General features: G+C 42.2%; 1 long non-coding RNA gene across 1 annotated transcript; it reads right to left on the bottom strand.

Annotated features, from left to right (window-relative positions):
- Positions 1 to 47,129: 47,129 nt before the first annotated feature.
- Positions 47,130 to 50,698, bottom strand: LOC308468254. The gene is made up of 2 exons (XR_013981538.1): positions 50,617 to 50,698; positions 47,130 to 48,760 (listed from the first exon to the last, which is right to left on the bottom strand). It is a non-coding gene; the product is annotated as an uncharacterized lncRNA (long non-coding RNA).
- Positions 50,699 to 72,089: the final 21,391 nt, after the last annotated feature.

The raw sequence follows: 72,089 nt of genomic DNA, 5'->3' as shown, positions 1-72,089 counted from the left end.
TAAATGCTCCACATGTTTCCTAAGAAATGCTCGGCTGCTGAAACATTGGAATAAAAGAATCGGTGACCTTTCCCTTCAAAATTATACGAAGGGCTTTGTATGCCAGTTTCACTGTTTCTTTCACCTGGTGGAGGTATTTTATTTTCAGGATAAACAGAACTCTCTTTTTGCACCTACACACACCACTTTTAATTGTTCTCCAAGACGTGGAGGAAAAAGGAAAATGGGACATTCTGGGATCAAATTAGAAACTGGGATGGCTTCTGTAACTCCAGGCATGTCCTTGGAAAATGGGGACACTTGGAGCATCTGTACTTTGATGAAGGCTTATATCTCCTGTAACTGGGACCCTAGCCCCTGAAGGCATCCATTTTGGGCATGTCAGTTTCTTACCTGCTCTCCACATCTAAAACACTTGTGCTTAGAAAAACAAATAAAACAATTACAAGCAAAACTGAACAGCATAGATTCAGCAACCACAACAACTTGAAGTCAGTTTGAGCTTTAGCATAAAAAAGAAAAGGATATTTACTCACCTGTAATGCAAATTTTCACTTATAATTAAAATGCAAAATATATTGCAAAGAGATGTTATCACTTCAACTACTAACATGAAGTAGGAACCCCATCAAAGGAAACAGGTATCCAGCCTCTGTGTGATCGTTGCTCCTATACTTTGACTTCCTCTGTGCTAATCTGACACAAACATAAAAGCCTTTTATCACATCAATCTCTTGCCAAAGCACTGGAGGTCTGTAAGTTATCTTGGGGCTCCAGCAGATGATGTAATTCTTCATGCTCTGAAAGAAGTCCCAGAGCTATGGTCTTTCTCTACAACAACTCTGTCTGTAAGGTAGGCCAGCCTTCTTATTTATGCTGTCATTTTCAAAAGGGGCCTGAGGCTGAGCTAACAGAATGTTGCTTGATTAAAGTTAACCTAATGAATCTGAACTGAGTTGATGAGGTGGGATTTGAGCTGGACAGAGTGATGGAGCTACGTGCTCCGGCACTGGGAGCGGCGCACATCCGGGGGTGTGGCGTATGTGTGTCCCAGGGGGCATGGCGCGCCACCTGCAGGGGACATGGCGCACATCTCAGGGCATGTGCAATGAGCGCTGAGTGTCCCGGGGGTGCGCAGAGCATCCTAGGGTGAGGGCAACCGCGATGGCACCCCCCTGGATGGTACCCAGTGCGGCCCACTCCTCTGCCCCCACATTCTTCCGCCAGTGGCTGGACACAAGCCTAACCTTCTTCATCTCTACTGCTGCCTCCATGGTTTCAAAAGGGTGTGTAGGAAGGTCCTTCCATTTCTTTTGCTAAAGCAGCAGTACCTACTGATTCTACTTAGTGAACTGCCTTGCAGGCCATTGGTGCCTATGGGAACAGGGAATGCTGGGGGAAGGGTCTGTACACAGAGCCACATTTTCATCAGGTTTGCGGGAAATGGCACAGAAGTGGACAGTGTTGGCACATCCAGCACCAGGATCACTACTACATACCAGAATGGGGCAGAGTAGCAGGGCTGGCCCACCCATGAGGCAAGGCGAGGGAATGCCTCAGGCGGCAGGATCTGCAGAGGCAGCAGATCCAGCTTCCAAAGAATGCATCAACCACTGCTGCTGCCAAGGTGGCAGTGACAGCTGTGGCACATTCCTGGGAAGCTTAGTCTACTGTATTCTTGGCAGCAGCACCCCCCCCCATGCTGCTTCTACAGCAACTTCTTGGAGAACAGGAGGCACTGCTGGTCTCCCTCCACCTTTGTTCTCAATGTAGATCTTTATCCCCACCCCTTGTTCCTGTGATCTTCACTCACACATGTTTCCTGGCTGGAAGGCTTTGTGGTTTTCTTCAAGTGCCAAAATGTCTTGGGGTGGCCCTACAGAGCAGTGGTGTTGCAAGGTGAACTCACTGCCACTGTGTCTGAGCCCCAACGCTGTCCTGGGGATCAGGAACATCAGCCTTCTTGTCAGAATAAAACAACAGCATCTAGGGACTATAAATGAGCCTTGGTGCTTCTACAAGCCTGCCACCCATCCTTGCCAGTGCCTTCCCTCTCCTCTCTCAGGATAAGATTTGGTTGGAAAAGAGGTGGGCAGGTATTGTGAAAGGTTGCTAGAAATGTGAGCTTCTAGCTGAGCCAAAAATCAGGCGAGGGAGGAGGGCTTCTTCACAATTGCTCATCAAAATGCTCATTAAAAGTGGGGCTGTTTGTTTCCAAACTCCCAAGTTCCAAAGTTCAGTACTGTCTCTAGTTTAGACACTGATGGTGTGCTAAAGATGAAGTATTGCCCACATCCGTTGCAATTGTTGCTCTTGTGCTTTAATGTATTTTCACCTTTAAACAAAATGGTTGTGATTAGCCAGTTGACGTCATTAACTATGTGCTACTTGACAAAGTGAGTGCAAGGGACAAGAAATAAAACTGTCAAAACATCATCCCACCGCCACCCCCACCCCGCCCTACTCTCAAAGCTATCATGAAATATCTTCATACTACAGAGGTTTGGCATCTCATCAGCAGGTGACACGCACCTGTGCAACGACCCAATGCTCAAGCAGCGTATGCTCTGAATTAAAATAATTTATCAAAGGAAGGTCTAGTCAAACAAACAGGACATGAAACAGAAATATTGCCTTTAGACAGCAGGAGTGTTGAGGCTTAACTTCTATTTTGGCTGCACACCTGTCAGGCTTTACTTTAGCACTTGCGATGAATTTGCAGAATTGTGCTATCCTTTATATAATACATTGCACCATGCTTTTATGGAACCCAGAAATCGGAATGGTGTGGAATATTTCCCATCCTTGTTCCATACTACTATATACTGTGGCCGCCTCTTGAGTCTTATTTTTGTGTATGTGTGTGTGTCATTGCACAGGGAGATAAGTGGCCACATTCCGAACATCCAATGAGATTTGACTACATGATTATGATGCCACTGAGAGCAAATGAGGGCAGTTGTTAGTCTTTCTAAAAGGACGACTTTATAGTGGGTGCCCTGGAAAACATTTTTTTAATACTAATAATAATAAGCATATTAAAGTTGTGCAAATCTATATTGTTAATTTATATCTGAGTTTTGCAGGTGGCATGCAGGTATTAAATACCAAGGGCTGATTAACATATGCAAGTCTCTCATTTTATTTCCCTACACTTCATTACCTATGTGTCATTTAAGATTAGCAGTGGAATGTGAGAACTAACCCCATTAAAGATACTAAATTCTTCTTTGTGGTGACAGAAACATAGACAGGGACTGTGATGACTTATTTACACATGATGCTCCTTCTGGTTTCTATTCACAGATGCAGTCATGTACATACAGCATACATGTGTGGGTGTATCATCCCATAGAAGGGACAGTCTTGTCATCAGCAAAGCACTGAGCTACAGAGTTTAGATACTGGAGGTACGAGATGATTCCTATACTCTATATTGTACTTGGGTCAGAATGCTGGGGATATCTCCTTCCAAAGCAACACAAGGAATCTCTTATGGTTCACATGATGTTATTATTCTAATTCTGCAGCCGACCAGAGGGGGACAAAGTGGGCAAAGGACTGGAAGTATGTATTAAAGGTAAAGGATCCCTGACGGTTAAGTCCAGTCGTGAACGACTCTCGGGTAGCGGCGCTCATCTCGCTTTCCTGGTCGAGGGAGCCGACGTTTGTCCACAGACAGTTTTTCCAGGTCATGTGGCCAGCATGACTAAGCCACTTCTGGTGAACCAGAGCAACGCACGGAAATGCCGTTTACATTCCTGCTGGAGCAGTACCTATTTATCTACTTGCACTTTGATGTGCTTTCGAACTGCTAAGTTGGCAGGAGCAGGGACTGAGCAACGGGAGCTCACCCCGTCACGGGGATTCGAACTGCCGACCTTCCAATCAGCAATCAGTGGTTTAGACCACAGTGCCACCTGTGTCCCCGGAAGTATGCATACTGGCCCCATACCCAACATCCTCATGCAAACTGAGTGTGCTAGCTCCATCCCTGACTTTCCTGTTTTGAACAGGAATGTCTGAAGGGGGCTTCTAGCCAGGAAGCAAGGCACCCTTCAGCACCCTCCACACTTTATGCCCTTGCATGTTCAGGCTAAACACTTGAAGGAAGGCTTTACCCATGGATCCCAGAGGCCTACACCCTTTCTCAGAAGCAAGAGCCTGAAGAGTGCAAACTGATGGAATGGGGACTATTGCTCAAAGGTAGGATACATGCTTTGCATGCAGAGTGACCAAGATGTGGGTTCAGGGGCTGCTGTTGCATTGGACCTACAACCAGCAAAGGTACTAGTCTCTGAACTTTCTTTCTTGTTTTTTTCTTTTTCTTTTTAAGTCTAGTCCATCTAGAAAGTTATGAAGCAAAATGTGCAGGTACTTAACCTTTTATTTTTGGTCCCTTCAGTCCAATCTGCGGAAGAGGATACAAATTTGAATGTGCCACAAAGCAAACATATCCTCTTTTTGTGAGTGGGTTGGAGGGCCCAATCTGCATATAGTGTATAAGGCTCATAGCATCCTGTTGACACCGCTGTTTTCATGCAGAAGGTCCCAGTCTTGATTCCTACCATCTCTACTCAGAAGGATGCAAGTGGGAGGGCTAGAAAAGATTCATGCCTGAATTGCTTGAAGCTGATACCAGTGGAAGTAGACAGCTGGACTGATGGGTTAGTGCTGTATAAATCATCATCATCATCATTATTATCATATATTTATTTATCCACACCTTTTTCCCTGAAGGGACCCAAGGTGGCTTACATTAAAAAATGAGAACTGCTAAGAAAATAGAAAAAAGAGCAATTTTTAAAAACAACAACAATTAAACATTGACAGAAGTAAAAGTGGACACTCGGGTTGCGAACATGATCCATGCGGGAAGCACGTTCGCAACCCACAGCGTTCGCAACCTGCAGCACCACATTTGCGCATGCACAGGTCGTGATTCAGTGCTTCTGCAAAGTGATTTGGCGCTTCTGCAAAGTGCGATTTAGTGCTTCTGCGCATGCGCAAGCGCCGAAGTAACTTGTTCCTGAAGTAACCTGTTCAGGTACTTTTGGGTTCGGTGTGGTGCACAACCTGAAGCATCTGTTACCCAAGGTATGATTGTACATATATAATGTTTATTAAAATATTACAAATAATTACAGTAAAAACAGCATGGCACCAGCCCCTTCATTAAAAGCACTCAGGTCTGATGAAAAGGGCGAGAGGAGAGCGTCCCAGCTGCACCACGGTTAAATTTTCCACAGTCGCGCCCTTTGCTGGCACTGATTGACCAATGGGGCCATGCTGGGCCAGTGGCTGGGCTCAGCATGAGGGGGCATCAACTCCCCTGCCCCCAAGCTGGATCACAGTGGGGGCCGGGATGCTTGGCCGCAACACTTCCCACTGAGAAAGGTGGGCAGATTTCACAAAAGCTTGTTGGAACAAAGAAGTCTTCACCTGCTGGCAGAAGGACAATGAAGAGAGAGCCAGTCCAGCTTCTCTAGGGAGGGAGTTCCAGAGTTTGGGAGCAGCCACTGAGAAGGCCCTCTCCCTTTACCCCACCAAGCATGGCTATGAGGGTGGCAGGACCAAGAGAAGGACCCCTCCCAAACATCCCAAAACAAAGGCAGGTCCATATGAGGGAATATGGGCTTTCAGATAGCTTGGACCTAAGTCATTTAGAGCTTCATAGCTCATAAGCAGCAGTTTGAATTGTGCCTGGAAACAGACTGGCAGCCAGTGAAGCAGTTGTAGCAAGGGGGTCGTCTGCTCCCTATAACCAGCCCCTGGCAAAAATCTGGCTGCAGCTCTTTGAGCCAGTTGGAGTTTCTAAACACCTTTCAAAGTAATCCAAACGGGATGCAACTAAGGCGTGTGCCACTGTGGCCAAATCAGACACCTCAAGGAACAGTCAGTGCACTAGTTTTAACTCTGAATTTCTGGAGTTTGAGAGAGAGAGAGAGAGAGAGAGAGAGAGAGAGAGAGAGAGAGAGAGAGAGAATTAAAGTGGATAGTAGTTTCCATGGAAAACTTCTGCAGCCTTGAAAGAACATGATCAGGAAAGACATTTCATGTAATGAATTATGTTATTAACAGGCAAGGTCAAATCCAAGGGGAAGCGGGACACTGCCCTACATTTGGCTGTGCATTTCTTGGTATTTCTATCATAAGTTAATTTATTAGCTGTTGTTTATGATGAAGGATTAGTCATGAGAGAGTGTTTAGCCTTCCCAGCGTTGATGGTTGGGTCAACAAGACTTGTTCCCTGTATGATTAAAGCAATGGCCTTTTATTCTCCTTTAGAGCGTATAAACTGAGTGGCAGTGAGGAAAGGGTAAGTGGCAGCTTGCCAATTATATAAGAAGGCTCTTTAGAAAAAGGCCAGCCCCAGGGCTAATAAGCACTTAATTATTTTAATCTCTTCAATGAAAATTAAAACAAAGAGGGGATTTAACCTCCTGCTTGGCTGCCAGGTAAAAGTACAGTAAACAACCCATGACAACCCCCCCCAAGTTAATTTAGAAGTTGTGTTTGAGTTGTGTTGATACAAACATAGTTTGTTGATACTTCTAAGCTCTGCTCAGGCTGGGCAATGGCAGTCATACCACACAAGAATGGGGCTTTTGCACTAAATTTAGGAGCATGTGAGGAGGTTTCTATTCGTATTGAGCCCAAATCCTCTTCCCCTTCCCTCCACATGTATAAGATTTTTTATCACCCTATATCCAAGCTGTGCATTTGGAAGGGGAAAGGAAGCTCTCCACACGTCTTGGTCATCTTGGTGATGGAACCACGCTGTCAGCTGTTTCTGAGTGACACCCGCTTTTTTTTACTGGGATTTTGCACTAGATCCAGGGGACCAAATAGGACCGATTTATGATGTCCTGAGATGGAGCTGGATTGACTTAAGGCAGCCCTGGATCATCTGGTTCAAATGATGTCCATCTGGACTGCTCCAGGAATAACAAAAGCAGGGTGGTCTGGTGGAGAGGAGAGTGGGAAGGAGGAGACTTGCAGGTAGCCTGTGTGTGCCTCCTTCTTCCCCCACTTCCCATCCATATGTTAATGGGGGGGGGGGAAAGGAAAAGCGCAGCTCCTTGTCACACCCTTCAACTGCATGACTGTGCAAGGCTCAGGGTCTGCCTCTGCATTGGGTAATGCCCATATCATCGCAGGTTAGATCAGGGCTGCTTCAAAACACTGGTTTGGCTCCAAAATTGAATTGTGGGGGCTATGTACAGCTCTAGCTTTTACTCACAGGCCACTAGAGTACACCAATGTCCTTCCTATGATTCCACTTCACATATCATCACATAACCAGATCTGATTGTTTATAAGAAATGAAGCAATAATCATCAAGATGTAGCTGCCTGTTTTGTACAGTGGTACCTTGGGTTAAGAACTTAATTCATTCTGGAGGTCCATTCTTAACCTGAAACTGTTCTTAACCTGAGGTACCACTTTAGCTAATGGGGCCTCCCGCTGCTGCTGTGCTGCCACTGCCGCGCGTTTTCTCTTCTCAGCCTGAAGCAAAGTTCTTAACCCAAGGTACTATTTCTGGGTTAGCAGAGTCTGTAACCTGAAGTGTCTGTAACCCAAGGTACCACTGTATATGAATCAGGATTGGAAGACAAGGCAACTCCTATTCCAGTGAAAATCCCTACACAAAATACTATATTATTTGCATTCTCCCATGTGCATTCACCCATTTGTTGATATTTTTATCACTGAGGGTTCATACAGAGAGTCAAACTGCCCTGATATCTCTTATATTGTGGAACCATGATCATTTGCATCACTATTACAACTAAAGAGCTCACTGAGTTTGGGTCTAGAAATGACCTTTGGGGTCACAATGCACACCCAAAACCGGTTTACATATGTAATCGATAAAAGTTGTGGCCTATTTCAACCCAACAGCAACGTCCTCTGTCTTATTTTTGGTTGGTTTCTCACCTGGCCATGCACCTGGAAATGCAAGCTTAGCTCTTCCATTATTGATCTCTGACTTACTGGATTCCCTGGAAAGTGGTGGTTGTGAAGAAATTTCAGGCTATCCTGTAGCTATGCACTCTGCTTCGAGCAAGTGGGTTAAATAGCCCTGGTCTTATAGGTCTTTATTGCATGGAGTTTCATAAGAAGCAAATGGTCCACCCAATGGAAAATGAAAACTTTCTAAGTAGCTCTGTGGCCCATTTGTGGTAACATTACAGTCGTAATGTAAATAAATGGGACTATGCAATATGCCAGCCATTAGGTTCTGAGTGGTAGTGTGACTGGGAAACCATGTGTGTCATGCTAGATAGATAGATAAATAATTAAATCTTGGGCAGGATTATAGGATAAGGAAGTAGCATTTAAGGACACGTAAGAAATGGAAAGGTCATAAAACTAATTGCATCATTGTAATCTCAAATCTCCTAGCCCAATTATGTCTGCCACATTAAAAATTATGACCATCAGCAGCTGAGAGTTGGAACATTCAAACAACATAGCCGGAGGTTTTGGATACGTTTCACTTGGTTATCCTTTGCCTTCTGAAGGTCTCTGCAACGTTACAAAGTTGACAGTAATCATAAATAAAATAAGACAGGAAAATGGTCCATAATGTAACTCTCCTTCAGCTTAATTCTTCTCATTAATCTACCTTATTGGTTGTGGCATGCACTTGTTTGAGTTGGTGAAGGTCTAATAGCCCTATTTCTCTTACCATCATCCATATGTAGAGCTGTCGATCAATGACAATTATTCCTTAATGAACATGTAATGATGGGCAAGCCTAGGGAGAAAGGAACAAATAAATTCCTCATTATAGTCTTGATTACAAGCTAGCTGAGTCTCTTGTCAGTGTGGCATGCTGTGCAGTTTTGTTTACTCAACATCTTCAGCTGTAATCAGTTGGATCAATGGCTGAGGAGAGCTGGAAATCTTCAATTGAGGAAGCAAGCCAAATCTATAGAAGAAGAAAGGGCCCAGGATTGCACCATCTCTTGAGCATTCTTCTGAAACCTTAGAAGTATTTGTTATATTCAGGCCCCACTGCACTAAACAGAATGCTTTAGCATGCAAGCAAACTCTCTTCCCAGGTAACTCTGTGGACTTCCCAGTAGCTCAGTGAGCGAAACATGAGTCTTGTAACAACTTAACTCTTAACAAACTACAGTTCCCATGATTCTGTGGGGGAAGCCATGACTATCTAAACTGATATGAATCTGCTGTAAATGTATAGTGCATAGGGGGATTCAGTCAACTTCAGTTTCTCTCCATTGCCTGCTTTTCCAGTCTTAAATTCAGTCTGCTCCATTTCTGAGCATGTTTGTGATTTAAAAAGCAACACATTAAAATCTAAATGCATTTTCTTGCACATTTCTTCCAACAAGCACATTTTTGTGTGTAGTTTTGCTCAAGCATTTCCCCACTATTGTTTTTCTTTTCTTTTGTGCTGGGTATGTTACTTTAACTAAGGTGTGTATGCTTTTGATTTAACTTAAGCATTTTTTATGCATGCCTATGCTGGAGAACTGTACCACAAAACTGAGAAGTACAAATCTTGAAGGAGAGCTGCAAATCTTAATGCTAACCTTCTTGGTGGCTACTCTCAGTCTTCGGACCTCTCTTCCTAGAAAAGCTAGATTGGCTCTCTCCTGGTTGCTTTTTATTCCTCTCATTTTTATTTATTACATTTATATTCTGCTTTTCCCTGGTGAAGCTCAAGGGGGCACACATGATTCTCCCTCTGAGCATATTAGCCTCACAACAGCCCTGTGAATAGGCTAAGTTGAAAGAGAGTGACTGGGCTCAGCGGCGTAGCGTGAGTTGTCAGCACCCAGGGCAAGGCAAGTAATTTGCGCCCCCTAACCCGGGGCAAGGCAAGTAATTTGCGCCCCCCCAACCCCTAACCTGCCGATCTGAGTCGAGTTGCTGCTGGCGCTGCCGCCCAAACCACGCCGCTTGCCCGGAGGAGGAGGGGGGCAGAGAGGCGAGGAAAATGCAACATGGCCCAGCAGCTGCAGCAGCAGCAGCGGAGGCAGGGCTGTGAGGAGGGGCTGCCTGGCACGTCCTCCGCGGCCCTGACGCGCGGGGCTGAGAGCCGCTGCCTGCCGGACGCCTTCAGCCCGGGCGCGCGCACAGCTCGTCGGTTCCACGAGACATGGGGCTCTGCTACAGCCTGCGCCCGAGGCTCTTCGGCGACTCCGGAGGCAGCGAGCGCGCCCCCCCCAGATGTTGCGCCCGGTGCGGCCGGCCCCCCTGGCACCCCCCACGCTACGCCACTGACTGGGCTAAGGTCACACAAGTGAGCCTTGTAGCTGAGTGGAATTTGAGCACTGGTCTCCCAGGTCCTAATCACCACTACACCACACTTCCTGTTTTTCCTCTTTCTTTTAAAAAAGCAAAGTCACAGGTTACATATTTAGACATGGAACTATCTAGGACAAAACTATCGTAAAAGATTATATAAATACTTAATTGTAACTTTAGTCAGCAAAAAAAAAACCAACCCAAAAACCCTCACAATCTTCCTTATCTCATGCAAGAGCCTGTCAGGGTTGGAAGATACTTGTTGCCTCAAATATAGTTTGTATCAGATCAAGCCTCATCAGCTGATATTCATTTTAATTACCTTGCTCAGTATCTGCATCTTCCTAATCTCTCTTTGCCACAGAATTAGCTTCTACTTATGTACAATTCATTCCATGTGCTTTCTAAATGGTTTCCCTAGATTTGTTATCTTGTAGAAATATTAAAGAGAGGTTCTGATAACAGGGGATTCACGAGCTAAGTTCTGTGAAACAATAGTTCCTTCCGGAAGATGGGAGGACCTTGTTAATTCTATTTTTGCACACTGTTCTAAAACTCACATACAACTGTGATTGTATGTATGATTGCCTTGCGATGATTCCCCTTTACAATTTGGAAGCGGCAACATGTAGCAGCTGGGTCTCAACACCAGTTAGCGGGAACTGGAGAAAAGGTCTTATTGCACTTTAAAGGCTAACACAGAAATCATAACCCAGCCAGGCATCAGCAGGGCTTGAGAAGAGTGGTGCAGCCACCACTCTGCAGACCTGCTGCTCACACTGGCTAGGACAGAAACCAAGGTACTGGCAAACCCATGCTCTGCACTACACCAGCCTGGAGGTGGCTTCGCAACTGGGCCCTAGGTTAACTGACAACCGTAGAGCCGGCTCAAGACTCAGTGGAACCCAGGCTGATTTGGTCATCTCCTTGTGCATTTCTTGGTATGTCCCAGTGGGCTACTTTCAAGTGGAAATTTCACTGGTAGGTAGAACAGAAAGCTTAACCTTAACCTTAATCTTATCAAACTTTTGTTGCTTCCTTAAAATTCTTTGGGTGATTCTCCTACCCAGGAACTTTAAAATCCATCTATTTGGACAAAAAAGAGAGTCATCTCTGCTATTAATTTGAGAAAAAATGGCCAGGTCAGTCATTAACTTTACCAGTCACAGAGTCAAAAGAGTGTGATACAAGTGCATTTTGATCAGGCCATGTACGATGAGTATCCAGAAATATCACCTTATTTTAGTTAAATACATATTTGGAGAACAGTAAACATGCTTGATGGTCATTATGGCCTATTATCCTATACTGCAATTTTTTCTTTTCAGAGTAATGGTGACAAACTCTACTCATTATATTTCTTCAAAACAACCTTATTATCTTGCCCCCTCATTTGTAATGAATACTTGACATTGATGATGCTTTTTGCTGCCCTTTTGGACAAACACATATTCTGGAAAACCGAAGACAGCACCAATTAAGGTTTGTTCAGAATCACAATTTTACCATTAAAGAAAATGTGGGCAAACTCACTCCATCTGTGTTCCCCTGCTGCCCTTAAGATATATTTAAAAACCTTTCCAGTCAAGCTATTGATTGCATATTTACAGCAGTATGTTTAACTGCTGCTGTCAAACTTTAATTGTAGTCCTGTAATTATAGAGGGTAGTATCCAACGTTTTCTGTCAGCTAATGCAAGGGCCCTAGCTGATGGCAAGGTTTAAAGTTCGTGCAACAAAGAACAGCTGCCGTAGCTGGTGCTTCTTGCACAACAGCGAGATGTTTCTTGTGCAATCTGATGCACAATCATCTTCAGTAATGTGTTTGTATTTTGCCTTGCACATTGATGTTTAATTTAGCTCTGCAATTGATAAAACACTTTGGTGTTTAAATGAGGGCAACGGTTTTGTTATTGTTTATTTTAAAATTTAAATCTCCATTCTAATGGATTTCAGGATGGTGTACAATAATAAAGAACATAGCAAATCATCATCCAGACAGCAATAAATTTTAGAAGCATCAAATGATTATGCTACGAAGAAGACAGGCATAAAGTCAGTTTAAAATGCCTGAGAAAATAAAAATGGCTTAACTTGGTACCAGACTGATTGCAGTGTTAGCACTAATCACACATCTTTGGAAGCTAGTCCAAAGTTAAGGTATTCCCACAGAAAAGTCCATCTGCTTTATACATGTGTAACACACTTCAGTGACTGATGGTACTCAGCTAAGGCTCTGATCTGAAGAGTTTAAATTATGGACAGGGTGGTGTGGAAGGATGCATTCTTTCAAAAAGATTTGGGATCTCAATCCACTTAGGGCCTTAAAGATTAGAACATGTGTCTTGACTTGGGCATGGAAGCAAATAGACCAGCCAATGAAGCTCCCAAGCTATGAATACACTATAAACAACCCTATCACATTGGAGGGTCACAAGGCCTGACTTACTCGTAATAATCTTAGTCCAATGCACAATGGTTTACTGGATTGAGAACAAGTATTGTGACCATATGCTTCTACCACTCTTTCCTGTGTCCCTTTTTGTATGTGCTATAACACAAAGCTTTGGGGGTTTGTTAAAACCACACTTTTCATGTTCCACCTGAATCAGGAAATTGTTTAATCTCATGACAGGATATCAACTAGACTACATTGTAGATTGAATCCTGGTTGGTAATTGGAACTAAAACCTTTGTTTTCTGGTTTTAATGTAAGGGAAGGTTCTGTTTTAACAAAGACTGGAAGTTTTGCATTATGGCATATGAAAGAAGGAAGTATGTGGACACAGTGCTCCAGTAAACCATGGTTTATTGGACAGTCACTGTGTTGTGTCATAACCACACTTATAGGTGTTCTGCTGTACCAGGAAGATTAGTATTATCTGAGAATCATCTTCATATTTTTGAGAATAGTATCTACAGAAAACTGTCAATTCCTTCAATGCCAAGAGCTGTGATATAAACACTTTTAACAGGTGAATGGAAGTGTGGATGAGACGGACCACTGTGTGTAGGGTGGAATCTTCCACTTACCAATGGGTAAGTAGAAGACTTGATTGTGTGCAGTGTAGTACATGGTGTTGCTCCTTCATGAGGCAGCAACATGAGTCCTCTTGCTCTTGGTAGGGGGAAAGAACACAGTGCCTCCCCTCCCCCCTCACCACCATAAGTTTAGCCCCACTTCCAAATTTCAGTGTGGCTGCCCCATTTTGTGGAGTAGCATTCCTGCTGAGATGCAACAGGTGCCCTTATTGGCACATTCCAGAAACTACTGAATACATTTTTGTTCCAGCACTTTCCCCCAGCTGGATAAATGAGTCTTTTCTATGGTGCAGTGTGTCAGAGCCAATCTGACACTCCCGCCACTACACACCGCACCATGCCAAGCTTCCCATGGTTTATCTGTACCTTTCTCCCTCTCAGTAGTCACCACCAACCTACTGTATTAGGAAGCTGGGAGAGCCAAGCCACTCTTGCCATCTCATTACTGGGTTTGGATGCAAGGCAGACAGAACTGTTTGGACACTTGCTTTTTTGTCTACTGGCTCAAAACAAAAATATTCCTGGGCAAGCCCTTCCTTTCCTTGTCAGTTGGCAATCTATTTCCAAGCCTCTCTGTTTACAAAGATTTGGCATGTTTCAACAAGATGTAAATATCGCTAGCTTCACTTGGCTTCAGAAACCCTCTTGAAATACTCAAGGACAAAGGAGATAATTGTGCACCACTGGAGCGGGTATCAACTCACAGGGCACTAAAAATACCAGCCAATTACATGTGCCACAAGGCACTCTTCAAAATAAATCCTCTTCCATTCTTGTGCTTCTTTTTCACTGAACGTTAACATATTGGCTGTGATTTGTCACCAGGGTATGTTCAAGCAAGGGAGCTTTGGTTTAAAAATGTTGCTTAGAGAGCAAAGAACAGAGCCTGCAAAGTTGTATTCATTTATCTTCCTTTCGTTAAGAGGGCAACACATTGGCAAAGCTGCCGTGAAATGGGAACTAAATTATTATGAAGCCCCAAAGATTTGTGCTATTAAGATGATCGTCATAATTTACACTCCGCATTGAAATGAAACAAAATGAGGCCCATGGAAATACAGATTTCTTTCTGAGAAAATTCATGTGCACTAAATTAGTGATGTGCCAAACATTCTCCTCTTTGGGTTTTGGGTCCAATAATATCTATTTGGGTTTCTGTGAAATATAAATGCTTTAATTATGAGAATATTCATCCCCCCTGCTTTTTTGGCCCTATATACTACTATCAGTTTCTCCACAGATGGTTTTAAAGGCCCATTTGGTTCCTCTGCAGATGGTTCTAAGGCCCCATCTGCACAATGAAGTTAAAGTAGTATCATACCACTGCAAATCATCAGGGCTTTCCCCCAAAGAATCCTGTAGTTTGTTAAGGGTGCTGAGTGTTCCCAGAGTTCCATGGGAAGAGGAACTGACTATTAAACCAATCAGGGACTTGTAGCTCTATGGTGATAAGAGGGGTCTCCTCACAATTCTCATCACCCTTAACAAACTACAATTTTCAGGATTGTGGGGGAGGTGGGAGAGCCATGACTGTTTAAAGTGGAATGATACTGCTTTAAACATATAGTGGAGATGGGACCTGAGTGACAGTAACATTTCCTTCTCCCAATTCCCATCTCCAAGCAATGAAGGGAAGTAGGGATATACCCACTGTTTTGGGCCAAGTAGTGCTGAACTACAGAAGAGAAATCCAATGAGAATTGCCTTCTTATGTCTTCTGGAGTGTAGCAACCAATGAGGAATGTTTCCCTGCCCCCACCACATCTCAAGAGGAGGTGCTGTGCTATATTTAGGAGGAATTGTTGGAATTATCCACCCTCCTAATGGCAACCTAAGGAGGAGTGTGGGGATTTCTTCATTTTGCTTATGCTCAGAGCGCCCCCAAACAACCTTCTGAGCAATGAACTTGAAGATGGTCATCACTGACCTCCTATGACATTTCAGAGAGAGATACAGTGGAACATGAATGAACCAAGCCTCTGAGAAAGGAAGGGACTCCTATGTTCACCAACAGGGGGTGGAGGTGGGGAGGTTGACTGCCATTGCAAATGCCTTTTCAAACTTTCAAAGAAGAGCCTTCTTTGAACTAGAAACAGATGATGAGATCTATATTTTTGCATTTCTTTACCTATATTTCCCTTGCAATCTGTTTCTGCAGAAGCAGGAAAAAGGGGGAGGGAGCTAGAGGATGGTAGCTGCACACTTACATGCAAATAAAATGTGCTTCAATTGGTCAAGAGGGCACACCACTCAACATCTCAACATTCCAAACTTGCCTCATCGTCTTAATAATCCACTGCAGCTTGAGAAATTAATGGCTGGGCAATATGAGAGAGAGAGAGAGAGAGAGAGAGAGAGAGAGAGAGAGAGAGGTGAGAATCCCCAAAGAGTTGAATGACCCTTTGGATTCCTGCCAGAACAGGCATCTTCAGAGTTCTCTGTGCCCTCCACAACACATTGTAAGTCAGTGCTTTTGTATTTTATGCTTCTCTCTAATGCACCTTCTTTCTCCCACCCCTCTCCCAAAGATTGGGCTGATCTATAATTTAAAACTTGGTGAATTATAGCTCCCGAAAACCTAGAGTACATTGAAATATTATTACTGTTGAGTAAGTGCAGCTGGATACAGTGCTATAGTTCAGAGCCAATTAGCATTTCTATCAGAATCCTTGCTTGACAGCATTTTCTAAGGGATACTAAACTTTAACTTAAACTTTGCACACCCATCCAGCCACAGGAGTGCCATAAAGCACCATTTATTTAAACAAAGAGAGAAAAGCAATTTGCCCAATACAAATTATACAAAAGCTCACAGTACTTCTGCTTTAAGCCATATTTTTAGTGTTTATGTAAAAAAGAAAGAAAGAAAGAACCCAACTTTGAGTTACTAATTACATTTTTTTAAAAAAAATGAACATTCTCAAATAAGGTGTATTACATTTCAGTATAATTGTAGTATTATAATTATTTAGGCCATGGCTATTCATTACACAGCCCATAGATTACAGAAAAATTGTCTGCCAGCTACAGAGTGAATGCCACTGATTTGCTCTAAATTATAGCTTGCAACTCCACTGCAGAACTCAGCACAGAACAGCAGGATTTGACCTTGTCCCAAAGACAGAAAACCCTAAAAAAACCCCTCTGACAATACAGTCCTTTCTCACAATCATTTCTGATGTGCCAAAATGACACCACAAGGTGATTGAAGCTACCTCATTTTCTTGTTACATTTGTTTTGATGGGTATTGGAATGTGGGAGGAGGAGGAATGAATGTGGGTGATCCTTGGTGGCAGAAGGGAGATCCAGAGAGGGGGTAGTTTTCCCCAGGTGTGTGTGAGAGAGCGAGAGCAAGAACTTAAGTTGGCAAGATAGGAACAAAATCCCCCTCGCCCCACTCTTTACCTGAAAATCTTCAAGTGGCTTCTCTAGGGTAGGTTGTAGTTGAGATTGGCATCTGCCCCAAAATCTGTCTTCTTATTTATTTAAACAATTTATATACCACTTAATTGTGGGAAATAATGCTTCCCCACTCCCCACATACTGAATACCTGTTAGGAAGAGATATGGAAAGCCACTGATATGTAAGAACGTAGAGCTGAAGATGGTCAAAATGTGTTTGATGATTGGAGAGCAGTTTTACACTTCCTTATTTGAACAATGCATCATTAAGTTATGGGATTTGTGATAATACCATTTTGTGGTGGGATGCATTTGCCCCCAACTTCTTCCTCAGAGAATTCTTATGAAATTGACTCTTGAAGGGAGGGGGAAGACCATGTAGTAGCCTGATTCCCAATGGAAAAGGGGATGGAGTGTGGCTCTACTGGTATAAGCTTGTTTCACCCCAAGCTCTTCCTCCTTGCATTCTTGCTGTGGCATCCTACCCTCTATACATGCAATGTGAACTTTTAATCATCACCTGCTGGAAGGGGCTGTGATGGATTTTTTTTGGGGGGGGGAGGGATTATGTGGATGGTCTTAGGACCTTCTTTACCTTCTTCATACTGTTGGGATGAATTAGATTGGCACTTGGGAGTAGTGTGGTTAACTGATCTTTGGGCATTGAGTCCAACAAGTGAGGAAGTTGCAGAGGCAAACATTAGGCATCCTGAGGCATTACTGCGTTCAAGGAAGAAGAGAAGAAGAGTTTGGATTTGATATCCCGCCTTTCACTGCCCTTCAGGAGTCTCAAAGCGGCTAACAATCTCCTTTCCCTTCCTCCCCCACAACAAACACTCTGTGAGGTGAGTGGAGCTGAGAGACTTCAGAGAAGTGTGACTGGCCCAAGGTCACCCAGCAGCTGCATGTGGAGGAGCGGAGACGTGAACCCGGTTCCCCAGATTATGAGACTACCGCTCTTAACCACTACACCACACTGGCTCTAAGGAACCCTCTAAGGATCTTCCAGTGCGTATGCCTGGTGGAATTTGAGGACTTTCCTTTAGGCCTGACCTGAAAATTTTGGGTTAACTCTGGATAGTGGGGTCTGGGTGCTAACGTTAGGTTTCTCTAGCAAGGAGGAAGTAACATCTTCCTCATCCTTTACTGGGGACCCACAATAATTCCTACCAGAATTAATTAAAATCCTCAGCTGCCCATACTTGCTGAATTCAGTTGAGTTGGCTAACTTGGTCTTCAAGTTCTTCCATTAATAAATACAACCAGGTCTGGCCCAAGACATATTGGCTTCTGAGGCAAACCACCAGCAAGGGTAGAAAGGGTAAGTGAAAATCTACATTGGGAAGAAGCATGGGAAGAGACCAGCTGGGGGTGGGGTGGGGAGTGTTGTCAAGGAGGCAGAATATCCAGCCTCCAAGGAGCATGCCATAGTCCATGCTCCCACTGTGGCAGTAGTGGCGGCAGATTTTGAGGCCAGATTTGCTGCTCTTGTGGGTCCTGCCTCCTGAGACGGTTGCCCCACCTTGCCTCATGGGTGGACCAGCCCTGAATACAACCATTATCACAATCTTTCATGAGTCTTCTTTGTTGCTGCAGGGGCAATATGCCTATAGACAGATATACTTTAGAATTCTTACTTATTATAAGAGACACTAGAACTCAGGATGACCCTCACCATGATCAACTTCCACCCAGAAACCTATGTCCCCTTTGTGGAAGGACGTGTGAATCCAGAGTTGGCCTCCACAGTCACTTATGGACTCACTTTTAAAACGGTAGAAGACAATCTTACTCGGCTATGAATGATCGCCAAAGAAGAAGAGAATTCTTACTTATTGTAATGTAAGCAGCTTGATTGATTTAGATTGGCTGGTTAATAGCTGGTCAGTTGCATGGGATTTAAATCCAATATTTTTTTCCAGTTGTATTGCTTAACCAAAGAAAAAGAAAATAACAAGTGTGCAAATAATGCAGAAAGCACAAACCATTACAAACTGGTAATGTGCACAAATAGTTCAATTAAAAAATAAATAAAGGAGCACTGCTTAAAAGCCAGTCACAGTTTGTTAGCACAATTTACAAGTATTGCCAGCAGTATGTAATAATAGCCATTACCTCAAATGGCTTTGAAACAGGATTAGACGAATTCATGGAGGAGAAATAAAGCCTGGAAGTAAGACTTGCTTCTCAGTAGACATGCATGGAATTGTACTGCAGGTGGACAGATCTGTGAATTCCAATTCCAATTTCTGTTTCTTTTTCTTTTTTCCAAGCTTAAATTCAGTTATCCATATTTGCACATCAGTTTGCATTGGAAAAAAAGTCTAATGAAAATGACTCAGCCCTTTAATGCTAATTACTCCTAATACACACATTTTTGCATGACACTTTCATATCATGTTATCCTTTTTCGAATGATATTTTCACTTACATATGCATTTTTAAAAATTGCACTAGTGTATGCATTTTTTGTAGGAACATAGGAAGCTGCCTTGCACTGCACCAATCAGTCAAGCTCAGTTTTGCCTAAACTGACTGACAGAAGCTCTCTAGAGTTTCAGACAGGGAATCATTCCTAGCTCTACTTGGAGATGCTGAGGTTTGAACTTGGAGCCTCCTGCTGCAAGGCAGAAGACCAGTCACTGAACTATAGACCCTTCCTCGTTGTGGACATTACTTGGGTGGACAATGGCATTGTAACATTTGGGGAAGTGCAAATTTTGAAGAAAGAATTTCACTTCACGTATTGGTTTGGAATAGGAGTATTTCACCAATAAATGTGAATTGACTTGAATCCCCACCCCCACCTCCTTCTATGTCTATTAAGAATTGCTAAACTACCATCCTCAATAGAAGTATGTTTCTAAAGTATAGATACTGGGTGATGGGGATAACCATCACTTTCATGCTATGCCTTGCTTATAAGCTCCCAGTGACATATTGCTGGCCACATTCAGAAACAGAACACTATGTTAGATGAACTTTTGCCCTAACACTGTGTGGCAAATCTTGTGCTCCAACATTTAGCAGTGGCAATTCAGCCCTAACCTTCCATGTGCCCTTTTTAATGCTATGGCTGCAATTTCTGTTCATGCTGCACTTACTTAGACAAAAATTAGTGCCATAATGCCCCAGTGTTTATCAATTTGTAGTGTTTTTCCACATTCTTGATCCAGCATTTATGAGCATGCATTCAGAGTGAAGTTTATTATTATCCATTTATAAGCAGCCAACAAAATAGTAAATTATGTATTTGAAAGCCCTGCTGGCTGACATTTTTAAAGTTCACTGGGCGCATATATATATATATATATATATATATATATATATATAAAATCATAGCAGAAATGTGCTTCTAGCACTCAAGGTCTGAAATCTGAATCCCATTTAGATGTCATTGAGAGGAAAGTGCAATGGGGAATTCATTAATATTTCATCGCCTCAGCGTTCCCTGCTTTGGCACAGCCATCTTGTAACCATTTGTCCTACATCGAAAAGAGCAGTGTGTAATTAGATAGGTGTATTAAACTGGGTTGTCTGTCATTGTCCACTCCAAACACACACAGCACTACTAAACTATGCTTTAATTAAATGTTTATGTTTTATCCCAACCTGTACTGCGTGCTTAAGCAACTCACCGAGGTCTGGTGCTAGACTTCATAATAGCAGCCCTCCTAAGGTTGCAAAAAGGCTGGTTACAATTGATTGCATCCCTTCCATGATCCACACATGTGATAAAGGGTTTCTTGGAGGGCTGATCTACACACATAGGAATATCCCTTGGTTTTCCTGTATTTGGTTGCTGTCCTGCCTTGATTGGTAGTAGACCACACATATAGCTTACCACTTAAGCTTACTTCAAGCATTACTCATGTGAAGGGGAATAAGCATATCAAAAAGGACTTCAGGGTTGAATATTTGGGTCCACCCTCAATCACTTCTTTTGCTGCAATCACCAGGTGACAAGTGCCTGTGCATGAACCTGCCCTCAAATAGTTGTAGGTGACAAACCACAACGTTTCTATTCTCTAAACTGAGATGTCTTCCTTGAGAAATTCATTTGTATCTATTTTGTACATCGTTTTTCCCAACACAGAAATCAATCACGGTACAAAAAGAAAGTACAGAGTTCATAATCTATGGATAATGAATAATAGCATAAATATGTTTTCCACCTTAGAACGAAAAAAAAGGGGATACCCAGAATTGTCAAGGTTTTCAGAGTGCTTGGGGTCCTCCTCTCTGGAACAAGAATTGTTATCTTCATTTTCTCACCAGAGATGATGAGAGTGCTGGTTCCAGTCCTATCGCTGCAGTTCCTACTTGCCTTCCCCTGACCCAGGGTAGATAACTGGGGCAGCAAAAGCAGTAGCAAAGGTAGCATTGAGTACTTGCAGGATTGAGGTTATTCTGTGCTCCTTGATCCTGTTAGAGAGCATTTGAGCAACATGTACCTTTTTGGAACATACCATAGGATCAGCTGAATGTAATCTTTCCAGCCTGTGTACCGTACACATTATACACATGTTGCAAACCTGGGATCTTTATTCCACCACTCCAGGATGCATTAATTCCATGTCAAAGAGGCTCAAATAGTGTGCATTCACCCAGAGGTGCAAGCTTTTTTCTCATGTGTACCCATGTAACAAAATGCAATACATGAAACAAGCATGAAAGACTTGAAGGCAAGTAAAGCTCACTTAAGAATTCAGCTGGCCACAGTGTAGGAACCTCCCAATGTCTGCATGGCCTAATAGATTTTCTGATGATGGTCAATTTTCTGCTTCATATAGAAATGACTAGCTATAGTTTCTGAAGAGTAGCCCAGTGCTTTGAAAGTCCCAAGCAGACTCTTAAGCTCCTTTTCTGGTTTAGGATACATTAATTTGCAAACACAGTTTGAAAAACGGAACAAGGTAGTCCTTGCAGCTTTCACAGATTCCAATGCCTGCCTTTGAAAGGTGAAACTGTGTTCATAGGTGGGTGGGGTTGTTTCAAAGGGGCCACAAGTTAACCAATCAGTGATCCAGTCTGAAGTAGGACACCCCTTGCAATTAGGAGACAAACTGTCTCCAAGGCGGTATGGCATTTCAGCATAATGAAATTCCATTTCCCCCCTCATTCTCATGTGTTAACCCACAAATTAAATATAATACTTATGGGGAGCAGTTCATTACATTTGTCCCACATAGATTCTGACCTTTTAGAAGCCATTAAAAACACCAGCATGCAAACGTAGCCAGCTACCACAAAGAGTGATTTATCTTGGACGTGGCCTCTTGATCTGACCTTACCAATAATGTTCTCGACACACACTGTAGTTGTTCTCAGGCTTCTCAGAATTGGTTTCAGTGAAGAAGCTCACAGCCTGAAACTGCAGCTGCTCTTCGAAATGCAGAGCACTGGAGCAGGGCTTTCTAATTTGTGATAATATGAAAAATAATGTCAATGTGGTCTTTCAAACATCAAGGAGCATTCAAATAGAGAGGCTAGGAGCACCACGTCTGCCCTGTAGTTTCCCACCCCATATGTACGTGTACAGTAATGTTTTCTCAGAAGGATACTAACCAGAGATTGCATTTACCATTGGAACATTTTCCCACCTTGCAACAACATTGTCTCAGAAATGACACTCATTTGTAAAATTCTACCTTCCGTTTTCTCCTCATTTGAAACAGTACATGATCAGTTGCTGAGTCGTAGGGTGAGCGCCTGGAAGCTCAAATCCTGTGTGTGGTGCAGCTGTTGCCTTGCTGTGGCAATTACATCATGTTGATCAATAGCTGTGCAACTGATGCTGCAATTTTCCACATAAATCATGGGCACGTAAGTGTAGCTCTGGCACTTATGCTACTAAGGCTAGTAATGGAACATGTGAAAAATGACCCTTTTACTATGGCTGGCGTTCTGGCAAGCAAGCACTGAGCCCTGGCAGGTCTGAGTTGTTGTTTTTCTCACGCTTTTTGAAAACACAGATGACAATAACCGAAAGTGGTGTTCCCAGTCACCTTCTTAATGGGATTGTATGAATTCAAAGATGCCTTATGCTGAGCCACAACCTCCACAATTCCATCTAGCTCTGTGGGGTTCTTGAGGGAAGAAGGGGCTTTTCAGAACAGGGTTCAGACAAAGGCTAGATCTTTACAGCTGGAGATTCCAGGGTCTGAAGCTGGGATCTTTTGCATGCAAAGCATACACTTGATCACTGAAGCATGATCTCCCACTCTCTGCAGTAGCTCTGAGTTCAGCAACTTAATATGCACAATCAACCACATCCTGTGACCCTAGGTCACAATCTGATTTAAATAGCTTGGTGTTATATTTACGCACAGCTAAAATAACACACAGTCTAGCTTGTGCTACTAAAGCTTCCATGGTATTCTGTGCTCAACAAGTTGGGCAGATCAGCATATTGTGTGGAGTGTTGGCTGATGCGCCACTGAAATATTACTTTACTACCATCTACAGGCATAAACTCTGCTTTGCTGAAATACATTTTTTCAGCTTTGGGTACTGAGATCAATGATGATGTCAGGGCAGGACTTCAGGGCAGACATCCAAGGTCTCCACGGGATCCCCCCACTTCAGAAGGGCTGACTTAGACTATTAAGTATTGCACATTGTCATATACTGAGAAGATTTACCAATAGACCATTTCATCCAGAGTCTAATATTACCTAAATGCCCCACTAGTGGAGATGCCCACCTTGGTTGAGTGACTGGGGATGTTTAAGTACAGTGGGGCTCAGGGCCGTCTTTAGCATATGCCGCCCTGGGGTGCCAGTATCCACCCAGCGCCCCCAAATTTAGTTTAGCCGCCCCAAAATTAACTTTAATTGAACATTTTTTGGGAAGGAGGAAACCAAAGTTATTGGTTTTTAGGAGGGGTGAGCTCAAAGTTGTTGAGCTTTTCTTGGGGTGGGGGGAAACAATGATGTGAGCAGCCGTGTGGGCAGGGACGCGAAGCGAGGGAGGGCGGAGGGGGGACTCTGCCCCTGCTCCGTGGCTGCAGCCTCTGGCTCCACTGCCACATCCTTTTTTGCCACGGGTACCTGCTGGGTGCTGAAGTCCCATCCCAAGTAGTTGGGCTCGGTAGGCACAGCCATGGCAACCAGAGACTGATGGGCCTCGCAGCCATCGTCCTTGCGCTGGGGGAACAGGGCAGGGAGGAGGCAGCCCCGGCACCCGCTTTTGCCTCACAGAAACGGCTCAGCTGGCCCCTCTCCTGTGCCCAAGTGCCACTGGGTCCTGGTACAGTGGTACCTCGCAAGACGAATGCCTCGCAAGACGAAAAACGTGCAAGACGAAAGAGTTTTTCGTTTTTTGAGTTGCTTCGCAAGATAAATTTCCCTATGGGCTTGCTTCGCAAGACGAAAAACGAAAACGTCTTGCAAGTTTGTTTCCTTTTTCTTAAAACCATTAATACCCTATGGGAAACCGTGCTTCGCAAGACAAAAAATCCGCAAGACGAAAAAACTCGCAGAACGAATTAATTTCGTCTTGCGAGGCACCACTGTAGTTATTAACCCACCCGCCCTGTGGCCCCTTTGGGGGCGGTGAAGGAGGGCCCGCCTCTCGCTCACCCAGGCCCAGGGATTGAAGTGGTGTTGGTGGCCTCGTTGCCCGGCGTGAGCGGTCCTCCTCTTTTCCTCGGCACTTCAATCCCCCCACTTTTTAACACAGTATACCAATCACACAACACAAGGCCGCCTGCAAATAAATGGTGTCGGTCACAACACTTCAGAGGAAATGAGATTAAACTATGGTCTCGTTCAGATTAGCAATGAGGAAAGGAAAAGGAAAAAACGCAAAAACCTGTAACAACGACGCAGCGGGGAAAACTGCTTTTGTTTCCTGACTTGTTGGGAATATTTGACGCTACAGAGTAACAGAGTGACGGAAGAGGGGGGTCCATTGCTTTTCACTGCCACCAATCGACACTGAATGGTATACAGTAGGTATACATTTGGCGACCCCCCCCCCCATAATTCAGTGTCCGGGTGCCCCACACCCCTTGCACCCCTGGGTAAAGACACTGGAACACATACAGAGCTTTGGAGAGGAGCCTCTGATCTCTATACAAAAAATTCTCAGTAGAAGCTTTCTAGTGTATTTACTAGGGTTGTGTTCCCACACACACTCACACACAGGATCTGACACTTCGAATCAACAGACCCAACCCTGGACAATCTGCAGATGACCCCAACCGAATCTGTGTTTTGAAGCAATTTGGGAGACAGTTAATTGGAGGTTTAAACAATAATTAAGCTTGCAGCCAAGGGGGAGAGGGAGGAGACATTGTGCTCAGTCTTGTTGGGTGCTGCTTCATCAAGAACATTCCCTGTGGGGAATGTGTGGGTGAAGCAGATCCCTACACTCACCAGCTGTTGAGCAGAGATTTCAAGGAAGCTTTCAATGTTTCAGGAAACTTTTAATGTTTGATGTCTTGTTTTGTTCCTTTCTGTTTTGGTGGAAGCTGCCCAGAGTGGCTGGTGTAACCCAATCTGATGGACGTGGTATAAAAAATGTTGGTTTTGTTATTTCCTTCAGGGAACACCCTGGCAAAGTAAATCTTCCAAAGTTTCCCTGCCATGCCTCATCCCCCTCCCCCTGTCTCCAGACAATCCCACTTTTGGGCAGCCCTGAATGAACCAATCCAACCTAGAATGCTCCAGGGCTGTCTCAACCTGATCCAGTCAAATCCCAGGTCAACCTGAACCAGCCCATTTCTATTCATTATCTGGGATTCAGCTGGATCTGGTGTACCACCCAAATATTTACATATATGCAGAATGGGATGGCAGTAGTTTTTACTCCATAAAACAAATGGGGAGATACCATAGACCTCTATTAGCATGTGAAGAAAATATCTCAGGGCTCTCTCCCCCCCCCCCCCCGGCCATGTGTGGATGACAGATCTCAAGAGCTGAGTAATTCATACTTACTAAATAATTGATTCAATTAATTTCCTCACTCTTTGACGGATCCAAGAATAAATAGATTGCAATTTTCTTTAATCTATTCTCTATGCAAAGTTATTTAACAACTCCTCTGCCTTCATAAATTGAATTCCTGGAGCTGAAACAAATGGGACATCCCTGAATTCATGTACTGAAACGTGGCTTTCCACATGCTTCAGTGAATATTGTTTGTTTACATTCCACCTTTAGTGTGAATAAAATGCTCTATGGTTTTTAGGCTTAACACACTGGAAAGTACATGTCACTGGGGTTGCAGCTCAGCAGTACAGCATTTGCCTTGCACACAAAAAAACATCCTTAGTTCAATCCCCAGTTTCTCCAGGTCAGGCTAGGAGAGACCCCTTTCTGAAACCATGGGGAGTTGCTCCTGGTCAGTGTAGATAATACTGAGCTGGGTGGACCACAGCCCTCATTCAGTATAAGGCAGCTTCCAATACTCCTATCTGAGGCACTGACTATTATTTTGAGGAAGGGCTGCAGCTCACTGGTAGAATCTATGCTTTGCATGCAGAATGTCTCCGCTTCAATCCTTGCCATCTCCAGGTAGGACTGGGAAAGGCTGAAACCCTAGGGAGCTGCATGATTGATCACAAGTCATGGCACACACACACCCTCAATCTGAATGGCAATGCCCATCAACGTTTTTGGGGGGCAGCCCCCTCAAATGTTTTATTGGGGGGACTGGGGGGACTTCGGCCCCTAGGAGTTGGCTTCTATGCCCATAGGCATCTCATTGGCTACTGGCCTGATGCAGGAAGGGTTGTCATATTTTGAAGAGCAAAATAAAAAGAGGACACATTTGCCAACTTATACTTTTAACTATGGATCTCTATGACGACTCTCATCATGAAAAAGAGGGTGTGTCCTGGAAAAAGAGGACATATGGCAAGTAAATGGAAAGCAATAGGATGAGGAGCAGCATCATATTCACAAGATTGGTGGTAGTCTAGTGGTACATAGACTTTGGCAGGTGATCAGTGATGATAGTCCGTAATGCTCATACTGATGACCAAAATAACACAGGACAAATGAAAAGAAATGGAAGAAAATGGGTATAAACAATTTTAAAAGCACCCAACTATTATGGGTATGACTAATAAACAATCTGACATTGACTGAAATATACTGGTGCTCTCTGGAAAGCTGCTATTTATGCCCCCCTCACCAAGATAGCAAGTCTGAAAATTATGAAGAGTTGAGGAAAAGGATTAATGTAAGCCCTAAGCCTGTGCTGGAGGCAGCAATCTCTGCTTAAGGCAACTCAGTGTTAATGCGTTCGGAGCATATTGTTTCCTAATCTACTTGGGATAAATGTTTAGGGATTTTATTAACATAAAACAAGATAGCGTGAGCAAATTTGATATCAATTAACATACTAATTAAATGTCACTTAGTAGCTTTAGCAATTACTTGATATTTAATTAACCAATTGAATACCTTGGGATGTTCGGCTTATCGTACATGTAACGAAAGGGCAATAGTGATGGACCTTTAGGCATTGACAGGAGGTTAAAGCAGCCTGCTGACAACAACAGGACAACTCATGTTTGGTGCCACACTGGGTCTGTTGAACAACCACCTACTCAAGGGATTAATTTGCTAATATAACTGTACTGAGCACCACTTTAGAAGCTTAAACATACCTCAAGTGCTTAGAGACCCAAATCCTTGAACGGGCGCATATATATATATATATATATATATATTCATTTAAGTGACATTGAAAATTCATGCCCTTGCTTAATATTTGTGAACTGCACTTTCCCTGCCAGCTGCTCTTACACGGGCACATCCAGATGGCTCATCTTGCTCGTTCTGCAAAGGGAGTCAATCCATTAAATATTTGGGTCGATGCTAGTTCGTCAGGGACTGACAATCTGGTTGAAGGTAATAGAGGTTTGGGTAACCGGTTCACCACACCTCTGGAACCAGTCCAGTTCCAGCTCTCATAGGAAACATTAAATTGCATTAATAGGAACTTCGGCTATAAACCATTACTAAGGAGCACACATGAGGAAACAGGGGGAGCCCTACCGTTAGACAGAGTGAGACAACTGCCTCAGGCAGTAGATGCTGGGGGACAGGGAGGTTACCTGCTTGCTGTGCTTTTTTTAGTCTCCTAACTATGCTTCTGATGGAGGGCAGGGCTGTGTGTACCACATGCCGTGTCCAGCAGCCCCATAAGTAGTGTGTTGCCCCAGGTGTGGGGGGAGGACAATATCTCACAATTCAGTTGCCAATCCTGACTTCTGCAAAATGGGCAGGGGTACTATTTTGTCCCTTGCAACCCTGGACTGAATCTTCCTAAATACAAAAAAAAAGACAGAAAAATGCTCAGTATTAAATTTGCAACATGCTTGTTTGTTTGTTCAATTTCTATGCTGCTTTTCACTCATGTGAGTCACTAAGCGGCTTGCATTCCATAAATAATAACATAGTAGAACAACACAACCACAACATAAATCATATTAAATAATCAACAAATCACCAGTAAATCAGCCACCTTCTATAAAATGCTATTAACAAAACAAGTTTAAAAATAGGCTAAAGAGCACAACCACAAAAAGTTATATTATAAAATTCACAAAGCGTACAGCACTCACAATGCTTTAATTTATTCTAAACATTTATTATCACTGTTGTCATCAATACAATCTTAAAACTATGAAATGCCTTTTTAGTTCAAAAAGTGTTCAAAGTGGCGTACAAGATTATGTCAAAGACACAATATTTAAAGTACAACAATAAATAAACATGAAACAGCTTCAGCCAGCTTTTTTTAAAAGCAAACAAAACAAAAACAGCTTAAAACAATAAAACAGTCATTTAAATAGCAGATAAAATAACCAATAACACAGTATATAACTGCAGATGGGACAGCCTATCTTACGATTCAGCTGTTCATTAAAAAACTTAGGCACCTGATGGGAGACCTCTAATCAGTTTTAGCACCTGGCAGTTATTAGTATAGGAGCAGGCAGTCCTTCTGTAATTCAGTTGCACTGTTACCCCGTTACAGCAGCAGGCCTCTGCTCTGACTTGTCCATCCCAATGTTTCAAACAAACAGAAAACAGAAATCAAACCACTCAGTGTGTGTAAAAATTGCCCTAACTCATAAATTATTGAAATGACAATTTTCAAGACAATATCAGTTTTCATTTTCTGTACAGAAATGCAAAGAAAGCTACTCATTAGATTGGAAAGAGAGACTCCTTAAGGATCTCAAAGCGGCATACAATCTCCTTCCCCTTCCTCCCCCACAACAAACACTCTGTGAGGTGAGTGAGGCTGAGAGACTTCAGAGAAGTGTGACTGGCCCAAGGTCACCCAGCAGCTGCATGTGGAGGAGCGGGGAAGCGAACCCAGTTCACCAGATTACGAGTCCACTGCTCTTAACCACTACACCATGCTGGTAGAAGGAATTTTGCCTCCCATAACTTGCTAGTGATGATGAAGTTCACCTGGGGTGGTTTTGCCCAGGGTGAAATAAATGAAGCTCTTCTTCTTGACTGACATTAGTCTACTCACCTGCACTTTGTATATAGAATGATCGGCTGCACATCTTAATGTTTTATTAATAAATAAAGCTTCAGCTCCAAGCTTTCTGTCTCTCGAGGCTTTTTCTGGGTATGCGAGCAAAACCTTTTTTTATAAAAAAAATACATTGGATTCTGCCGGAGTTAATTGCATTTATGTTCCACTGAAATAAATTCAATGGAACATAATTCACATTGATTTCAGTGGGACATAAGTGCAGCTAACTTAGTTTGAATCCAACCCTTGCTTACTTCAAGGAATGACATTAAAAAATAAAACTCATTCCCCATAACCTTACCCAATAATACAAAGCAAAATCGCTCACAGCACAATCCTATACATGCCGCCTCAGAAGTAAGTCCTGTTGAGTTCAGTAGGGCATATGCCAAGAGGAAGTGTGCATAGGGTTGTAGACTTCAAATAATTTAGGCTATTATTTTAATAGCCTTCCCTGAGGCTTTAACTAACAATGACTTTTATCAAAACACAGATTACTGCTGTTCTACAGGACTGTAGAACAAAGATGAAATAATCATCATACACACACAAAAATCCAAGTGGAGGACAACTACGGCCTCAGAACATTTTGCCGAGTGAAAAAAGAACAAAAGGGAAATTGCAATGCTTTCATCAAAATAAGCAACATTTGTGAAAGGATTAAATTTTGGATCAGAACACACTGCCAATTAGATGGCTTTTTGTCCCAGCTGAGAGGAGTAATTGGAAAATCATGATTTACACAAAAAATCATTATCTTCTTGTGATCTGCCTTTCTTTTGAAAATCCTTACATCTTCGTCACTCAATTACAATCTGAGAGATTAGGCAGCTCAATATAGTCTGGATTAAAGGTCATCCATTATTACAGGAAGGACTTAAATTGTTAGATCTACATAAATACTAGTCAGCATCAGCTTCTTGTTGCAACTGTGCATTCCAGAGTGTTGTTGTTTTTAAAAAGACCTCCTAGGAGACTTGCTGAGTTTTTGTTTTGGGGTTTATTTTATTTCTTAAATTTATATACTGCCCTTCATCTGAAGATCACAGGGTGGTTACTTGATTGACATAACTAGGGATGAGTGGCTCTTTCCTGTTCCATCCATTTATTGTTCTATGGATTAAGAGCCAGCTCCAGGTTTACTTTGGGACCGTAGACACAGCCCTGTCAAAGGATCACTCATTTCTTAGCAATTTACCCCCCCCCCCACTGCTATTGTTTTCTGTTCTGCTTCATGAGTGCTTCATCCTGTTTGCTTGCTTGGGAGACAGAGGCAATGACCAAGCATGCAATGGCTGCCCATTCTTCTAACTACTGCTGATTTCTATTTTATTTTTTGCAAGAGTGAGAGGAAGGTGAACCAGCAGTTTGCAAGGGAAAATGGGAGATTTAAGTGCAATGGGGTCTTGTCAGTGGGTCTCCTGGCATGGGCCCTTGGAAGATGTGGATTAGGCTGAAGGTCCATTCAGTCTAACATCTTGTTCACATGCTGGCCTATCAAATGCCTTTGGGAAGCCTCAAAAGGGATGAGAGTTGTGGGGGTGGGCAGGGGAGAGGGTTCAGAAAAGGGCAACCAAAGTGATTGCAGCATTGGGGACTTTTTAGTTTAGAGAAAAGGCCAGAGGTAATATGATAGAAGTTTACAAAATTATGCATGGCATGGAGAGACTGGGCAGAGAAAAGCTTTTTTCGTCTTCTCACACACACAGTGCTAGAACTTGTGGACATCCAAAAGAAGCTGAATGTTGGAAGATTCAGGACAGAATAAAAGGCCTATACAGTGGTACCTCGGGTTACATACGCTTCAGGTTACATACGCTTCAGGTTACATATGCTTCAGGTTACAGACTCTGCTAACTCAGAAATAGTACCTTGGGTTAAGAACTTTGCTTCAGGATGAGAACAGAAATCGTGTGGCGGCAGCGGGAGGCCCCATTAACTAAAGTGGTACCTCAGGTTAAGAACACTTTCAGGTTAAGAATGGACCTCCGGAACGAATTAAGTACTTGACCCGAGGTACCACTGTAATTAAACAGTGGAATTCGCTCCCAGAGGAGACAGTGAAGGACACCAGCCTAGATGGCTTTAAAAGTGGATTAGGTAAGATCATGGAGAAGAGGGCTATGCTCTGCCTCCACAATTGGATGCTGTAATGCTTCTGAACACCAGTTGCTATAAACCACAGGAGGGGAGAGTGCTCTTGTGCTCAAATACAGTTTGCGGATTTCACAGAGGCATCTGGCTGAGCACTGTGAGAAGAGAATGCTGGAGTAGGTGGCCTACCAGCCTGATCCGGCAAATTCTTCTTATGTCCTTATGTTTTTCATGTGCTTAAGCCTGCATATCAAAACCTGAGTGCAACATCACTGCCTCAATTTGCAATTACCAGCAACTAGTATTCAGAGGCAAATGGCCACTGACGACAAGTCGTTTCTAACCATAAAATCAATTCATAAATAAAATACGCAATAACATTATAGAATAAAATTAAGAAGCATGAGAATTAAAGCTTTTTTTAAAGTTAAAGCAATAAAACCACAAGTTCAATTCAGGGAAATGTTTGCGTGGACAGGAGGAGACCCCCTGACCCCGGGTGACACCTGCGTGGAATAATGACTCAAGACAACATGTTATGGGATTAAAATTTGGCCACAACTTTATTAAAGCTTCAGATGTAGGGAGACCTTGGCTTAGGCATTGGGTGTTTATCCCTCCCAGTCCCCGGCCAGGGATCTGGGGAACATCAGGGTTATCCAGAATGTGTGGGGATTGGGCTGGCTCTGGAGAATGTCTGTTCAAGCACAGAGCCCACCCCCCATTTCGCTGCCGTCCCAGGGGAGAGCAATGACAACCTAACGGCATATGGCCAATGCCTCCCCTCAAGACAACCCCTTTAACGGGGAACCCTGGGATTGCCGCCGCAGGGGTGGGCATGGGTCACCACTTCATGCCCCCCCCCCATTTAGGGAAGATAGACTAAAGGATTCTGCCCAAGGCGTGTAACCGCCAAAGTTGTGACGTTTTGCTACGGGGAAGGCAAAACCTGCCAATGCAGGAAAATTCCTTTCCAGCCCTTCAACAGCGACCATAACATAGCAGCACCCGTGTACCTGTGAAGAAGAGGTTAACCTGCAAAAGAAGGCTTAACTGAGGGAGGGCAGGGTGGGAGAAGCTCTGAAACTGACTGAGAACTCCCAGGTAAGTTCCACCCATTATTGTGTGGGCAGGGCGATCCCTCCCCTTACCTGGCCAACTCTCTCCTGGCAATGCCTCCCCAGCTGGGATTGGGTAACTAGCAGAGGTAGGCGGTTACCTCCAGGTGTCCAGTCTGGGGGGCGGGGCGAATCCAGGCTGTATTGCTGGGAACCGCATGGAATCGGGGAGGGTGGGGCTGTGCATGACCGCGCAAAAAGCGCCCCCATTTGATGTGGGGAGCGGTCATTGTCTGACAGGTATGCTTTCAGGATGCAGCGGAATGCCAACACTGAGTGTAGTTTTTCACTACAAGTGAAAAAATACATATTTGTGTTACCACAAGGTCATGGGCATGGGCAAACAAACAGGAGCCTCCTGACTAGGGTTGTCTCATGACCAGAACACTCCTGTGTTAATCCACTTGGTCCCTCACTTGGAACCAGCTCTTCACTGTCTAAACTACTGACCTACTCTATGGACTCAGACACTTCTTGGGGTTCTGATCTTACCTCCGCCATCCCTGAGGGCTCTCCTCATGGTCATCTAGTTCTAAGTCTCTGAGTTCCTCCCACTCCTCTTCAGGATCCAACCACCCACTCCATGACACCTCCATGGAACTCACAACAAGGCTGCATTAGCCTGCTCTGTCTTCTTTCTTGTCTCCACTGGATGTATGGCAAGGGTGGGCCAAATTATTTCAGTATAGAGGACCACATTTCCACATGCGTATTTTGCGCTCACTTAACAGTGATGTGTAGAGCCAGAGTCAACAATGGGTGAATCCACCCTTTCTCCCTCTTTCAGTCATCTCCTTTCTGCCACCTTATTTTCTCTCATTCTCCACTCCCCCTTCTTCCCTGCCACCTGCATGAAATTGGACTTAGAGATGCACCCAACCCTAAAAGTCACCGTTTGGCCAGTGTTTTCTTATGGTGCTCTGGATTTTGTGTGTGTGGGGGGGGATATTAAATGTTGCTATCTGAATCTGATCTGAAGCTCAGGAAATGACAGGTTAAATATCCAGATAATATAAATGCATCTTTCACTGTGGAGAGGAAAGATGTGTAGACAAATCTAAACTGTGTGGTAGGAATTGATGGAGAGCTATGAAATTGCAGATTAAATCTTAGTGCATCAAAAAAAAATTATGTTTGCCTGGATAGCTGTAAACCTTCCTCAGGGAAATTAAAGTTGATCATCTCAAGGTGTTTCCCACAAGGCACCGCTTATTTGGTAGTGTTCATTACAGTTTGCGAAACATGCACCACTGCTCAACTGTACAAGGTTTAGGTTTAATCAATATCAGTAATTTTAAATAGTTCAAATTGTGTGGCCGTGGATATTAGACAGAAACAATGTTTTGAAGGGAGAACTCCACTTTAGGTAGAGGATTATTTTCCATGCAATATCAAGGCTGTAATAACCATGATAAATTTGACTGCTGACATTCCAAGAAGGGTGGCACTTTACAATAATCTCACAAATTTGCTGGTGTCTAGCTAAATAGTTTTATGGCACAAAAATTCATGGGAGTCTGCCAAAGACTCATGTCAGGACCCGTACACTGCTTAATCATAATGCCGAGGTGGTGAAACCTTTACAGCCTAAGGTCCATGTTCCCATCTGAGCAACATTCTGGGGGCCACATGCAAGTGCTGAGCCAGACCAGAGGCAAAAGTGGGCAGAACAATGTATGTAAATTTTATCTTTGTACAGTATGCTCTTTTCCATACCTACTCCATCTTATCCTATACCCAGGCAAGCAAAAGGCATTGCCAGAGTTCAATGACACGGTTTGTGTAGAAACTAGCCTACAGTACAATGCTAACATTTGCATTTGTTCCTTTTCTCACTTTTGCCTCTAGCCCTGTCTTCTACTTTCACATGGCCTCCGGAACATTGCCCAAAAGGTAATGTGGCCCTTGGGCTGAGGAATAAAAGCTTCCCCATGCCAGGCATATGCTAGATCCTATGAAACTCTAGAGTCCAAACTAGCTTGTTAGTCTAAACAGTTTGCTGCTAATGTCATACCCTGCAATATTTCTCAAATGAGAATAGGGACATCCTAGTTAATACTAAAAATAATACTAATAATAACAATAATAATGCCTTCAGATGTCTTCTAAAGGTTGTATAGTTACTTATCTCTTTGGCTCAGGGGTTGCATAACCCCATACCCTCCAACATTTCCCCAATGAAAATAGGGACAGCCTACCATACCCATGAACATTTCTCCAATGAAAATAGCGGCATCCTAAGGAAAATTGGGACATTCTGAGATCAAATCAGTAACTGGAATGGCTTCTGTAAATCTGGGGCTGTCTCTGGAAAATAGAGACACTTGGAGGGTCTGTAACGCTGTCCAGCCTATCCTAACTTTGGCTCTTCTGAATTCCTCTTCAGTTTCTCTGAATCTTGGCCCTCAGTCTGACCCTCTCATCCTCAGTTCTTACGACAGAACAAACATTTTCTTCAACTGAAGCCTGTCGCTGTGTGGAGCCAGGCCAGGCAGTTTGTCAGATTGATACTCAGATATGAGATTTCATGGATAAAATTCATATTTCTGGTAGTAAAAAAAACCACACAGCAAGAAAATTGCTATATTAAACATGCCTACTGAGATTAACAAACTTGTGAAGGGATGTAAAACAAATGTCTGCAGTAAAACTCAAACATGGCACCTATCCAGATTTGTCATTTGCTCTGGAGAGAAGAAAAGGAGGAGGATTCTGATGGACGCTTCTATTCTTTCAAAACACCATAATTCAGCAGCAACATTTCAAACTGGCAAACGTTAGCTGAAACTTCAGCAAAGTTGTTGTTGTGTGTGGAGTTTTTTGTTTGTTTGTTTTGTTTTTAGCCATAGGAAGTATCTGGAAGCTAACACAGCATCTAAAATCGATGCTAGCTCTCCATCTGGCACAGAGGGAGATGACATCCATTGAGCACACAAAAAAAATTATGACAATCTCGTGAGTACATATGTCTTCCTATTTCCTTGATTTACAGTATCTGTGGTCAAGCTGCTGAATCAATTAACATTGCTGGCAGAGTTGCACTCATGATGCACATGCTAATGAATGAGGAAACCTGGAATGTAGTTTTAGAAGAAATAATTTCTTACTGCTCTTTGGAGTTCTGTGACCTCACAAGTAGCTTTGTTAACAATCTGTTGGAGCCCTCAAACAGCATGGCAGTTAAGGACGGCTTTATTATTTTGGCTTTCTGTTTACCACACTGGGTTGTTTTTTGTGTTTTTTTTTGTATAGCGCTGAATTGGTCCCATAGCATATGTTCTTGTAATGTTTCCTTTTTTAAAAAAAATAATTAATTAATTAATTTTCCAAACTATTAAAATCAAACCAAATTAATTTAATTTCATACAATTTATTAAAATCAGGCTTCCCACTCCTGTTCCAAACACACGATGATCATCATTTCCTCGCATAGCCGTATCATTTCTTATTTAGAGTCCAGTTGACATCATTCACTTGCCATTAAACCATTCTTCCAGCTAGCCACTTTTTTCAGCTTACAAACAGCACCTGTTACATCTTATAAATAAACAATCCTTTTCACATGTGTAGTCCTTCATATGCGTTGTTGTTCCAAACCTGGTGTGCTGGGAGAATTAATTACTATCTTCCATTTTTTCAGTTCTTTAAGGTGTTTATCTGGATGGTACCAGGTCACATCCCATTACTTCCTCTGTTTACAGATTAGCGTACGAGCTGCAGCCTTAAATAACTCACAGTGCATATCCAAACTCCACCATTAAAATTCCACTCTGGAGTTCTTACTCAGCACACAGTTAAAAGCAGCCTCTTTACCACATCCGTTTGGCAGAAGTTCATTCTTTTTTCTCCCACTGCATTCCTCCAACAGCAGTCCAGGGATAATTTTAAATAAAGTCCATTCAGCCTTGATCAAGTGGGGAGGCATAGTAAAACCTTGTTAAATTCATTGTTTAGCATAAATCAAAAACCTTCCCCTTCTTTTCCGAAGTAACAAACAGAATAACACAGCAGTGGATACGCACGTCTTTTTCATTATTCATGGGAGGACAGGAAAAGAAGGAGATCATTTGAAAAGCATAAGAATGCACAAAGCACCTTGTCCTCCCTCCCGCTTCCTTTCCTGGCTGTTGTAAGGATTCTCAAGCTTCAAAGAAAACATTCAAATACTTTCAAAGAGCCGAGCCCGTCTTTTCGGCAGCTGACTGACTGCAGTCCATTAACACATGTTGGTTCAGGAGCGCCTCTTGATTATGCCAATTGTCTGAATTATGGAGGAACCAACCACAAATCATGCCAGAGATGGAGGCTCATCCATGGCAGGGACACACTTCCAGGTCACAGCCACTCTGCCTTTCAAGTTGGCAGACACAGGTTTGAGGGGCATAGCGGGATGCAGGAAGCTCCCCAGACCCTACTGGGGAACATTGCCAGGATTTTTGCCTCATAAATCCTGGCTTTCCCCTGCCTGAACCTCCCCTGCACCATTGACTTGTGATGTATCCGGAAACCTGTTCTTGTAATGTTTCATACCCAGTAGCAATTAGGCCTTATGCCTTACACATGTTACTATCTTCCTGTCTTAAAGAATACTGGGTTTTTTTATTTTAAATTTACCTTCAGGTAACACAATCAACAGTCTTACCTGCTGAGGAACCCCTAACCTTCTATCACGAACTCCCTGAACATAGGACAAAAATTATTGAGAATATTCCACAGCATTGCAGACTCAGTTCAGACAGGATGCTAACAATGCATTGATTCTCACTACCAAGCTCTAAAAAAATCCAAATTATTGCAATGTGTTGTATGCTACCCTTAAGCCTGGTCCAGGCTCCATCTGGGGTAGCTGGGGCTAGACTGTTGATAGAGACAGACCCTTGCCACCACATAGCTTGTGTGCTCAAAAGCTTGCACTGAGTATCCATACACCACCAGGCAAGGTTCAGGGTTCTTGTATTGATTTAAAGGTAAAGGGACCCCTGACCCTTAGGTCCAGTCGCAGACGACTCTGGGGTTGCGCACTCATCTCGCTCTAAAGGCTGAGGGAGCCAGCGTACAGCTTCCAGGTCATGTGGCCAGCATGACAAAGCCTCTTCTGGCGAACCGGTATTTATCTACTTGCACTTTGACATGCTTTCAAACTGCTAGGTTGGCAGAAGCAGGGACCGAGCATCGGGAGCTCACCCCGTCGCGGGAATTCGAACCGCCAACCTTCTGATCAGCAAGCCCTAGGCTCTGTGGTTTAGACCACAGCACCACCCGCATCCCTATTGCATTAATTTACAAGGCCCTTAACAACTTGGGTCCAGGTTACCTCAAGGACCACTAAACTTTTATATCCCCACCTAATCACCATGATCCTCATGATAGCCACTGTTGGTGGTCATCCAGTTCTGCCAAGGGCAACAGTTCTTTGTGGATTCAGAGACAATATGCACACCAATGGGTGAAGACTACCAGCTTTATTAGTTGCACAGCAAGTATTGGTTGTAATAATGCACCATAAACTTACACAGAACCTCATTGTACTAAGCAAGGCACACAACTGAGCATTTAAGTAGAATAGAACCCTTTCCAGACTGATTTGTCTTATGTTACTACTGCTTTCAGTGAACCCTTACAAATGATAGCAGAAGTATGCCTCCATAGCTGGTCTCACTGATGCACAGCACCACCCCAGAAACTTCTGCTCTATGTTGGGTTCTCTCTGACAGTGTTCCCAGCTCTCATATTTACAGGCTGTATCTTGCTGAATAAACTACATGGTGTATAACTCATGCCCATGTGGGTCCCAAGTCATAGGGAGTACTCCTTGATAAAAGGAAGGATCAAAGAGACAATCTCTCAGAGATAATCAATTGTCAATCACAGGTGCTGAATGTTCACTACAATAGTGCTGACTAGACGGGAAAAGGTTTTAACTCCTTCAGAACCTAAACTACAAAACTACAGAACTACAATATTATAACTGTAATGCAAATACTAAATCCAGGCCTGTGCCTAGGTACCTTATTATTTATTTATTAATAGCTGAAGTGTCACAAGATGACACTATGCTCTCTCACAACTCTGCATCTCTTTAGAATGGAGGTGCGAGAAAGAAATGTATCTGTATATATGTGTGTGTGTGTGTGTGTGTGTGTGTGTGTGTGTATTTGCTATCATGTACTTCTCCACTATCCCCAGAGCATCTGTCAACAGTGTGGCTTTCTAGACAATGAACTGAACTGGAACTACACAAACCTCATGTTCCCAGTCATGTTTGTAGTGCCACAAAAGAATGTGGCATTTAGGCTCCATCTGTACCTGTAATGTAAGCAGCTAGCACTGAGTAAGAAGCATGTTGGAACCTGCAATCAGCACTTTCTTAGAGCCCCCAAATTCTTCTTCTTCTGCCATTTTGTAAGGAGGTGATTAATGTATTGTTGGCAGTTATAAAGAAGCAAACATCTTGGAGATGTTAATATGCATCGCCTCACTTGGAACGGCAACTCACTAAACCTTTTTATTTGTGATATTGTGCAAATCGATTGCAATTTGCCACGGGCGTTTTTCAAGCACATTTTTTTCCAGTGTCACAATGGTAAATAATAAATCACACCAACTATGATTTCAGACTTGAACGTCTCGATTTAGATATGATTGAAAGAATAGACAGAGAGGCTCCAGGGAAGAAAAGTTCCAAGCTGACTTTTTGCTGTGAACACCACAGAGCCTTGCAACATGGCAGTGCCCTAATTAGTAACAGCTGACTATGGCAGGCATAGTGAAAAAGCTTGTTAAAGGCATTTCAGCTACCAAAGCTGAGAGTTTAATAGGTACTTTCTGGTCCACTGACACTGTAGATCAGGGCTGGGGAACCTCAGGACTAGGGACCAAATATAGCTCACTGATGTCTCTCTCCAACTCTCTCTAGACCTTCATGGGTTGATCTGTAGTTTTCTTGAGTGCTTTTACCTTGCTGGGATGTATCCTTGAATTGTGACAATGAATCTTGCTTGCCTGGATGGAAAGATTGTGTGTGTGTGTGTGTGTCCTATAGTATCTGGCTTGTGTGGCTGGAATGTAGCCTACTTTACAGAGGTAAGAGTCACAACCATTGTTCTGCCCATTTATTCCCTCTGGCTCTGACCACATTTTTCCTCTGCAGCCTCCTTCTGCTTTTGCCTCTGGTCTCCCCATTTACTGTGCTGTGGATTTCCAGATGTTATCTATGCTCCCTTTGGATTAAGAAAGTTTTCCACTAAAGGGTAGAGTGCTGTATCTGCATGCAGAAGGTCCCAAAGTCACAGAGCATGTTACTGTTCACACTGACTTTGTTGCCCTTAATTGCTATATACACTTATGTATGCACATGGGCTAAGAGCCTGAACATTGACCCTGCTTGTTGACTTCCCATAGGCATCTGGTGGCGATGGTGAAGACCGAATTCTGGACTAGATGGGGCTTTGGGTCTGATCTAGCACGTCTCTTTCAAAGTTCTTCAATCCAAAGTAATTCTTGTTGAGGTTTTAGGGAGTGGTGAGCAAGCCTAGCTATGCTTCTGAGCTTCATGAACAGTGAAACGAAGCTCTGAGGTGCTTCCCCTATTGGTGCACCATGTGGCAGTAAATTATGTGAATGAATTGTGTGCTGTTGAATGAAACAAGGAATCTCTTTTATGAGTCCTGAATCTACTGCTAATCAGTTTCATTGGTTGATCCCCAAGTACTAGTATCGACTCTAGCAGAGACTAGGGTTGCTTGAGGATTTTGTTCAGTCTACCTTTTCAGGCAAACTGACTTGATTCACAGTTCACATTTGCATAACAACAAAAGAAGAGCCTGCTGGATCTAGCCAAAGACCAATCCTATTCTCTCAGGTGTCACCAGATTCCTGTGGGAAGCAGGACATGAGCACTATAGCACTCTGCCCACATTTGTTTCCCAGTAACTGGTATTCAGAGGAATGCTGTGGAGGTAGAACATAGTAATCATGCCTAGTAGCTGCTGATAGCCCCTTCTTCTGTGTATTTGTCTAATCCTCTTTTAAAGCCATCAAAGTTAGTGACCATCACCGATTCCTGTGGGAGTTCATTTTGGCCTTTGCAGAAATATTACTCAATGTGCTCTTTAAAAAAAGAAAAAAAGTGTGTGTCCATGCATGTGTGTGTATGCATGAGTGAATCATAGATCAATTTTACAGTCTTAGATATGCTCCTTACATAGAGTGGGTTGTACCTTTAACAGGTCCCTTGTGAGTCCTGTCTCTTTTTGTAATACCCACAAGGAGAGTCAGCTGGTGATATCATTGGCCTAATGTCTCAGTCAAGTGGCTTACACCCTGCTGGTTCAAGGGGTTTGATATAATGAGTTATAGCCAAAGGATGCTATTATGTCAGCAGATCAGAGTTTTTTAGACAGTGCTCTTTGTAGACAAAGCATTGGACGGCTTTCTCCTTTAATCCCACAGAACTTGCTTTCTGGGCCAAAGTACAATGACTTTATTTAAACAAACAAGCAAAAACCCATCCATATTTCCCAATACAACCTATGCACCATTTGCCAGGGGTTATAGGACTTGAATCAGAAACTGCTGAACAAAAAAGTGGGACCCATAGTTTAATAACGGTTCGCATGGTTTGCACATGTGTCAGCTCCCCTGTTGGTTTACTTATTTATCTCAATATTTTTACCCCCAACCTTTGACTCAAATGGGCCCCAGAGGATAACTTGTGCAAACATTAAAAACTAGCAGTGAAATGGAAAACTAAAATTAAGGCCACCAACTCAGCTTTAAAGGCAGAGAAAAATAAGTGTGTGTTTGTATGTGTTTACAATCCCACTTTTTTATGTTGATGGTCTATAGACCAATTGTATAAAGTTTTCACAGTTAGCCAAACTAATGTGCATACTTGAGATAATTTGTTGTTGACTTGGAGTGACAATACATATTCTGTTATCAGATCTCTACACATTTGTCATGAATACTTTAGTTGTAATTCCTGCATTGCAGGGGGTTGGATTAGATGGCCCCTGGTTGCCTGGTCCTACTCTACAATTCTACGATTCTATGTTTATAGTAGTAACCCCATATCTAGGTGTTTCCCCTCTAATATAAGACCCTTTAGCATAGAAAATTAACACAATAATAATAGTAAATTATCCTAGGTAAAGTTGTTTGGTCAAAGACAGTTAAGGAAGGGGTCAATCTCACTCACTCCTTACAGGAGCTTTTCAATCTGTGAGGGAAAGCCAATTTCAATTTCAGTCTTGAGTTAAAATATATCAGCTAGCTAAGCTAGCTAAGCTAGACAGAACTTCTGCCAGAGGCTGGTTAGAACAGCTGATTATCTGAAACTATAGTGTATAGCTTATTTAACTTATATGCAGAATTCATCATGCGAAAGGCTGGGCTGGATGAATCCCAAGCCAGAATTAAGATTGCCAGAAGAAATATCAACAACCTCAGATATGCAGATGATACAACCTTGATGGCAGAAAGTGAGGAGGAATTAAAGGAATTTAATGAGGGTGAAAGAGGAGAGCACAAAATATTGGTCTGAAGCTCAACATCAAAAAACCGAAGATCATGGCCACTGGGCCCATCACCTCCTGGCAAATAGAAGGGGAAGAAATGGAGGCAGTGAGAGATTTTACTTTCTTGGGCTCCCTGATCACTGCAGATGGTGACAACAGTCACGAAATTAAAAGACGCCTGCTTCTTGGGAGAAAAGCAATGACAAACCTAGACAACATCTTAAAAAGCAGAGACATCACCTTGCCAACAAAGGTCCGTATAGTAAAAGCTATGGTTTTCCCAGTAGTGATGTATGGAAGTGAGAGTTGGACCATAAAGAAGGCTGATCGGCAAAGAATTGATGCTTTTGAATTATGGTGCTGGAGGAGACTCTTGAGAGTCCCATGGACTGCAAGAAGATCAAACCTTTCCATTCTGACAGAAATCAGCCCTGAGTGCTCACTGGAAGGACAGATCCTGAAGCTGAGGCTCCAGTACTTTGGCCACCTCGTGAGAAGAGAAGACTCCCTGGAAAAGACCCTGATGTTGAGAAAGATGGAGGGCACAAGGAGAAGGGGGCGACAGAGGACAAGATGGTTGGATAGTGTTCTCGAAGCTACCAGCATGAGTTTGACCAAACTGCGGGAGGCAGTGGAAGACAGAAGTGCCTGGCGTGCTCTGGTCCACGGGGTCACGAAGAGTCGGACACGACTAAACAACTAAACAACAACAACATAGTGTAAGGGAGTTCCTTCGTTCACATCCACACCATACATTTAAAAGCACTCTCATACCACTGTACACAGTCATAAGAACATAAGAAGATCCTGGATCAGGCCAATAGCCCACCCAGTCAAGCATCCTGTTCTCACAGTGGCCAATCAGATGCCTGTGAGTAACCCATACAACAGCACTCATCCCTCTGCAGTTTCCAGCAACTAATATTAAGAAGCACTGCTACCTCCAACATTGGAAGAAGAGAAGAGGTATTGTGGCTAGTAGCAACTGACACAGTGGCCTCCCCTATCAAAGAATCCTGGGAACTTTAGTTTGCTAAGGGTGTTTAGGAAACCCACTCAGAGGGGGTGTGAAGTGGGAAACTTTGGAAGCAACTTAGAAGGATATACAGTGGTACCTCGGGTTAAGAACTTAATTTGTTCCGGAGGTCCGTTCTTAACCTGAAACTGTTCTTAACCTGAGGTACCACTTTAGTTAATGGGGCCTCCCGCTGCCACTGTGCCACCGCCACACAATTTCTGTTCTCATACTGAAGCAAAGTTCTTAACCCGAGGTACTATTTCTGGGTTAGCGGAGTCTGTAACCTGAAGCATCTGTAACCTGAAGAGTCTGTAACCCGAGGTATCACTGTATTTTAAAGGTCTAACAGCCTATATTCCCATGCTTTACTTTGCTTCATGCTTTGCAATTTTACATCTCTGCTGGGGCTCACTCACCAAAGAATAGTTGCCTGAAACCTGATTCTAGGCATCCAGGGAATTCTCCTTTTTATTTTGTCATATGTATTTTTCCTTTTAACCAAATACAAATTAAACCAAAACTAGTTGCTGCCACCCCACCCCACTTTTAGCCACCTAGAAACAAGGGGGAGGGAAACTGGGGATATCCAAATAATTTTTTTAATCCTGGGATCGTGGACCAGAGTGCTTCAGGTCTCCAGCTAATCCCTTGCCGTTTACACAGAGCATCAGCCAACTCTCCAGTCCCTTGTTTCTCCCCAAGAATAGGGCAAATTTCTGGCTAAGGTCTTAGATTTCCAATAGCATGGATCCCAATGTAATCTGGGCATATGAGGATTCCTGAATTCTGAGGGTGGCAATCACACATTGACTCGACTAGTTGTGAAACTTTTATTACAAATAAAATATCAGGGGAAAGAAGGCAATGGGTCTAACAGAATGCATAATAGGCCACAGTGTTCTGGATCAGTTTACACATAGGCTGAGTAGGCAAGTAGGCCATGAGGAGAATCAGAGTCTTGGTGGTTTGGAAGACTATGCCTGGATCCCTAGTGCTGACGCATGAAACAAAGCTGCGAGGACAGCTCAGCCTTTTTTGCCTCCTGTTGCTGGATGGCAAGTCTTCTGCCTCTATGTCACCAATGAGTCAGTTGGTCCTTCTGGCTTAGAAAAATGATGGGACTAGGATACCATGGTCCTGGGTCACAATTGCTAGCTAAAAGAGCTGATGTAAGGTTTACAGGCTTATGAGGGTGCTTTTGGTAAGATTTCTTACCTGTCAATCAGTCTTTACTACCTGTTTCCAACTGAGGACATGGACAAATAGCAAAGATTGGCCACCAGCCTTGACCTTCAGGACAAAATTGTATCAATGCCAGTTAAGTTACTCCACTGAATCTTGTGCAAAGCCAACAGGCTCACTGAAAATCCAGTTCTGTCATATCTAACATTAGTTCACATTTGATTGATTGATAGTAGAGATTATCTATATGGATTTACGATTGTCAGTGCTGGCTGAAAGGGCTGATGCAGACTTTACAGGCTTATTGGGTAGATTTCTTGTTAACTGAGGATAAATCTGAATCTATTTCCTCTTGAAAGCAAAGGCTGAATTTTGAAGTTAAGTCATCACCTCCACATGCAGGACGGTGCTGGGATCAATGCCACAGCAGTAATCCAGATGGCATGCTCATAGCTGACAGATTTGTGGCAAGTTTGCCTTTGTTCAGTTTGATAAACTAAATTTCACATTTAATGTGTTTTGTGTGGGGATGAATGGATTTTCTCCTTGCTATTCCTCTTTGTTCCCTGGGTTCCCTGTGCCTTGTATTCACTCCTCTTGAATTCTCGTTTAATAAGGAAGATTTCTAAAATTCATTCTTGAATTGGAACATGCGCATTTTGCTGTGATCTTCAATTTATTTGGGTTCATTTGAGCATTCTGGTCAAAAGACTGCTACAATCTATCCTGCCCATGGCAGGATAGAGCAAGGCAGAAAAGATCCAAGTAAGGAACTTCCTCAGAAAAAAATCTGAGAAGTAGCTGAAGGCTTTTGTGCTTTTAGGGCCAGATCACATGCAAAGGTTCCTCCTCTTTATTGAAAAATGGAAGCCTTCAAGGGGGAAAGCCATTGCCTTGGAAACTAGCATCCCTGACAAAGTTCTTCCAGGTATGATGCTGCAGGTGTTGGGCAGAAGCCATACTTCATTGGAGGAACCCCACTGGGGGCTCTTGGGAGTGCCACAGTATGTCCTCAGCCCCAGTGTGAAAGGCTGGTATCAGCCACCACACACCCAGGTTGCTTGCAAGGCCCACAGGAGTAGCCATTCCATACCCTCAGAAAATTCTCTAGTGAAAATAGGGACATCCCAAGGAAAAGTGGGGCATTCTGGGATCAAATCAGAAACTGAGATGACTTCTCTAAATCAGAGATGTCCATGGAAAATAGGGACACTTGGAGGGTCTGCCATTCCATGGTGGGCCTAAGAATCGGACAACTCCCTAAAGGTTGCACAGCATAAGGGCTGGGGGCAGTATTGGCCAGCAGACAGTCTAATGATTGGATTTCTGTCCCATGGTCCCCCAAACTCTGGTAAGCTAAAATTAATAAGGGTTGTGGTCAATTATAGCTCATATTAGTCTCTGTATCTTTGCTCCTTTTGAAAAACAGCTGCAGCAAAGTTGCTTTCTTTGCAGTGCTTTATCAGTGCCCTTGGAACATCAGAAGGTCAGTTTGTGGTGTTGGTGGTGAAAAGACAACAATAAACTAAAATAACTGATGTAGTTGCAAACTACTCTAGCACAGAGCTCTGGACAAAATTTGGAAGATAATATGGAACGATAGACCATATCCACTATACTGGTTGCAGTGCAGCATGAAGGTCAACAAATGATTAATGCCAAACTTTGGGAACCAATATGAATGAGAATTTTGGAAGAATCTTGAGTTTTCTCATGGTGAATTTATCGTATCATTTTGTCATGGAATATTTATACAACTTAGATGATAGTTGGGGACAACTGAAGTAGTGAGAGTTGTAATTTCTTGGTTATGTTCAAATTCTTTCAATAATGCAGACTAGCGGGAAATGAGAATAAAAGCTCAAGTGGAGAATGTAGCCAAGTGATTAGTTGGGGCCACTTGAGGACATCGTTTCAAATATTGAACTTCATGGAATATAGAGGGGAAGGTTATCATCATGCTTTCTGAGGGTCGTTCATTGCTAAAACAAAAATAAAATAAAACATCACGGGGACATTATATTTAGTAAAGCTGTAACAAGTCAGAAACTCATTGCCTCTTATTTAATTAAATATGAACTCCAAAGAATAATGTTTCTCTATCTGTATATTTATAGATAGATACAGATATAGATATAGATATAGATATAGATATAGATATAGATATAGATATAGATATAGATATAGATATAGATATAAGGTAAGGATGCAGAGGAGTGGTGAGAGGCACCAGCTGGGGAATCCCCAGGCGAAGAAGGTTCAGAGCCATGAGATTGGCGGTGGGACAACAATGGGGAGGGGTGTCAGATGGAGAAGATGCAGAAGACTGGCAGGTGTCAGAAACTGAAGCAGTAACAGGGTTTAGTGAGCAGGAAGAGGCTGTGGCAGAGAGCAGTCCAGATTTAGAGGCAGAAGCAGAGAGGGACGAAAAGGCAGAGTAGAGGCTGAAGAATCCAGGGAGTCTCCTCCTCCAGCTGTGGCCAGCTCCCTCCCCCCAGTCTTCCAGAACATGCAAAGAAATGAAGGTGGCAGGGCAACAAGGAGGAGCTTTAGGCTGCTGGGGAAGGAACCTGGGGGGGGGGGGGAGCCTTAGAGAGTGGTGGGAAGGCAGGGAACTTCAGTCCTCGCAACTGCTTCATTGGGCCAAAACCTACTGAGAAAGGTTGCTGTGACCACTAGGACTGAGCTGTTTTGTTTCTTTGAATAAAGCATTAACTTCACTGGTTTCGGGTGTTTTATTGCTGACCTACACCTGACTCCAGCTCCTGACACTGTAGCAGAAAAAGTACCTGAACTGAATATGATGCTTGATTATAAAAGTGTGTGGGAATAGGTTCCTCCCATTATGATATATTGTTAATGCTCTGTTGAAAAAAGAAGCAATTTTTGATCACTAGTTTTGATATTTATATTCTGACAGGTGCTGTGTCAGAAACCCTGAGATATTCTAAAGGCTTAGAAGATGAATGTCAGACTGTTTTAATATATGTCTATATCTCTTTTGCTAGGAGCAATATATATTTTCTTTATAAAATACATACACAAAGACTTGAAATTAGGGGTGCACCCACACACATATAAATGACCTAGTTCAGAGATGCCACAGGTGTTTTTCTCATCCATGCAGTAGAAGTATACTATGTGTGGGCTGCTCCATATATTTCCATAGGGTAAGCATATCTGTTTATCATTCATGTGTGTTTACAGTTCTATTCAAAATAAAGTAATTGGAATTTGTGCCAATGAGCCCTAAAGACTTAGCAGATTGGGGGGGGGGGGGAGTTGGTCTCTGAGGACTGTCACATTCTGCCCAGTTTGAGGTGTGTCTGTGTGCTACAGTTTTGTTACACTTTTTCAGAGTGAAACCAATTGGTTTCCCCCTCTATACTAGATAAAAATAGTAAGGGTATTCATTAGATTCAGATAATTTAAGTTTGAAACTCAAGTCTCCCTCTAAAGGTAAATGCAAGGATTGTGGGGTGAGGGGAGAGACTCCTTTGTGACTAACAGGTCTAGCTTGTAATCAGAGGGAAATAATTTACCAGTATTTTCCAATCCCAGCGCTTGGGGGCGGGGGGAGGAGAATAAAAGATTTGCAAGAGTGAAATTTATGTCTCTGTGCTTTGGGAAGATACTAGAATGGGGAAGCATTTCACAAGTTACAGGTCTAGCTTGTAATCAGAGGAAATTATTTAACCCATGAAGTTCATCCCTTTGTAGCTATTCCCACCCAAAAACATATTTAAATGTGACTAGGATATATGGCCCTGGTCCTATTTGTCTGCAGTTTGAAAGTTGTTCTTGTTTTACTTAAAGGCACTTCTCTTATGTTTACAATTTGCAGGTCAAATATCCACAAAACTCTAGGCTAGCCATTTAGCAGGTTTTATCCACTGTGGAGAGGCCTGCAAATTTCACCCACTTTGCCACTTTTCAATAGTGAATGGAGTAGGTGGGAGAAATGGGTGCACCCTGTCCGTGTGGCAAATCTACTGCAGCCGTCCTTCTAAAAATGTGCCCGGTTCATGTTATGAAAAGCAGGCAGCCAGTCAGCCTCCAGCTTCTTCAGAGAAAGTTGGTCATTTGGAATACTCCAAGGTGATACAAATCTGGCCCGCATATCTTGGTGCCGCATATCTAGGTGCCCCACTGTGCCCAGTAGAATTTTGCTTGATGTTAGGACACAACAGCCAGTATCAATGATATAGTGCTTGATTTTTCATGTTCTGTTGTCTGCATAGCTCCATCCCCAGCTCCATTTCTTGGTCATATGTGAGTATGATGTAATCTTGGGAAAGTTTCACAGAAAGTTGGAAATGGGGAAATGTCACTGTGCAGGTGCCATGTGTGGTGAGTCATTGCTGGTAATGGGTTGCTGCATCACGGAATGACTTCCTCCACCCAGACCATTGGCTATCCTCAGCTAGAAGGGTTTCGATGTATCCTATTCAGGTTGCAACTTGCCCCAGAAATACTAATCTTCATTGGCAGTGACTTCTAGCTCCATGTTCACAGCTCCTGGCTACCTATTTCTCAGCTCTGAAAAGAACTGTGTGTGTGTTTCCTGTAAGAGAACCAGGAGTTTCCTAAAAAAAGAAAAAAGAAAATAATAATTAACAATCCAAAGATAGCCCTTTCTCATGAACATAAGGGAGCAAATGAGTAGAATGGATGAGCTCAGGGGACTGATTATTACCTATGGTACATGATGTTACTCAGCATAAGGCTAATTCACCAGTATAATTATAATACATCTGGGCGAGAATGATTTAGTACAGCATCCCAACATGCAAGCCTCGTAATTAAGAGAGAATGGGATTTGGCTACTTTTAGAGTACACCTTTCCAAATTTTTGTTTGATCCAGTTGGCACCAGTAGCAGCAAATTTAATATGAGAGGAAGGCTTACAGGGCCGTTGTATTGTATTTTCTTGGACATATTCAGAATGTAGTGATTTAATTTCAAGTGGGCCAATTTCTCCTTTCCTTAAAAAAAAATTAAAAAAAAATAGTGCACCATCCAGCTGCCTTCAGAGGGATTTCCTGGATATAATTACAAACTCATTGTGGCTGCATGCCTGAATGTGTATGACAGTCTCTTTACTTTTAATATATACATTATCAACCTGAAGCTTTTTGAGCCAGACAGCAGCCAGACCAGCAGGAGAAAAAATGTGTTCAGATTAATTCTTGTGCCAACAGTTGGGTATGGGCACCTAAATCTCGTTGACTGCTGTGGAATGTCAGGATTATAGACTAACAGTCTGTTCCTAATCATGTTTACTTGGAAGTAAGGCCCATTGATTTCAGTAGGATATATTTCACAGTATTTGGTGGGGGGGGATTGTAAGCTTGTGAAGAATGCATACATTGGCAGAATGTTACACATCCCTCTTTCCTGTGGTTTTCCACCCTCTCAAATCTAGATTTTTGATGCTGGTTTGGGTAGCACCCAGGGGATCATATTGACCTACCTCCATCTTAGCTCAGATGATTAGAGCATGGTGCTGATAATGCTGAAGTCACGGGTTCAGTCCTACCTGCATATTCCTGCATTTCAGGGGGTTGAACCAGATGATACTTGGGGTCCTTTCCAACTATAGAATTCTGATTCTATTGTTCTATGCATGCAGCTCATTCATCATACATGCCTACCCCATATACAGTTGTTTGACTGCTTTGATCTGTGGAACTGATACTTATAAGTGGCACCATCAAGGAATCAGTCCTTCAGTGTGGCAGCATGTATGCTCTGGAACTTGCTGCCCATTGATATTAGGAAGGGGCTTTTGCAATATCAGCGATGCAGGTGGCGCTGTGGTCTAAACCACTGAGCCTAGGGCTTGCCAATCAGAAGGTCGGCGGCTCGAATCCCTGGGACGGAGTGAGCTCCCGTTGCTCGGTCCCAGCTCCTGCCAACCTAGCAGTTCGAAAGCACGTTAAAGTGCAAGTAGATAAATAGGTACCACTCTGGTGGGAAGGTAAACGGCGTTTCCATGTGCTGCTCTGGTTTTGCCAGAAGTGGCTTAGTCATGCTGGCCACATGACCCAGAAAAACTGTCTGCGGACAAACGTCGGCTCCCTCGGCCAGTAAAGCAAGATGAACACCACAACCCCAGAATCCTTCGCGACTGGACTTAACTGTCAGGGGTCCTTTACCTTTAACTTTGCAATATCATTTTTTGGTGCTTGCTACGAATGTTTAGGCAACCCTACCACCCAGATATTGACATGTATTGCTAACATGTAATTTTATTTTTAACATTGAATTCTATTTTATAATGCCTATTAAAAAAAAACCCTGCTGATTTTACTTATATTTTGAAGAAAATTAGTTCAGCTTACTTTTAAAATCTGATTCTGTTATCGGAAGTTATGATGATTAAGTGGCTCACATAATAATAATACTGTAACAAAGCAACATAATGAGAAAAACTAAATACAACAACATGAGACAAGTCTGAGGCAGGAAACAATACGAGGCAGTTGGTCCCTCATAACTGGCAATCTTAACTGAACATAAAGGAAAACACACTTGAGGGAGGGGCTGATTCCAGAGGAAAACACACAACCCCGCCCACCAGATACCAAACATTCTACTGATCAAATTAGGCCCCACTGTTTTTCATACAGTGACAATACCCAGATTATGTATGTGTGTATATTTAAAAAAAATGTAGGATATTCCCCACAATGTATAAGAATTTACTGATAATCTTAATATCTGAAGGGTAAGTGTGTGAAAGTGTGTGTGAAAGCCTTGAGAAAGTGTGTGAGAGCTCATACATTTCATAATTGCCGATTCAAAACCTAAAATAAACTCAGAAGAACACATTGTTTATTCTATAGTGTGTTCTTGTAGGTCTCTGATTCAGTCTCTAGCATATCCAGGTAGGCTGGGAAAGGCTCTTTGGCTGAAACCCTGGATAGCTGCTGCAAGTCAGTGTAGGAATTCCCCACACTGTTGCCGTTGTCTGCAGCTGTTGTTCAACTACGACTCCCATCATCTTTAGCTACCAGGACCAGTGGTCAGGGATGATGGGATTTTTAGTGCAAAAACACTTGAAGGCCCTGCTGAGTGTGGATCTACCCTTCTTTTGCATGCATGAAACTAATCAACTACACTACGCCTTGTCAGTTAAATGCAGCTTACTCCTTCATATTTTAAAAAGTGACAGTTCAGGTCACCTCTGTCTTTCAGAAAACTAGAGGGAAATCTAAAATGTAAGGACAGAAAAGAATGAGAGTTCACTTATGAACAAACATGAAAAGGAAACTTAGAAGGCTACATTGCAATTGTGCAGAGGTTGTGTATAACTGAATAGGCCATGTGAATTACCATATGTACCAAGAGTTCATGCAGAATTATGTGGTTTTTTTAAATGTGCATTTATGCTTATTTTCTATATACTGACTACGGCATTGCTTTGATTTGTTAATGTCATATCAGATTTTTGCCATCATTTTATATTAGCATATGGTTAATGTGCTATGAACGTTTGCCATCATTCTGATCTACTTCAATTACATACTACTTTTGCACATTTGCAATTTGGCCTTATAAGTGTTGCTGCTTTGTGGAGAGGGGAAGAATGTCAAAGAATTCCTGCAAAATGGAAAAGGAAGCAGAAATTGTTGCAATTCAAATACTCATCTGTGGTCAGGAATGGAAATCAGTCGAGCAAATACAACCAGTATTCATTAATATCACTATTGTGCTTTTTGAAGCCCACATATGATACGTAATTAATGACTTTTAAAAAGTGGTTTTGACATTTCCTTTATCTTGAAATGATAGTTAAGTTATGCAAATGGTTAAGTAACTTATGTAGCTCATATTATGTAGACAAGTATTGTAGTATTTGGTGGGAAATGAATTGCAGCAGAATGGAAACAGCACTAATTATGACAAGTACAGGTTTGAACAGAAATCACTACCTTCTTACATCCCTAGGCGATGATGCCTTTCAATGTGTGATGGCCTGAGGCACAACCTGAATTTTGAGCTGCAATTTTCAGAGATATAATCAGCAGCCTTTCTAAATAGGGCACAGTCTCACACCATTCATCTTGCCCCTATTGTGCAGAATGGCTTAAAGACGGAAGAGCTGGTTCACCATTAGAGTTGAGGATATAAAAACCTTATGATGGGGAAAATGAGTGTTTGCCTGGGGCTTGGAGGAAGAAATCTATAATAAAACAGCTATTGATTTTTCACTCAGCATTGCTGAATGTTTCATTGAAAACTAGCCTTGACCCATCATTTGAATTTTCAATTAAGGAAATGTGCTCTGTGACCATATTTGCTATCGCATTCCAAGGATATTTATTTGAGTTGAGTGACATTTTTCTATTTTTTTCACCCATTGTTGGCTTTGCACAGAAGTTCACCATTTTTTAAAGAAAGTTGTAAGTGCTAGGCTATGTTAGGATTTTCCAGTGCAGTATTGGGTAAATTTGGTTTATAAATGATTATTAAATATATGTTCGCAGTAATTTCAGGATGAACATTTACTAAGACTGAGCAATTATGACATACCATTGAAGGTTTTAAAGTAGCTCATTTATATGTAGGTATGTAGGTATACAGAAGTCTTAGGCAAGGGAAATACTATAGCCAGTAGTATAGTGTTACACTTAAGCTATGTACCGGAATGAGCTATGAGCAAACGATATTGAGTTCAAATTTCTGTTCAGTCATTAACTCACAATGAGGCCATATTACTAGGCCTGAACTGTTTGCTTCAGTATATCCATCATAATCATCATCTTGGTCTACAGAATTTTTGTAAGGATTACTTGGTGAATGCAAGTGAAATGTTTTGAGCCAATATGAAAAAAGCACCCTCTGCAAAAGGACCTAGTGTGTGATGTAAGCAATGTCTAACTACAGTGGTACCTCGGTTTACGAACTTAATCCGTTCCGGAAGTCCATTCTTAAACCAAAGCCATTCTTAAACCGAGGTGTGCTTTCCCTAATAAGGCCTCCCGCCGCCAGTGCCCTTCCACTGTTCTGCTCCCATTTGTAGACCGAGGTAAAGTTCGCTAACTGGAACGCTACTTCCGGTTTTGCGGAGTTCTTATACTGAATAGTGTGTAAACAGGGCTGTTCTTAAACCGAGGTACCACTGTAATTGGAAAAAAGTTCTCACAATGCAATTACATTTAGTACCCTATGTATTTGTATGTGGGCAATTGCCAAGCAGTGGCAGGTGACAATAGATGATGTTTTACATCTTACTGACAAATTGTAAACAAAGCATGAGATCCAGATGGCATCCATCTGAGTCTCATAAAGAGCTCAAATGTGAGATTGCCTCACAAAGAGCTGGTTGGCCACCATGCAAAATATAGTTCTGGACTAGATGAATTTCTGATCTAATACAACAGGGTTCTAATTATATTCTTAAGTACTAAGCAAAGTAAAGGTAAAGGGACCCCTGACCATTAGGGCCAGTCGTAGCCGACTCTGGGGTTGTGGCAGTCATCTCGCTTTATCAGCCAAGGGAGCTGGCGTACAGCTTCTGGGTCATGTGGCCAGCATGACTAAGCCGCTTCTGGCAAACCAGAGCAGTGCACGGAAACACCGTTTACCTTCCCGCCGGAACGGAGTATTTATCTACTTGCACTTTGATGTGCTTTCGAACTGCTAGGCTGGCAGGAGTCTTAAGTACTAATGTGGGTCAAACCAGGGACACAAGCAAAAATTAAAAAATAAGTGTTTCACATAAGGAAAGAGAAAGGAGAGGGCAGAAATTTGGGGGGCAGGGAGGGGGAAAGTGTAGGAAGAAGAACACTGCATCCTATGTAGCAGACTTTGAATTCTAGCCTAGAAAAGGTTGACATCTACTGATCAATGGTGTCTAGGAAGACGAGGAAGATACCAGAGAACAAGTGGAAGTATTAAGGATCTGGAAGATGGGTGAAAATCCCAGGCTAGTATGTCTGAAGCTTCCATGCCAGTCTGACAAAACCTTTTCAGAACTTCTCATGTGTACACTGACGGCTTATCCACACTTACCTTTCTTCTGCTTTTCTGCCTTTCTTCTGCTTTTTCCAGGCGTGGTCGACCCTGTAAAGTGCTGTATCTAAGTGCCCTTAATGTTTCCTCCAGAGCTTCTTCCACAAAAGCCTGCTCTTTAAAGCTAAATCAGAGCAAGCAGCAATCTGCTTAAAACCTTTGCTTAAAACCTTTGCTCCGAATGGGTGCTAAAGAGCAGGTTTTTGTGGGGAAAGCTCATGGCAAAAAAGAAAAGGGGGGATGCTTGGATGCAGAGATTTTAAGAGTGGACCTGTGCATCAAAAGAGTAGGGCAAAATATAAGTGTAGATAAGCCCTGCATGGCTAAAGAGAGATTTGGGACCATGCCCCACCCCTCACCTTTTAACTTTGCATGTGCTGCTGGCCCAGCTCTTTGCCAGATTGTACATTCGGAGTGACATTTGAAAAGAAATGGTAGAATGTATCCATGCATAGGGGTTGCATATAACCAGGATTCCTATATGATGCTGTATGTGTGTATACCAATCACATAGCACACCTACAGGTGTATGCAAAAAAGGTGCTCCTTTCCAAATGTTGCTCTGAACACACATACCTCAAGGGGAAAGCAGCACCCCCCCAAAAAACAAGCGTATACTTTGAGAAGGTATGAAGGAGGCATTTGGAAGTAGCCTTTTCCATAAAGGTATCTAGTCCCTAAACAAAGATTGCATGCTTTATGGAGAAGGATCAAGAGCTTTCATTGAACTGATGAATGTGTAATGCAAAAGCTCTTGTTGAAATCATTACAAGATAGCCTTCTGCTAAATAAGATTTTCTACAAGCATATAATGACTGAATACAAGACACCACAGAATTAACACCCCAGAGATTATTTTAAATTGAAGTGTATGAGCACAGACAAAACAACAGATTTGCTTTAATTTCAAAAAAAAAAAAAAGGTAAATCACGTTTATGTCAGGTGGAATTAAATTGAAGGCTGAGATGTTTCAGAGTGTTTCATGTCCTTCAAAGGGACTCAGTTCCCATTGACTTCAATCACATCTCACTTTCTTAGTGTCTTTTTGAAGAGGCGGAACATTTTTTCCTGTATAGATAGGGAGCAAAATGTCCAGTTTGCTGAAATCAGGTGGCCAGAAATCCAGTTAAGGTTCCTACAAACACTATGTAACTTCCCTGACTTTATTCCAGCTGCCACTGGGCCAATCTGAAGAGCGGGATGACTTCGCTTTAAGAATATAGAGGAGGCCTTAGATAACCCCATTATATAATTTGGAAATGAGAAGAAAGCACTGAGACAGATTTTTAAAAGCAGCAAAACTCAAAATTTGCACAAGAGAGCACAGTCAAGTCATCTCAATCTGCTCCGTGTTATATAAAACTAATTTAGGAATTACACACATGAGGTATGCTTACAAATGATCTTAATTACAAACTAATTACAATTTGGTTCAGCTAATCAGATGATCAGCCGCATTGATTTTTATCAGCTGATTAACCCTAATATAAAGTGTTGCAGAAATGTGCCAGACTCTTACACGAACTCTATGTTGTTGCTGTTGTTTTGTATCTTCTCATTGCTTGGCTAGGCAGAAACTGCAAGAATCATACATATCTGATTTGGTATTGTAATACCAAAAGCCAGTGGTCGATTTACCCCAGTTTAACCTGAACTCTTGATTCAATCTAATCCAGCTCATTGGGTTGTTCTGGGATCAGTGTAATATACTAATGCCCCATCTGCACTATGCATTTAAAGAAGTATAATTTCTCTTTAACAGTCATGACTTCCCCCAAAGAATCCTGGGAACTGTAGTGTGTTAACAGTGCCAAGAATTGTTAGGAATACTGAGCATTGTTAGGAGGCCCCTGTTCATCTCACAGAGCTTTGATTGCTAGAGCTCCCTTGGGAGAGGGATTAACTGTTATACCACTCTGGCAAATGCAGTCTGGTGGGTTTTTGTAGGAGAATGATTCCCAAGTCTGGGGTGTGGGTTGTCTACTTGTTTTTAATTGGATTGGGCTTCCTCTGATGGAACAGGTACATAGTTTTGTAGTTATCTTAGATCCATCTCTGTCATTGGAGACTTAGGTAACCTCCATGGCAAGGAGCTCTTATTATTAACTTAAGTTGGTACACCAACTCTGCCCTTTCTTGGGCAGGAATATCTTGGGCATTGTGATTCATGCAGTTGTAAGTGCACAATTAGACTACTATAGCATACTCTATGTGGGATTTCCCTTGAGACTGGTCAAGAAGCTGCAACTGGTACAGAACACTGCAGCAAGGACGTTAAGTGGTATTCACTGCTGCATACTTATTAAACTTCTGCTGAGGGAACTGCACTGGATTCCTATTAGCTACAGCAGCAAAGCAAAGTACTGCTTTTAGTATATTAAGCCATTAAGAACTCCTGACCAGCTTATCCGAGAGATAGCCTCTCCAATATGTAAACCTGTTAGATCACAACTTTGGGACTTTCAAGGTTACATCAGTCCAAAACAAACAAGTGAATAAACATAACAGGGATAGCAAATGTGGTATTCTCCAGATGTGATAAACTCTCAACCCCAGACAATAGGGAACAGTGGTCAGGGGTGGTGGGAGTCCAGGAACATCTGCAAGGCACCCATTTGGCTCTCCCTAAAAACTACATTATTATTATTATTATTATTATTATTATTATTATTATTATTACCTGCCCTTCACCAAGGTGGATTTCAGCAATGTAAAACATTGCATTAAAACAGCTTTAAGCAAATTACATACCTCTACCTGCTAAATTTTTGAAAATGAATGGAATCTTCTTCTTGGGTATAAGTTGGACTAGAGCAGAGATTCTTCAGCTCTGACTCCCTCATTGCTGGCTTGTTTGCTGACTTGTCCTTTTCATTTAACCCCAACATTCCAGAGTTCACATTTTCCACTTTCAAATGTTATTGATCTATAAAATTTTAGCTTCCACTTCTAAACATATATATGTATGTATGTATGTTGTAGCTCCTACTTACAAATAAGAGCCTTCTTTTTTCTTATTTCAATATTACTTAGAAATACTTTCTGAGCATCCTTCCATTTAGCAAAGAGGCCATACTTATTTTTAACAATCCCCCAGAGAGCTATGCTTAGAAGCAATGTGACAAAAGGGAAACCATAGATGTGTATAGCCTTAGAGTCACAGAAACAAAAAACAAAACAAAACAAAACAAAAGGATGGAGTTACATCAGGGACTATTTACACATATGGTTGAAAATGCTTGAGGGATTGCTCTTTGCATAACTGACTTGATCTATACCTCTTTGAGTAATGTACAGATTGGAGCTCAGTTATTCACTGACTTTTACATATGTTAATAATAATAATAATTTGAATTCTGAAAGTCCATTTAGATATGTTTATTTTGAAAGAGAATATGCTTAGAATACATATTTAGATGTATTTAAAATATTTCTGTACACATATGTGATTTTTTAAAAATGGATTTATGTGTAAACAAAATGGAACAGACTTATGGATGAACACATGAAAGTGACATGGACTGGGAATACACTGGTTCACCAGTGCCTACAAATTGTTGCCTTGAGCCGCATTGTTAAAATACCTAAATAAAACGATAAAGTGCATCTAGAGGACAGCATGCAGTAGCAGACAGGGTGCTGGTTTTTGAACAGAGATTACAAGGTTAAAAATCCTGCACAACCATGAAGCTCATGGGGCAATTTTCGGCTAGTCATTATCTCCGTTCCCCAACCTATTGGCCACCAGATGATTTAGACTATAATTTTCCCATAGTATAAATAATAGTCTAAAAAAAAAAAAGTATTGAAAAAGTCCAAAGACAAAGATTTATGCCTGTTATCTACTTCCATCTTTCCATCAGACATTCAAAGCCACTCACAATGACTTAACAAATTGGTCTTTATTGGATTCACTAAATCTGGGGGTGGTGTGTGTGTGCGCGCGCGCCAAAACATATTTGTTGTGAAAAAGGAAAACAAGAAAACTTGAACAATATTTGATAATGGACTTTTTAAAACAGGATCTTGTCAACAGGCCATTTTACAATTCACAATGTCATTTTATAAGATTTCCCCCCCCCCCTTTGTCACCTTTCGTTACCAAATTAAATTCTACAGAGGTGGCTACGTTGGGGGGGGAAATATGTAGATCTAATCAAGCCACAGTATCCAAGACTGTATTTCTGAAGCTGAGGTTAGCTTCAAGGAACTTCATTGATCTTGGTTCTGAACCTTATAATCAAGTCTATTATTTAGAACTGGAATCATACCAAACTGTACTTTGAAAATACCTCTCTCTTTTTCATTTCAAGGCTGTCTTCAAGGATATTGAGGGAAGGAGAATAAGAAGCAGGGGGAAAGCTATTTCTTCTTCTTTTTTTTAATTTTCAAAGTGGACTTGCAGTTTGTGACCCTGAATGTACTTCTGTATAATTCTGATGCTTTGATGCCTACTCATATACAGAACAATCAATACAGTGATATACAACTTTACTTCCTCTTCCGCAGCACTGAAAAGTTCAAGGAATAATTTTTGTGGTCAGTTTTCTTTGTTGGGGGAAATACTATTGACATATGGTGTTTTTGTAAAAAAAGATGTATATACTGACATGTTAAATGGGATGTAGCATCATGTAGAGCAGGAATGGGAAATCTGCAGCTCTCCAGATGTTGTTGGACTCCAAGTCCCATCATCCACAGGAGAGATGGGAGTCAGAGTCCAACAGTAACTGGTTCCCTATCATAGTGGTGTCCAAGACCCAAGCAATAAGGTTTTAGGATCTGCAAGGGATACTCACTGCCAGTTCAAGGGACAAAGGTTGAGTTGTATGATGTATGCTACAGTTCAACTTGTGGAAGATCAAATGGACCAGAAATGAAATGTAGTTCAAAGCAGGCAGGTGTGTGTTTGTCCCAGGTTCAAAAATTAGCTTTGCCATGTAAAATTACTCTATAGCGAGACAAGTTACTTGCACTAAGTTCTGAGTCTAAGACTTTATGAGGCCTGGTGGATAAGGAATCACCCTTACGTCAGCTGAGTGTTGAGCTTCCTAAATACTCAACGAAGGAATGAAGTAGGGTAGGTAAGGGGTGCAGCCTGGAGAGAAGGAGGTATGGTAGAGTCAGAGTTACAGACTGAGGAGAGTCCTAAATGCTATGGGGCCCATGGCACAAGTAAGAACTGGACAGGGATGGAATGATCTGTTGGAGTTGAAGAGGGGTTCTGGGATTTCAGATGGGGAAAGTTCGGGCAATGACGGGAAAGAGGGTTCCAACAGAGGATGCTCTAGGGGACTGTGACTGGTGTGGTGGCACTGGGCATAGATTTTGGCATCAAGTTCTGACAAATATGAGACGCCAAGTTCTGACACTGGCTCCACCCCACTGTCCCTGGGCAACCCAGTTAAGTGCTGGCTTTTGGTTAAAAAGGAAAAAGTTTGGTAAGTTCAAAATGGCTTACCTAGAAACTCTTCAAAGGTCAGATTTATATGCTTTTCCATACAGGAATAAGAAAAGACAGGCAGTATAACCTTGGTTCCAAAGATGGTAAATGTTTTTAAATTATTTGTATAAATACACAAGGATGGCTTACATAAGCCACATGGTCTAAGGTTGGAGCAGCTTAGACCTCCTTACTGGTAGGGTACACGTGGTTCAAAGTAGAACTAAAAGTGAGACTCTTCGAAGGAACCGTGAAGGCTTTACCTCTGGAGGTGAGGTAGAGACAGATTCAACCAAGTCTTCACAGTGTAGCTGAAGAGGCAGCAAACCAATTAGAGGAGCCAGCTAAACTGGTGTCAGAGAAGAAGCTGGAGAGTTGGTCTCAAGTCCTGTCACCAAGGACTGGCTGTTGTCTGAGCCATCATGAACAGACCTATCACTTCCTGACTCTGTAGATAGTCTGTATCCATGCACTAGAGCACTGCAGTTCCTAACCCTAACTACAGGGCCAGGAAAAGTAACTTTTAAAGTATTCCTTAGTTGTATAGTTGTGCCATTTGGCAAATCATTTTATGATGATAACTTAAAAGAGGAGACAAAACAACACAAGAAACCCAAAGTTTATTCAGGGCATTTTTATGGCTTAATTTTTTTTTTTATTATTATTTTTTGCTGAATGTATCCAGGGAAGCTCTTTTAGAGATGAGTATCACTTTCAGTTCTACTTTCAACTGAAAGTTCAGTCGAAGATGTCAACTTTCAATGCCTTGGGAGCTTTCTGATTTGCAGATCCCTTGGGATTGCTTCTGTTGGTGTGCTAATGGTTTCTGTTTACCCCCCAGACAGTACATACAAGAACTTTATAAATAAATGACTTCTGATCTCACTCTCCTTGGTTGTTGGTAACAACTCAGCCACCCAATGACATTTTATGGCTGAAAATGAAAAGCTAGAGAAAAGCCCAGTAGTAATTAAAGTCTGCACAGACTTGGTGTTGTCTTATAGAAAGACTGAATTTTTAAACCAGAGTTTGATGCTTACACATTGCAGTAAGACTGAGATTTCTGCTGGAAGTTCTAACTTGCTGGCGCTCATTCTTCCTCAGTTGCAAACCTTCTGGTACTGCTAATTTCTCTATCTCTCTACCAAATGTTAATTCTCACTTTCAAAGTTTTCCCACAAGTTGGCTTGGTTTACACAATCTCTGGCCCATAAGCCTGCATTATACAGTACGCAGTTTTCGAAATAAATTGTGTTGCATATTTCCTTTGGCAGAGTTAATACCAGAGACCGACAGTGTCTTTGTATGGATGCTTGTTTATTAAGAATTCTAGTACCACCCTGATCTTCTACTCACCTGCAAGCATGGTCAGATACTGGGGAAGTGACCTGGGCAACACTCACATCCATAAAATCTGCAGTGCTTCCCCCATTAAACAAAGTGATTGATTGATTCCATTTATGAATTGCTCCCCATAAAATATATTGAAGTGATTTCACAATAAATTTCACAGTCAATAATAATAATAATAATAATATTTTTTATTTATACTCCACCCACAATTCCATATGTAAAAACAACAACAACAACCCTAATTCATTTCATCTGTAAAGATAAAAATCAGAACCAATACAGATACAGGCTGGTTTAAAAGGTGGGTGAAACAGGAAGAATAGCTACTGACAAGGCCATAGAGACAGGTTTTGTCTGCTATGCAATGGGAGGGAGTCCCAAAGGGTAGGTGCCACCATAGTTAAAGACCTAGTTCCTACATTATATGAAATGGACCTTCTCAAGAGATGGTGTCTGCAGAAGGCCCTCTTCTGCAGAGTGCCTTGTTCAGTATCTGCTTTGCCTGCAGAAGATTCTAGGTTCAAACCCCAGCATCTCCAGGTAGGATTGGGAGAGATTCCAATCTGAAACCCTGACTCGGTATAAGGCAGATTCCTATAATCGACTGCAGATATACAGATAGTCAGTGTTCCAATAGAGAGCCAGCAAGGGGATAGTGAACCCAGGTGATCAGATGCACATGAGCTGTTCAGTTTTAAAATACCGTATCTGCTCATGCATGCTCATACATTTGGTGTGTGGAGTACAGCAGAGAGCGGCTCTGCAGAGGAAGTGGTAGACACCACTGGGGCCATCTTTCTTTTTGTGTGGAATGGCTGGTATTCTTGGGATTTCCCAGTGTTTTGGGAAGCCTAGAGGCAGATCCTTTCACCACTTGGAACCAAGGACTGTAACATAAAGTTTTGGTCAACCAAAATGATCACGGGATTGTAACAATTTCCCTATTAGAGAAGGTGACATCAATTGGAGCTTTCTACTTTAGGAGAAAATGTGAATGGCTGTTATAAAATTGTGCATATTATGAAGAATGTGGATAGAGAGAAGTTTCTTTTATAATGCTAGAACCATCCAGTGAAGGTGAATGGCTTTAAAAGAGGATTTGATAAATTCATAGCTATATTCTCCTTTCTCTGTTGGAGGAGTATAGGGTCATCAGTGGCTATCTATGATGGCTATGTATTCTAGCTCCACTGTCAGAGGCAATGTGGCTCTGAATATGTGTTGCTAGGAATCAGAAGTGGGGAGAGCTTTTTGCACTGAGATCCTGCTTGTGGTCTTTGGACTAATTCAACAGGACCATTGTTATCTGTGCTATATCAACAAGACCCCAGGCCCAGAGATTCTTTTTCGTTGTGCCCTGCTGAAATATCCAATGCAACTAAGTCCTCACACAGATACCTTCTGAAGTGATGGATATTTTATCACATTTTTATAGAGGGAGATAAAACAACAGTTCCATCTCAAAGTGAAAAACTCATTAAAAATGAGAGTTACAACTGGGGCCCAAAGTTTTACCATATTTATACTTTGCTGTCTACAGAATGATCTTTTAACTGTTTTATCCTTAGACCCTTACATCCTAGGAAAGTTATTGTGAAAATAAATCAGATCTTTCCTTTCTACAAACCTTTAACAACTGGATATCCACCCCCTTCCCCGGTAAAAGACTATTTGGAGGTTTATATCATCATCTTCCCTGTAAACTAGGTCTCCTTTTTTTCTTTTTCTTTTTCTTTTCTTACTTACCTTGTTAAAATACTACACAGTGGTGGAAGCAGACTGAGTTAAACGACCAATGTTTCTGCAACAGAATTGTTAAGCCGCTCATAAATTCAAGACTGAAGGGTCTCCATAAATAAGCATTTAATGCATAGCCACAGCTGGGCTGATGTCCACAACTGCTATAGATATCCAGCAGAAGCCATTGATGTCCCCATCATTAGCCATAGGTGGGCTCAAGATGCCAGCATTTTCAGGAGCTGGGCCAGATTTCTCTTTCTTTGGCCATTGTCTCCCTGCTGAAATCTATAGGCCAACTATTTGCCTGGTTCCTCCTCTGCCTACTTGGACTGCGCTTTGGTAAGAAGTAACTTTGATGTGTGTATGAACAGTGTATCTTAGCCCCTCTGAATAGTGTGTTGCCCTAACTAGGACTGACTTTCTGATGAGAATTTTGGGATAGAGCAGCCCAGTCATCATTTAGATTTTTTTATATATCTATATCATCTATATCTATATCTATATCTCCACAAAAATAATTGGGCGGGGGCAGTGGATGCCCTATGCAATAAACTGTTGGGCCACACGTGTTTCTATGCCTTCTCATGATGGGCGCTGTTCTGGAGGTGTGGGCATTTGATTTGCAGTGGCCCAAAGGTCATTGTGAGGTAGATAGACTCAGTTCCCTTTTTGATATACACTGGCTATTAATGGAATGGGGCACAATGATGAACAGCAGCTTGTACCAAAACCAAGCAGTGGGCCAAATGTCATACTGTGATTTGTTATAGAAGCCACTTTCCTGAAAGTAACAATGTGTGATTTGAGGTGTCCCAAAGCTTATTGTGGGGCGCACATACCTAGCATATTGGCTGTATTTGGTATGGGGCACCATGATTGACAGTGTGTTGCACTGGCCTAGTGTGATGCAAATTCACCTCCCATCTTCTACTCCATCTTCTTTCTCTGTGGTAAGGGTTTTAGTTTTGTTGGGGAAGGGGCAGACTGGCAGGGAGGATAGGAAATTGAGGGTGGTGGTGGAAGGAACCCCATCAAGTTAGCCCAACTTAAGAACTTGACACAGCTCTAAATGTTTTCATCAGTATGTGAAGGGACATTTGGAAGCCTCTCCATCCACATCCTCTATCCATCCCTACTTCAAAGTGAAACTCCACCAGTCAAGTGTCTGTAAGATTTCTGACATCTTACTAAATTAATTCTGCTTCAGTGTACTGCCATCTTTCATTAGCTTTGTAATTCCTGGATATGCATAGGTGAGTACCTTGCTAAATATTAGCAGGCTTGTGTAGAATGCTTATGTATTATATGCTAATTCATATATGTTTGGAAGTTAATCATCTAGCTTCAATCATCTGCTTTGAAGAATGTAAACCAGGAGAAATTTAGCAGTTTGAGGGCAAAGCTAAATGAATATAGATGCTTTCCTGCTAAACACATTCTTGCCACATTTTGTAAAAACAAATCCCTTATTCATAACTACATGCCATTTACACGTAGATCTGGAGAACGAAGATCAGAATTGTAATACAACTTGAGTCTTCTTCTCTCTCTCTTTTTCCAGCACTGAATGCTTTTTTGAATTATATATGCTATATTTATCTATGAACCGAATGGATGTGACATGGGAGATCTGTGAACAGAATCTGATGTGGTTTTCTATTAATGGTAGTTGCAGAGGGGGCTGGAGTTGGTGGGCTGGGACTGTGGTGCTGGAGGGGGATATAATTTTTTCTTGATTAAAATTACCCCCTTCTGCTATTTTTCTTCTGGTAGATACATACCTCTACAGGAAGCTGCTGGTCCATCTAGTTTGGTATTGTATAGTCTGGTTAAGAGTAGCTTTCCAGGGTTTAAGGAAAGGGATGCTCTCAGTCCTAACTGGAGATACTGGGGACTGAACCTGGGAACTTCTGCATGCAAAGGAATTGCTCTACCACTGAGCCACTGCCTTTCCATTGTATGCCTTGTCCTGTGGGGCAAATAGCAAATTCAGGGGTGGATTTTTCAGATGGAAAACCTTTCCCTTTGAACTGTGGTCCTAATGTGAATTTGCCTCTTGCCCCACAGTTACTATTTCCATGATATTTGCAGATTGCTTGCGTTATGGATAGTTTTAGCTCCATAACAATACAATGGATGAGTTCCACACTCAGCCAGGCTTAGAGTAGCCTTATTTCTGAGTAGGAATATATACTTCAGCACACTGAACATTGGTTAGAATTTAAGGTGATTGAAAACTTAGGTCTGTTAATTTCACTGGGTCTGCTCTGCGTAAATCTTAATTTACTCACCCATGGAGAACAGAAAATGAACATGTGTGTTGTCCCAGTTATATAAAAGGGTAAACAAAAGGAAACATTCCAAATCACTGTAATAACATTTCCTTTTAAAAAGGCCATGGATAGGACTTCCGGGTTGGCGCCTCTGGCAATGGCGGATTTCCTCCGATCGGGAGGAACCCGCTCCGTGGAAAACAGGGTCTGAACCACCACGGCGAGGCGGAGACTCATCAAAAACCACAGGCAGGAGAAGCCTGTGGACGTGGGATTCGGCTAGCACCTTTGCGCCCCCTCCACTCGCGGGGAAACCCGGTTTTGGGGATCCGGAGCGACGTGGGGTGAGTGGTGCGGTGCTTTGAATCAACTGCTTCTTTCACGGAGTGAAGCCGCATTGCTGTTGCCGGAGAGCGCTGACTTTTTCCTGTGGACAATTGGATTTCAAACAACTGCCCATGAGTAGAACGGAAAACTGGACTGTGAAATTTATTAATTAGGCACCGAAAGCGGAAGGTCTAAACAGGAAGTCCGCCTTCCGCTTTTGTAGATAGATTGAAGCAAAGACATGGCAAGCTAGAGTTCAGAAAGTCGTTTGTAAAAGACTAAATTTTCATCATTTAAAATTACTGAACCCCCCTTGGAAGCAGGAGAAGAGGGGGGAATCTTTTTTAGATTGTTTAAACCTGCAGAAGAGAGAGTAAAGAAAGGTAATTTTCCACCGTCTTGAACCTGGGAGCGGGGTGTCAAGACAGACGTTTTGGAGAAGCTCATTGACTATGGACAAATGTCTTTGACAGATAGTTAAAAGAACAGAAACATATTGATTCCATTGTTCCCTTTCGCTTTTAAGAGGAACAAAATATTGACAAAATATCTGAAAAAGGAAAACTTTGTTGCTAAATATGCCTTTAAAGAAAAAAAAAGATGGATACAAATAGAAATTGTTTCCCCTAGAGGGAGCTTGTGAAACTGTTATTAAAGTCGAACCGGGGAGTTTTGCAGCTGTAAAAGATTAAGATCGTGGGACCAGACTTCAACCTTGAACAAGAATGTGCTCAGAGGCTCTGGTGCTTGCCTTTTGCAAGACAAGTGCTTTATTGGAACAGTTACATGAGAAAATGGATTTGATGACAGTTGCGATAGGAAATTTTGGACAGGCAGTGGGTACCTATATAGAACCCACTCAGGAATTAACCCAGGAATGTGCTTTGACAGATGAGATGAGGGAGGAGGCTATTGCTGGACCTCGGGTGGCAGAGATGGAGGGAGCTGTGGCCCAGCAGGAACATGAGTCGTTGGATTTGATGAATGAACCTGGAAAAAGTCAGATTTGGAGAGACGGAGTTCTGCTTGGTTTGGAGATGGGGGGCTGGATGGACCCCCCTATGCAGAGATGTTTTGACTTTTCAGGTCTGGCTTTAGGCCGGGGGGAGCTTGGAGTTGTGGGGGCCCCTAATTTTGGAGGGGCCTTGAAACATGCCTTTAAATACCACATGGATTTCAGTGTTGACTATGGAAAAGGGGCTGACTTGTCGAGAAGGGACAAAAATATTGTCAAGTTGGAGTCTCCCAGAGTGAAAGGAGCAGAAGACAAAGTAAAGTACAGGTATAAACATGAAGAAGACCTGCGGAAGGGACATGGAAAAGACTTAAGAGCCTCGGATATAAGGTCACCAGGTTGATGGACTAGATGGATGGGATAGAAAGGACTGACAAAACCCGAGACCAGGAGAAGAGACAATGGATGAAGATTGGAAGAAAGTTTTAAAAATTTATTTAGAAAAGTATCCCAAAATTAATGAGTATCAGAAAAATGTTGGAATGAAATTAATTGGCTTTAGCAGAAATGCTAAAAAGAATTATGTAAGAATATGTTATGGTTAAAAGAATTCGGTATAAATAAGATTTAAGTTTTAAGTTTTAAGGTTTTTTATGGTAAGATAAGGTTAAAATAGATCAAGGTAATTTAATGACAGAATATTGTGAAGGATGGAAAGGATTTGTGAGATAATTAACAACTAGAATACAAAAAAGGGAGGTGTGAGGAGGTCGATGAAATAAGTTAATGAAAGTTAAGGATTTGGGAATATTGGATTTGTTTTTAAATTTGTTGTATATTTTTGTTTTTTGATTGTGTTGCATTGTGTGTTTTGTTTCTTTTTTTATTTTGGTTTTTATTGATTTGTATTGTTCAATTGTTATCTTTATCTATTCTTTTCTCTCTTTTCTCTCTTTTTCTCTTTTTATTTTTTCCTTCTTTTTTCTTTGTAACTTTAAAATTCTCAAAAAATATCATTTTTTAAAAAAAAATAAAAAGGCCATGGATAACAGGGAAATTAAAATCTTACTTTATGCTCTGTATTTTCATTTTTCTCCAGAAAACTAACCTATCCCAAACAGAGTGGTTTCAAAGTTCTTTTGAATTACAGTTAGCAAAGAAGGCTAGGTAGGTGGCAGATATATAAATGGTATAGATTTGGGGTGAAGGTCTCAACATGTCAAATGATTCATGTGAGATGCTGGCTCTAAAGGAGAGAAAACACCAATTAAGGAAAAGAGGAAACTGGAAATGATTTAGAACTCTCTCCTTCAACATATTTCAAGTTATAACATGCATAAGAAGTCTTTCCTCAATAATAGTAAACAATAATGCAGTGGCATGACCTGAAAGAACATAGGGACTTTGAAGATGCGTGATATTTTAACTACAAAAACAAACAAAAAAATGCAAAGTGATCATGGGCTGCTAGGGAGAAGGGATGCAACTCTTTAAATCAGTAATGCTACTCAGTTTCAAAATTTGGAGAGGTGGTAGGTGTAACTTTGTTCTAGGTTCATAAATACTCATTAACTTTCCTGAAGTGAGAAATAAAATTGATAAACTGAAGCCCCACGTGATGCACTTCTTGCTGGTCATGATGGGACAAGTATTTGAAAGGGCAGCCAGGGTGGGGGGTGGGATTAGGACCAGTCTAAAATCTTTTGTTGTCTGTGATAGATCCCCAAATGGTAAGGCTGTTCAACAGATCCTAAAGACTCCTGAACCAAAGTGGGATGCCTCAGAGAGATTTTGGGTGGTGAGAGGGTGGAGCTTGGGATTCCCATTGTGAGTGTCAGGGGATTTCCATTGTGACTATTTTTGACTATTTTCCAAAGCACCAAACTGGGGTTTAAACCAAAGCTTGTGGTTTGCGCATGCTCCTAGGAATTGTCACTCCCTTCCACAAAAGCCAAGGTTCATAATACCCAAGGGTGGACAAATTATTGTGGCACCCAGTGGAAGTGCTTCTCTCTGGCAATAAAATGCAGCAATGATAAATTCAGTAAGCAACAATTTGCTTTGACGGTAACAAAAAATATCAGCTGGCTGGGATACTGACTTCATTTTATCTAATGAATCCTTCCTTGCAAAAAGAGAAGTATAGTTCCATTATTGACTCATGTGTTGGAGGGAGGGAGAGAGAGAGAAGAAAAAAAATACCACCTTTGGCAACCTCATGACACCCAGTAAAACACCAAAGAAATTACTGAGCACCCTGATAAAGAAACAGAAACAGGGAATATCAAGTAAATAAGTGAAGTGAAATTTGTGGCCTTCTGGATGTTCTTGAACTTCTCTCATAAACTCCAGTCAACATGAGCTCTGCTCAGGAATGATGGGATTTGTAGTCCATCGAACATCTGAAGGGGCACAGGTTCCCCACTCTTACTGTAAATCTTTGAGTGCATTTCAACATGGAAATGAGATATAGGGTCCAGTAATCTCTCTCACTCCCCCCCCCAACCTAATATTTTTTTGTCAATGAGTCACAATATATTTTAATGGTTAAACCTTATAAGAAAGATAAATATTCTGCCAGGTGAAAAAGTATTCAATCTCAGAAAAATTATGTCGTTTATATACGAAATTTTTCAATATACAATTATTTTTCTCTGATGCTAATAAATATGCTAAGCATTCTTCTCTATCTAAGGGCAGATTCCACAAACAGTCTCTTAATGCCTCTGAATTTGATATTTCACCCGCCCACACACTCTTGACACACAAGTTAAAGTGCTGTGGTTTTTATTTTGCCTTGATTCCACCTTCATTTGATTGGCGAATCTCCTTTGTTTCCCTGCAGAGCAAGTCCCGTACTAGATGCACATCTACAAAATATATTCTACTTGTAAGTTCTGAATTTCCCCCCAGACTGCAATCCTTTGCGCACTTACATGAGCTTAATGGTTTGATTGGACCATGTATATGATTGTACTTTGAAAGACTATAGAAGTTAAGAAATTACTATTTCTTTTTTTAAAAAATGCAACCTACTATTTCTCTGTTCATTTCTCTGAAGCGTATCACAACAACAACAATAAAACACAGTTCTGAAGATGACAGATTATTCTAACCACAGACTCATCTCATTTACTTGTCAGTCCTCCAAACAGGCTGGGGAGATACTGTGGGGAGAAGGGAAGTATGATAAAAAGTCAGTCCCTTCCCCATATGCAGAATCCACAAATATTGTTCCCACGTGTTGGGATTTCAGCTCAGTAATACAGGGGAGATATTTTAGAGAGGTGTGCTACCTTGCCTGTATTACCTCACAAGAAAAGCAGGAGCAAATGGTCTTTTGTAACATTATTTTCTCAATCTGGCAAGAGAGGAGGCCAGGTTGCCAGTACTCAGGGCTGTCTTTACCCAGGGGTGCCAGGGGTGTGGGGCAACCGAGCGCTGAATTCTGGGGGGCACCAGGCACCCGCCACTGAAGCCGCCTGTCAGGGAACTGCCATCAGTGTCCGAGGGAGAGAGCAAGCTCCAAAGGGATCCCAGTGAGCGTCCCAGGAGTGGGAGAGGCAGCCCATCTTCTGGGGAGGAGAATCAACGTAGCTCCAGTGGTGAAGGGGGGCAGATGGGGGAATCGGCGAGGCGGTCCCATGACTCCTTGCCGGGGACCAGCGGGGAGAGGAAGGGTCCTCCGCTGCCTACGCCCTCCTTGCGCAGAAGGCTTCCGCGCAGGGAGAGTAGGAGGAGACTAGGCGTCAAAGAGCTTCTTTGCTGGAAGAAGTTTAAGAAACGCCCACTGATGGATTCTGCCAGCGATTGAGACAGTCACGGGCGAGTGGCTGCCCGGAGAGGAAGGGTTCACTCAGGCAACCCAGCCAGAGGTTGGGACAAGCTTACGCACGAGCAACCCCTAGAACCATTACACCGCCCAACTATCTACCTGTTATGAAATAATAAATAATTTTGATCAAGCTAGCAAAACAAAATGCATATATATCTAGGTATTACCGAAATGTATACCTACTGTTTAACTAAAGGATTTTCAACTTTTGTGCGCTCATTTACCAAAGATGTGCCGCACCAGCAGTGGCGCTTGTCATTCACAATGGCAGTGCTTGTCAGAGTCAACGATGGCACTTGTCATTCACAATGGCGCCATGCACCGTTTGGGGGCGCTGGGTGGATTTTTGCACCCTGGCAGTGCATATGCTAAAGACAGCACTGCCAGTACTTATACCGGGCCTGGGGAATTTCAAAGTATCATGCTGCCTACAAATGCAAGAGTTGGTGTTAGGCACAAAGTTCCAAGTTAGTTCACTTGACAAAGTATCGAGCTGTGAGGTTCTTGGATCAAGTCTTGAACTTCTGATACAAGAATTAGCTCCCACCAGCCACAACCATCATGGCCAATGGTCAGGGATGAGGGGAGTTAAGTCCAACAACATCTGGCAGGCCACAGGATCACCACTGCTGCCTTAAGAGCTACCTGACAGAAATACATTTGGTAAAATTTGTTCCATGTATATCTCTGGAATAACTGGCCACAATCTTTGCTTTTAAGCAGCTGTATAATAGGAGGACCTGGCAGGAATACTGTGGATTGTGTCAATGACAAACAAGCACCCTCTCTTCCAATGATGAGTGATTAACATTCAGGTTGCTTAAAGTGTTCCAATATATATATTTCCGGAGGAATGTTCCTTTCTGTGCAAATTACATATTACAATATTTATATGCTTTTATGGGGAGGGGATATGCCAGCATACATAGCAATCTTCAGGAAAGGCTAAAACAAAATCAAAGTTGCCTTTAAGGACTGTTCTTTGGGAGAAAAAAAGATTGCTAGCTAGGAAAGAGCTGGAGCAGTAACTAGTTATCCTTTTGAAGGCGTTTCACCCATCAACCTCATGCATTGCTCTGCATCATTTATAGTAAGCAGTGCTCTGAATTTTATTGTGCCCTTAAGATAAACAGTTTGTAAAAAATAAAGAAAGAGGAGACATATCATGTCTCTGACAAAAAAAGTTATAAATTTATGGAGAGCTTTTGAAATCTTATTTTATTACCACAGGAAAGATTTCTGGACTTGCCCTAACCACTGTTAGGAGAGCAATTACTTACATTGTAAGTAAATGAGTATGCTGCAATCCGATAATCCCTGGTTCTGTCATGGTATTCTGTTGTGCCAGAAGCGGTTTAGTCCTGCTGGCCACATGACCCAGAAAGCTGTCTGTGGACAAACGCCAGCTCCCTGGGCCTGCAAGTGAGATGAGCGCCACACCCCATAGTTGCCTTTGACTGGACTTAACCATCCAGGGGTCCTTTACCTTTACCTTTTTACCCAGGGGCTAGGAAGGATCTAGGAAGGGTCAGAGTTGCTAAATCCTTCCTGTTCTGGTTTGGTTGGCATAGGCCATTTCTGCTCCATCCTGTTACAGAGGGGTGCCAAATTGAATAAAATATTGGGGAGGGCAGGTAAGCCCCACTCCCCATAATCAATCACATGACATGGTGCACACACATCATTTGAATGGAATTGCCTGGGGGGGACAGCCCTCTCATATTTTATTGGGGGATCGAAGAACCCCTGGCCCCTAGGAGTTGGCTCATATGCTGTTTACAATTTCCCCTAGTAAAATTTTTTTGTATGTTACTTTCACAAGCATGTGCATTTATATGCACACTTTATGCTAGGATGTGTACTTTTGTAAATATATATATATATATATATATGCTGGAGAAATGCACTGAAAAATTCGGAGAAGGGTGAATTTTAATGTCTGGCTGTATTTCAGTTCATATACTGTTT

The sequence above is a fragment of the Podarcis pityusensis genome (assembly GCF_964106645.2).
Source record: "Podarcis pityusensis genome assembly, chromosome: Z".
NCBI lineage: Eukaryota > Metazoa > Chordata > Lepidosauria > Squamata > Lacertidae > Podarcis > Podarcis pityusensis.
Note: the sequence above shows the minus strand (reverse complement) of the source record. Positions and strands in the feature narration are given on the sequence as shown.